Below are 57,428 nucleotides of genomic sequence, written 5' to 3'. Positions count from 1 at the left end.
AAAAAATAGAGACTCAGGGAGGGAAAGGGGCTGGCTTAAGGTCAAAAACAAGTGCAAAGCAGATGCAGATTTGAACCCAGGCATCCAAATTCCTGGTCCAGTACTCTAGCGCAGCCTGGATGCAGATGGGTGGTGAAATGGATGAGAAGATTTGTCAGTTTGCCCCAGCACATTTACTACCCTTCCCACCACCCCACCCAGCACATTCAACTGGCCCCTGCGACCAACCCCCTCATTCAAAGTACAGACACTACTCATTTTACAGACAGAGGTTCAGGATGTTTTTGGATCTGACATAGCCCAAACCAGGGCAGAGGCTGTAGCAAGGGGAGGAAGCTGGGAAAGGCTGAGGGTCAGAGGGGAGTGGAGGTGGACAGGATCTATGGCTACGGTTTTTCAGCCGCTCAGCCGTGCTGGGCCCTCGATGGCCCATGGGAGTGGGAGCCTTTCCTAAGCTCCACTGAAGATAAGAGCCCAACCCAACCCCTCCCCCCACCCCTGCCCCTTCCTTAGTCTCTGGAGCTGGAACAATCAGGCTTGGCCATGGCGGCTGGTGCTGATGACCATTTCTTGGCAGAGGTGCCCGCCAAAGCTGTGGCCCTAGTCCTCGCCACCACAGAGAGCCAGCAAGGCCTTCAGGAAGTCTCCGGAGGTGTCACCCTGGCAGAGGCAGAGAGCAGAGTGAATGAAAACAGTCCTTCCAGCCTCAATGCCCCCTCCTCCCGGCTGCCCATCTGTCTGGACATCTCCCTCGGCCTCTCTCCATGACCAACATAGGATCCCATGCCACATGTAGGCCAGTGGGATCTCCCAGACACATAAATGTGACCACGTCCCTTTTGTTTATCCCCAGGAAGATACGCAAGCTCTCGGCCTGGCTTCAAGGCCCTTTGGGATCTGACCTGTGCAGAGCTCTGCAGCTTCACCTGTTTGTTTCCCCCAGGAGCATCTCAGTCCTCTCTCCACCTGCCGCTCCCCTGTCCAGCATGCCCCTGTGCACCCCCAATCCTGTCTGCCAGCGGGGCCCTCTCCTCTGAGAAGCACCCTGGCCACTCTCTTGAGTCAGGAGGCAGAGTGAACTCTGGCCTCCCTTGGTTCCCCTGGCACTCTGCTGATACCCTCCACCATGGCCCTTAGCATATCGTGTTAGGTGATTTCTTATTTGAACAAACAATATTGAGCGCTAACTGCCAGGCCATTGCTGGGAATGGGTACAAACACCATCACGCTCACCACATATCACAATGGTCTGGCATACGTTCAGACTGGGCAGGCCAAACTTCCTGACCCATATGGTATGCATCTCCTTTCTGAGGGACTCCTATCATTGTTATGAGACATGGTTTTTGGGATTTTGTTTGTTCTTGTATTTTTTGATGTATGATTTTAAAACATAATATAGTATCAAAAGGTGCCAACAATTTACTTACATTCCTACTAAGTCTGTAAGAGACTGCCTGTGAGATGCCCATAGTCTTGTTAGCCAAGTAGAACCAAGCATCAAACTTTAAGATTTTGGCTGATCTCAGCGGTAACCCACTGGGAAAAAGTCCATGGGAATAAAGACTTCTAATCTTATATTAGGGATCTGACACTCACCCCCTTCCTGCTAACCTCTAGCCCCTCCCCTTACCTCAATGGCTTGGTGGAGAGACTTGTCGTATTTCTCAATGAATTCCCGCCGGATGTTGAGCAGGTCAATCTCACTGCGGGAGACCATGATCCTGGTGAGAGTCTTCTCATCTGTGCCAGCACCCTGGTGGAGCCAGGCAGGAGGGAGACACAGGCGGAAGGAGAGACAGAGCCCAGTCAGGCAAGAAACAGTGGTATCCCATCTGCCTTTCTCCCTTGTTCCTTCCAAAAACAGGGCGGATGTTCCACCTCGGTCTTCTGCAAACAGTCCTGACCAAAATCCCCCTGTGCCCAGGACTGGCCAGACTGACATGCAAAAAAGACGTGTATGGGTTGAATAGTGTCCCCATGTCCACCTGGAACCTCAGAACATGATGTAATTTGGAAATAAGGTCTTTGCACATGTAATTAGTTCAGAGGAAGGCACACTGAATTAGATTGAAGCCTAAACCAATAACCAATATCTTTAGAAGAAGAGGGAGGGCACAGACATACACACAGCAAAGTGACTAGGTGAAGACAGAGGCAGAGACTGGAGTGATGCATTCACAGCCAGGAAACACCAAGGACTTCTAGCAACCACCAGAAGCTAGGAGAGGTAGGGAAGTGTTTCTCCCCCAGAGCCTCCAGGAGGACCCAACCCAGGCGACACCTTGATTTTGAGCTTTTAGCCTCCAGAACTACGAAAGAATAAATTTATGTTGTCACCCAATTTGTGGAATGTGTTACACCAGCCCTAGGAAACTACCACCGGGCCCAAGGAGCAGGCACAGCAGGGCATGGAAATGTGTAGGCAGCCAGAACTGCCTCTGCCCCCAGGGTGCTACGCTGCCTCTGCCCCCAGGGAGCTACAAGCACCAGCCTAGGAGTCGGAGCTAGGTTCGAGTCCCAGCTCTGCCTCTTAGGAGCTACGTAAATGTGGGCAACGTTTTACCCTACCTAGGCCTGAATTTCCTCCTCTATCAAATGAGGATGCTACCACAATTTCACAGGACTGCCATGAGGGTCAACTGTGGTCAGAGAGATGAAGCCCTTGGCACAGGCTTGACACATAGTGAGTGCTCAATGAACGGTTGTCACATTTGGAGACTATGGGGTGAGGGTCTCAAGTTCCTTCCTACCCTCCCACCTGCCCAGGCTGTCAGCAGTTGAGACTCCAGTGGCTGAGAGGGTGGCCCGTGTGGCTTGGGCTCTCCCGGAAGGGCAGGCCTAGACTCAAGAGGGGAGTGCTTGTGACCTTTGATGACTATTTGTCATAGGAGACCCTGTGTCACCTGATAGATTGTGAGCTCTGGGAGGGCAGAGAATGTGTCCTACCCAGCCCTGTGTGCCTCCAGAGCACATTTCTCAACCTTGGTATTTGGGGCTGGATAATTCTTTGTTGCGCAAGCTTATCCTTTGCACTAAGGTTGTTTAACAGCATCCCTGTTCTCTCCCCACCAGATGCCGGTAGCAACACTCTCCAAGTTGTGATAACCAAAAATGTGTCTGGATATTGCCAAATATCCTCCGTGGGGGAAGGCGGGGGAAATCACCCCCAACTGGGAAATACCATCCTAGAGCCAGACAAGGGCAGATGCTAATAAATGTCAAATAGGAAGAAACAGCTGCCAGGAATCCTGATCTGGGGGATGGTGCACATCTGTTTGTTCGTGTGTGTATGTAAGTCAGTGCTTGAAGGGAAAGGAACGCCAGCATGTTTTCTTACCTTCATGGATTTGTAAAGTTTGTCGGCAAAGAAGAGAGGCTTGTTCTTGACACTTTGAACTGGTAGGAAGAGCAGAGAGATGCAGGGAACGTGGTAAGAGGCTGTGAACCCAGACTCTGGACTGGCCTCCCCCATCTCCCCGCCTTGTCTATCCCTGCATGGGTCTGCAGATCATTGTCAACCCCAGCGTCATGCTCAGATGACACCTTCGCTCCCCTTCCCCATGATTCTTCCTCTGGCCCATCCCTAGGCCTGGCTCTCACTTGGTTGCAACTCTCTTCCTTCTAAGGTGCTTATAGCTAACCAAGGTCAGGAGAAGATTCAAAGGTAATTAACTCCTCATGAACCCAAGGCACGGGGCCTCAAACTTTTAAATGCATTGGAATCATCCAAGAAGCTTGTTTAAAACTCAGGGTTTAGGCTCCACCCTAAAGACTCAGATTTTGGAAAGATTTTGAGCAATGCTTCTCAAAGTGTGGCTTCCGGACCAACAACATTAGTATCGCTTGAAAACTTGGAAGAAAGGCAGATTCTCATGCCTCACCCCAGAGATGCTGAATCTGAAACTCTGGAGGTGAGTGACCAGCTTGTCCTAGTTTGCCTGGGACATTCCAGGTTTTATTAGGTTGCTGCCAAAGTAATTGCAATTTTTGCCATCACTTTCAATGGCAAAACTGCAATGACTTTGGCACCAACCTAACAGCACTGAAAGCCTTGCGCAAATCAGGATGGTTGGCCACCCTACTCTGGTGCAGCCTAATGCTTGAGAGTTACTGATTTAGAGAAATATTGCTCCAAAGAATGACTGCCCAGGGCCTGAACCATCTTGCAGCATTGGCAGCCCCTGCTCCCTACCCTGACCCCAGATAATGCCTGCCTGGTTTCACCAACCCCGCCCTTTCTCAAGGCCTAGGGTTCTCTAGCCCTTCGCAGCTGCTTAACTGCAAGGCTCCAGAGCCCACGCACGGGTGTCTCAGACAGCTTAAAAAGGAGGAACCAGACACCAGTACTATAGCTGGAATGACTCTGGATATAATGAGAACAGATGGCAAGAGGCTGGAGTTGCGTACCCCAGTGGCAGAGTCAAGCAAGACTCCTCTGCAACAGGCTCAGAAACCCCGTGGGAAAGATCACATCACACACGTCCCATCTCCAGCTCCTTACATATATGCCTACTACCTCCCAAACAAATCCCAAGCTCCTTGGCTTGAATGTCAAAGCTCCTGGCCTCCTTTGCAACCTCATGGCCCTTGCTCCCCCATTCCCAGAACAAACTGCAAATTCCTGTGTCTCTCTGTCCTTCCTGGATAGATGCATTTCCTATCTGCCCTTCACTACATTATCTCTCTAAATCAAATCCCATCCTTCAAGGCTGTACTTGATATCCATGTCCCCAGTCATGACATCACCTCCAGGAAGCCTTCCCTGACTTCAGACCTAGGGCTTTATCAGTCTGGCTAAGAAGCACGCTGGGCAGAAACTTCTCTCCTCTATAACCAACCCCACAAGCCTTCCTAAAAACTGAGCATGTCCATCTGCCACAGGGGACCCTGATGCCTGCCATTGGATGGAGGGGTGTGAAATGGTGTGTTGTGGTGTGTGTTTGCACATGTATACCTGTTCAAGGTTCAAGGTGGGAGGAGAAAGGGAAGAGGGAAATACACGAGGAGGGTAGGAATCTGAAAGTGTCTCCAAAGGCTAATTATTCTGGTGTTAAGTACACGAGCTTTGGACGTAGGCAGCCTGTGGTTTGAGTCCCGGTTCTGCTGCTATAAACCTCTCTGAACTCAGTGTCCTCCTTTGTAAAATAAACTGGTAAGAGCACCTGATGAGAATGTAACTAAACCTGCATGCAACTAACTTTGCACAGGGCTTGGTGGGAAACAACAATACAAACTAACCCTTGCCCAGTGAGTATTATATGCCAAGAGGCACCGTTCCAAGTGCTTTACATATAATTAACTAATTTCAGTCTTACAAAATCCACCCTATGGCCTGGGCACTATTGTTATTTACAAAGGACGAAATTGAGACACAGAGGTTTTGTGACCTGCCCAAGGACATACAGTGAGTAAGTGGCAGAGCAGGGATTCAATCTGGATTCCATGCTTTTACTCACTGGGCTATCCCACCTCCTAGATATTGCTCCTGGGTGGTAAAGGCCCATCACACGCTCAACAACACCCCTACCACCAACTCTACTTCACCCAAATCTAACACACCTTTCCCCCACATTTTAGTGTCTCTGAAATCAAGAGGTGTTTTATAATTGATGGGAATTATGTGAAAATCTTCCACTGACACCTCTTGGTGAGATTTTTTTAAAGTGCATTGATACAATGCGTTTTACAGTAAATGAAACAAGATACCACTAATGATGAATATTAATGAGAATAACTTCAGCCCTAACCCATATCCACTCATCCATATTTATACACGGTGGAATTAAGATCCAAAAGGGAAAAACCTTTTCAAAGTCAAGAGCTCAAATTATATAAGCGTAACCAAAAAGCCAGGTACTGAAAGGAGACGAGGGTGCGTGTGTGTGTCATCTGCATCTAGGGTGTATGTGTCTTGTATGTGTGCATGTGTGGTGTGTATATGTGGTGTGCATGGGTCATGTGTGCATAGTGTGTAAGTGGTGTGTGTGTAGGTGTAGTGTCTTGTGGGGGCGTAGCATGTATGTGTATGTATAATTGTTCTGTGTGTGATGTATGTGTGGTATGCACCTGTCACATGCATATGTAACGTGTTTTATGTATGAGTGTGTGTCACATGTGAGAATGTGTGTGTGTGTATAGTATGTGTCTTGTATATGTTAAGGTGTGTGTGTCAAGTGTGTGTGTGGTGTGTGTGTGTACACACCCTAGTTGTGCAGGACAGTGTGCCCCCTCCCCTGCCTGTCCCAGTCTTCCTGGTCCTTCCCCAACGACAGTTATTTTCTCACCCTCTCCTGCAGTCTGGAACAGACCTCATGACACTCCTGCACAATCACACATTTGGCAGCACCCCTGGAGGCCAACTGTGACAGTATTACTTTCCAGTACTAGCTTCAGAGGCTGCCAAGGTTCTATTCTTCCAGAGAATCTGGTCAAGTTCCCAGTGCCCCCAGCCCTTCCCTTAGTCCCTGCCAGTTACCAATGGCCACAAATGCGTCCCTGACATCCCCAGACATCTCCTTCTTGATGGTGTGCTCCACGTCATAGTTGGTCATCTTGATGAACTCCTGGAAGACTGGCCACAAGAGAAGCCCCAGAGGTGGGGATGAGCTTCAGTGCAGGATGGGGAGGACCCCTCCTCAGCCCCACCCAGCGCCTCCCACAGGCTGTGCCTGAGAAAGTGGAAGGGCAGCAGATACGGCCACAGCCCAGGCCAAAATGCATTGGGCAAGATCATCCTGATAGAGAAGCTCTGATATCAAGGCTGCCGTGGGCTCAGAGCCAAATCTGTCCCAAGTCAGTCCCTGTGCCTGGCCGATGGCCTTAGAACCTCGGCCAAGTTCTGGGAACCCAGGCTGGGGTAGTAAAAGGAGCACGGGTCCTAGTCATGGTTCTGCCCCAGCTCACTGAGGGACCTTGGGTGATCCCTCTCCTTTCTGGGCCTCCTCTTCCTCCTGTGTCTGCTTGGGATGAAGACACAATGATAACACTCAGGAAACACTCACTGAGTCAGGCATTGCGCCAGTGCTTTATGTGTTATGTTTTTTGTATCTTCACAACAATCATGTGAGGTAGAACTAAAACCCTGATTCCTACGTAAGGGAGCTCAGGCGCAGAGATTCGGTGACTTGCCTGAGGTCACATGGCTGTTAAATGGGGGATTCAAATCAAGGTGGTCCAGTGCCCAAGTCCATTCTTTTAGCCACTATGCTAAAGCATCTTAAACACTGAGAAGTGCCAGACAAATGCATGTTAAAATGTAAATGTCTCAGTGCAGGACACTTCATGATTACCGAGCGCCAGGGCCACTGCATACAGGTGTGCCCTGAGCATGTGGCAGCCTGTGGTTCAAAGATGTCTATGTGGGTCTTGTGCCGCCACCACCTCTTGCTGCCTTGCTCCTGGCAGGCATCGCCAGTGAATCAGGACACGGGGCCCCAGAATCCTTCTCAACACAGCACTCTAGGCAGCTACTACCAATCTATCAGAGTTGGCCTTTGAGGTGAAATCCAGTTGCTATACCTAATCCCGGGCATCCCACCTGCTTCCCTAAGGAGAAGAAGGAAGGTGAGGTATAAGTGATAGAGCCAGGACTAGAACCCAGGGCTCCAGAGTCGCCATCACTCGTGATATGCTACTGCTGGGTTAAGGAGGAGGTGGGTGGGCAACTGGCTCCTCTTGCCACGGAGAGCTGAGAGGCTCTCATCAGATTCTGGGATCTTCCTGCTGAGCTAGGAAGGGAGGAGGTCAGGCCTCACCTCTCCGGAGGTGCGGATAGCTCCGGGTACACAGGATCGTCATGAAACGTGTCTCCAAGGAAGTTTTGTCTCCGCTGGGTGTGTCTGCTATTTCCTGCAGAGCCCCAGTTGGAGCAAGGATTTGGGAGGGGAGACATGAGAAAGCCTTGGTTATTATTCACTTTCATGTCTTTGCCTGGGCTGAGGGCAGTCAGAAGCTGGGCTCACCCGGCCATCCAAGGGGGCCAAGACTGGTCCCCTCTTCCTTCCTCAAGCACAGTGGCTTCTATACTCCCCTCTCCAGTTCACAAGGACCCTGTGAACTGACACAGATGGGCTTAGCACTAGGTACTTCCATCCTAGCCTCACGGCCACGGGGCCAGGGCTCCTGGGGGGACCCACATAGACTCTGAGCGTAGCGACTGGGAGTTCCCCTTCCATCCCTCAACCTTTCTGCAAGCCCCTCTGGGAAGTGTGTGTGGGGTCATATGCAGAGAAGATGGCCTGGCCAGTGTTTCCCCAAGCGGGGTCAAGGGCAAACATACCCGATCACACTGCATATTAGTGTTTCCATGGCTGTCTTCTAGGCAGCTACTAGTTCTATTTATACTGATACTAAATTCCCCTTAACTCATTTTGGATTTAAAAGTGAGTCGATTTAAAGATCAGTATTAACAGCTGGTGGTTACACAGCACAAATCATGCCAGAGATGATTAGCTGAAGTTTGGGAAACACTTGCCTGGCCTATCTTTTACCAAGCGGGGCCCTGAAGGGGAGAGAGAGAAGGCACACAGCAAGCTCCCAAATCACTGCTCGATACTGCCCCGCTCGGCCCAGTAAAGGCAGACTTTACTCAGAGGCCGTTAAAACCCAAATGAAGAACAGGACACTCACCAAGATCTCAGCAGCCACCTGAGAGCAGGGAGGGGAGAGAGGAGGGAGAGAAGGGAGGCAAGAGTCAGAGGAGGTCGGGGAGGCTGGTGCTGGGGCCCTGGGGTGCAGGGTGAGGGGCCTGGCTGGGAGTGGGAGAGGTCCCAAGAGACCCGAGAGAACCCGGGATGCGATGGGAAGGGGGGTAGGGACAAGAGAAAAAGACCTTCCTATGACCTTTTGGGCTGGAGCTCAGAATGCGGATAGGCCTGGCAATAACTAAAAACGTGTTCACTTTAAGGATAAGAAAAAGACACAGAAACGGGGAACTCTGCCCTTCGCACCCCAAAACCCAGAGCAGATTCCAGGCCTCGGTTTCTTTTTCTGAAAGTGGAAATAATCCCTGCCACTTCCTTACAGAACCACTGAGATGTAAATGTGAGCAGTGCAAAGTTCTCTGCACCCAGCATATTCAGACTTCCAAGGCAAGAGACATGTAATTTTAGCCTTCATGTTACAGACAGGAAAGACCAGCCAGCTGAGGCCTTAAGGGGAGCTGACCTGCCTGGGGGCACAGAGCAAACGGTGATGGGAAAGTCATTTTACAAGGGTTACTTTTAATCACTGCACTATGCAGAGCGCAAAATTCTGTGGTTAGGACACTATTTTGTTAGGCAAATAGCTGTAACTTGGAGAGCCTGGGAACAAAATACCCAGGCTCGTGTACTTAGGCTGCGTTATCGCTTTCGCCTTTCTCCCAGAAACTCTGCTGACTTTATTCTATTAGATAGACTGAACTCTTTATAAGCTTCACAATGGCCTATGCTCTGGAAACCTTCCTCTTCTTTTCATTGCATAATTGGCAATGTCCGTTAAAAGTTAAAAGGCATATGCCATTTGATCAAGCAATTATATTGCTAGGAATTTGCCCTACAGATATACTGGCAAAAGTCTTCCACGATAGAATACAAGACTGTTCACTGCAGCATTCTTTTTTCTTTTTGGAGACAGGGTCTTGCTCTGTAGTACAGGCTGGAGTACAGTGGCACAATCTTGGCTCACTGCAACCTTGACCTCCTGGGCTCAAGCGATTCTCTTGCCTCAGCCTCCTGAGTAGCTGGGACTACAGGTGTGTGCCACCACATCCAGCTAATTTTTTTATTTTTTGTAGAGAAGGGGTTTCACTTTGTTGTCCAGTCTAGCCTCAAGCAATCCTCCTGCCTTGGCCTCCCAAAGAGTGCAGTGGTGTTATCTCAGCTCACTGCAACCTCCACCTCCCAGGTTCCAGCGATTCTCCTGCCTCAGCCTCCTGAGTAGCTGGGATTACAGGTGCATGCCACCAGCCCAGTTAATTTTTTTTTTTTTTTTGTATTTTTAGTAGAGATGGGGTATTGCCATGGTGGCCAGGCTGGTCTCGAACTCCTGACCTTAGGTAATCCACCCGCCTCGGCCTCCCAAAGTGCTAGGATTACAGGCACTGTGCCTGGTCAGCATTTTTCGTAATAGAGAAAAACTGTAAACCATCCTGAGATTGACTTATTAAACAGGCCATGACTTATCGAATCAATGGGAAGAATCCATGCAGTTCTTACAAAGGATAAGATTATCTACAATGCTGATAAGGAGAATTTCCATTTAAATTAAGTAAAGAAGTAAAGTATAGCATATTTTTGTGTAATATAGTGTTTCTTTTATCTAGATTCAAAAAAAAATAGACACTCATTTTCTCATATTTCCTGGGAAGTACTTAAGAAACTGTCAAGACACCTTTGAGGAGAGGGACTATGTGGGAAAGCTTTTGCATTTTTTTAATTCTTCCTGAAAATTTCTTAAATATGCAAATATATTATTTCATTTTAAATTTAAATGTTAAATAAGAGTTATCAAGGCTACTAGGATTAGGGGCTGCTTCTGGTTTTTAAAATATTTTTCTGTATTAAAAACAACCTATGCCAGGCACGGTAGCTCACACCTGTAATCCCAGGACATTGGAAAGCCAAGGTGGGAGGATCACTTGAGCCTATGAGTTTGAGACCAGCCTGGACAACATGGAGAAACTCTGCTCTACCAAAAAATTAGCTGAGCATGGTGGCGCACGCCGTTAATCCCAGCTACTTGGGGGGCTGAGGTGGGAGGATGGCTTGGGCCTAGAAGGTGGAGGTTGCAGTGAGCCAAGATTGTGCCACTGCACTCCAACCTGGGTCTCAACCCTGTCTCAAACATCACAAAACAAAAACCTAGTTGAACCCTGAGGACATCATACTAGGTAAAGAAAGCCAGTCATAAAAGCATAAATACTGTATAGTTTCACTTACATTCCCTAGTCAAATTCACAGATGTAGAAAGAATGGTGGTTGCCAGGGGCTGGGGGAAGGGAGAATGGGGAGTGACTGTTGAATGGGTCCAGAGTTTCGGTTTTGCATGACGAAAACAGTTTTGGAGGTGGCTGGTGGTGACAACTGCCCAACACTGTGAATGTACTTAATGCCACTGAACTGTATACTTTAAAATGATTGGCCAGGCATGATGACTCACGCCTGTAATCTCAGCACTTTGGGAGGCCGAGGCAGGTGGATCACCTGAGGTCAGGAGTTTGAGACCAGTCTGGCCAACATGGTGAAACCCTGTCTCTACTAAAAATACAAAAAATTAGCCGGGTGTGGTGGCAGGTGCCTGTAATCTCAGCTACTCAGGAGGGTGAGGCAGGAGAATCGCTTGAATCCCGGAGGTGGAGGTTGTAGTGAGCCAAATTGCGACACTACACTCCAGCCTGGGCAACAAGAGGAAAACTCCGTCTCAAAATAAATAAATAAATAAAATGATTAATATGGTAAAGTTTATATGTGTTTTATCAAAAATTTGTAAAAACTTATGCTAAATAAAACTGTATCATTTTTAAAAAGAGAGAGGGACATGTTTAAAAAATTTAACAGAAAAGAATCCAAAGTCCCAACTGTTCTCACTTAGGCAGGTCAGAGAACCCTAGACATATTCGGTTTTTCAAAGCATCTTTAAGATAATAATATCTGTAATGTAAAAAAAAAAGTGGTGGGGCACTAAATTAATATTCACCACAAAAGCTTGTTCTTATTAGCCTAGCTACTTCATGCAAAAATTAATCTGGACAGTTCCTCAAATGGTTAAACTTAGAGTTCTCATATGACCCAGCAATTCTATCTAAGAGAAATGAAAACATATGTGCACACAAAAACTTGTACACAAATGTTTTGAGCAGCATTAGTCATAATAGCCAAAAGGCGGAAATAACCCAAATGTCCATCAGCTGATGAATGGATAATAGAATATTATTTGGCAATGAAAAGGGACTACCAACATGCTACAACACAGATGACCCTTGAAAACACTGTTAAGTGTTTAACATTGTGTTTAAGTTAGTGTTTTCTTAAGTGAAGAAGCCAGTCCAAAAGGCCATGTATTATATCACTGTATTTACATGAGGTGTTCGGAAGAGGCACATCTGGAGAGACAGAAAGTAGATTAGTGGTTGCTTAGGGCTGGGGGGTTAGTAGGATATGAGGAGTGACAGCTAATGTGTATGGAGTTTCTTTTGGGGGTGAAAAAATGTTCTAAAATTGATTGTGGCGATGGTTGCATTAAGTCTGTGAAGATACTAAAAACCACTGAATTGTACACTTTAAATGGGTCAATAGTATGGTAAATGAATTCTATTTCAAGAAAGCTGTTATATTTTTAAAAGTCTGGGCCAGGCATGGTGGCTTACGCCTGTAATCCTAGCACTTTGGGAGGCTGAGGTGGGCGGATCACTTGAGGTCAGGAGTTCGTAACCAGCATGGCCAACATGGTGAAATCCCGTCTCTACTAAAAATACAAAAAAATTAGCTGGGCATGGTGGTGGGAGCCTGTAATCCCAGCTACTTGGGAGTCTGAGGCAGGAGAATTGCTTGAACCCAGGAGGCAGAGGTTGCAGTGAGCCAAGATTGTGCCACTGCACTCCAGCCTGGGCAACAGAATGAGACTCCATCTAAAAAAAAAAAAAAAAAGTCTGAGTATTGATTATCTAAAAATGACCACAATCCTTCATTTCATGGTGGGTCTATAATTATTTATAATTTATTGCTCAAATTGGACAACAGAGTGAAAGGGGAAGCTATTAACAATTACTGTGGGGCCACAGTTGGAAACTGGACATATGTTCAACTGGTTAATAGCAGTCCCAGACTTCTAAGAGCTTGAGGGCGTTCTAGACATCCAGAGTGAGAGACCACCAGGGAGGCAGTGTAAAACAGGCAAATACAAACTGCCAAGTACTCATGTGCATTATCTAAGGGGGAGCTTGACTCGGCCCTATCAAATGCCCTTAATTTTTATACACATTTTGCTCCCACATTTCCATTTCATCTCTGGAAATTCATTCTAATGAATAATTCATGAATGTGATAAAAGAGTTTGCTACTAGGAAGAAGGCTGGTTAAATAACATGGTAGATTCAGATATGGAAGAGTATGTAGCCATTAAATGATATCGTTGATTTAAAAATGCAATAATATTCACATAGTATTAATTTTTAACTGTCAGAAATAAAGAATCCACTTTTTTATATACATAGAGAAACAACTAGAATAATGTATGCCACAATACTGACAATGCTTATTACCATTAGGTTATGGAGTCTTTTTTGGCTTCTCTTTATTTTCTAGTTTCTATAAAAGAATGTACTTCTAGTTATAAGAAAATGAGCTTGGGTCTAGCATCCTAAATCTGGAGAAGCAGCCGAGTTGGGCAGGGATCTGGCTCAAGGGTCCCTTAGCTATTTCCACCCGGATTCTCTCTCTCCACTTCTCTCCTTTTGCGAAGCAGCTGTCAGCAAGGCCCACCACTGCCCCCTGCTAGCGGCAATTGGAAGCACAGCCTCATTGGCAAATCAGGCACCAGGCAGAAGCATTCCCGGGAAGATCAATTCAGGGTTGGAGGATGGATTTGGGGTGAGAGCTGAGATTTTTAAAAAACTCTCAGCAGCACACAAGGCTGTTCACAGTAATACTTAATAAATGTCTGTTGAATGAGTGAATGAAATGTGGCCTCAGCAAGCCACCCTAGTGTCTGGCTGAGTTCTCAGCCTAACCCCCATCCATGTGCCCACAATGTGGCTGAAATGCCATACATTTAAATGTAACCCTGCAGCTTTTGACAACCATATTCCAAAGCAAGGGTTGGACAACTGGACAACAACAGCTATTTGATGTGGAAGCTGCAGGGGACCTTAACTCTACTGGGTCTTGGAAGATATTACTATAAATGGAATTAAGCACAGACTCTGGCATCAGGCAAGCCTGAGTTCAAATAAAACCACCACCACTTAGAAACTGTATCATTGAATAGGTTAAGGAGCTTCATTTTCCTCTAGTAAAAAGGGGGAACATAAAAACGTATAGAATAATCTTGGCATCATTCTCAATATATAGTATGCATTCTAATAATTATAATTACAGTTCTGTAACTGTCAGGTTCCAGCTAAGGATTTTTCTAGCTCAGATGCTGTTGTAGCAAACCACACTTCTGTTATGGGACCTGGGAACAGAAAAGTTGGTTCCCTGACTCTCAATCCATCAGTGCTCTTTTCAACTCACCAACTATAAAATAAGGGGGCTGGATGTCTATAAAAGTCTGTGGTGTCTGTGCCCCACATCCCTGGACACAGCTTTTGGGGGGTGGGAGAATGAGGGAGTCAGAAGAGATGGAGACGTGGACCTGGGTCAGGCTACTGGGTGCTGGGATCACGGTGCAGGTCAGTGGGGGACAATGCACTGGCCTCAGTAGGGACTGCCCAGCCACAGAACCCTCAGGGAAAATGAATTTGGGGTTGTCCAACCTCCATAAGAAGCCATTTCCAGACCTCAAGCTCACCAGGCTAAGGAGCAGGGCTGAGGCAGAGCAGCCAAGAGACTCCTAGAGAACCCTTTTCCCTGCTGTTCATTCAACAAATATTTACTGAGCACTGATCATGTGTTACTTTGGATATATCAGTGAACAAAATGAAGATTCCAGCCCTTGAGGAACTGACTTTCTAGGCTCATCCCAGGACACTCCCACCATTCTCGGTTCCATTTTACAGATAATAAACCGAGGCCTTTAGCACTCAGGCCCCCTTCTCAGCAAGTTCCCAGACGAGCTCTCTAGGGGTCAATTCTACAGGGGCCACTGATTTGCTGTGTGACTTTCAGAAGTCATTCGCCCTTTCTGGACCTCCATTTTCCCACTGTAACATGAGGGCTTTGACCTGGGTGATCTGCAGGTCCCTGCCAGCTCTGAGGGTCCTGCTATTCACCTAGGAAATGCCAGTAATACCAGCACCACACTTCTAAACCTCATTTCTACAGTCTAAGTATCAGCCAATCAAACCAACCACGCCCCCGCCAGGAGCCTTCACTCGCAGACAGGTCCTGGCGTAGACACGCATAAGCTGGACCTACATCTCAGGGACACCCGGCAGAGGTGACTGGGTTGGGCTGGGGGTCTTACCTGGGCATCTTCCCGTGCCTGGTCCAGGTTTTCTCCTCCCTCCTCACGATTCCCCTGCAGCAGGAGCAGCAAGAAAGTTCAGTCCCCAAACATCGACCCATCTCCATCTCTGTACCACCACACACCCTGCTCATTTTCACCTCTCTGAATGCTCTTCCTCATCAGTTACACAGGGACGAAAATCCTGCCTCTATAAGGCAGGCTGTTGTGGTCATTAACTGAGAATGTGTGCAAGGCACTTAGCACAAATGCAAGACACGCAGCCAGCTCTCGGTAACTGTCAATGAGGGTCTGCCATTTTGGTTATGGGAATTCAAGAGATGGTGACAGAAGCTCCCAGGTAACAACACGGGAGAGAGTCACCCATATGGCTTTGTCCTGTGAGCTGGGGGCCCAAAAAGCCAGGCCAAGGGCCACCAGGGAGGACTGCCTGGAGAAGGTGGTACCACGCCAGCTTTGACAAGTGAACGACAGGGGTAGGCGGTGGGACTCTAAGGAGGCAAGTGGGGAGACACCCCCTCTCTATCAGGAGTGCACTTCTAACCCCCGTGCCCTCCACTCAGTAAACCTTCCCTTCCTCCCAGGCCTCCCGATGGGCATGCCGACCTGGGGCCCACGAATTCACTCACTGTGGCCAGAGAAATGAGGATCCTCCTGAAGTGGCCAGATGTGTCTGAGCTCAGAGCATCCTCCAGGGACTTGTGATAGTCTGAGGCAGAGAAAGGGGGTGTGGGTAGCTGCTGGCCAAGAAGGATTTGGTTGCAGGGAGGGAGGTCCAGGAAACTCAGGCTTGAGCCAGGGCAGTATTGGCAGGGGGAGGTGGGAATGAAAGGGTTTGTAACTGGCTCATGGGGGCATCCAGCCATCCTCCTGCTGATTTTGTAAGACAATGGGCATTCCCATCAACCCATCACCTCCCCTCCATCCCCTCAGCTCTGTCCCAGTTGAGGTCCCATTGCATCTCGCCTTTAATATTTAACAGCCTCTTAAGTCACCTACCTGTTGTCATTCTCTCTTCTACCTTCCCTCCTGCATGGCAGTTGCTATACCCAAAAGCAGAGCTCTGACTATGTCACTCCTGTGCTCAAAAATTCTACCATTTTAAAGCTGCTTATAAGATAAAAAATTTAAATCTTTTTTTTTTTTTCAAGACAGGGTCTCACTCTGTCACCCAGGCTGGAGTGCAGTTGGCGTGATCAAGGCTCACTACAGCCTCAACCTCCTTGGGCTCAGGTGATCCTCCCACCTCAGTCTCCTGAGTAGCTGGGACTATAGGCACCTGCCACCACACTTAGCTAATTTTTTTGTTTTTTGTTTTTTTTTTGAGATGGAGTCTCGTTCTGTCTCCCAGATTGGAGTGCAGTGGCAAGATATTGGCTCACTGCAACCTCTGCTTCCCAGGTTCAAGTGATCCTCCTGCCTCAGCCTCCTGAGTAGCTGGGGCTACAGGCGCATGCCACCACGCCTGGCTAATTTTTGCATTTTTAGTAGAGACGGGGTCTCACCATATTAGCCAAGTTGGTCTCGAACTTCTGACCTCAAGTGATCCACCCACCTCGGCCTCCCAAAGTGCTGGGATTACAGGGGTGAACCACCGCACCCAGCCAATTTTTATATATTTTGTAGAGACGGGGTTTTGCCATGTTGCCCAGGCTGGTCTCGAACTCCTGGGCTCAAGCAATCCGCCTGCCTCAGACTCCCAGAGTGCTGGGATTACAGGAGTGAGCCACTGCACCTAGCCAATTTAAACATTTTTGACTGGTACTCAAGATTCTTCAGAATGAAAATATGGGGCCACTTGCTTAAAAATTAAGAATTTCTGGACAGTGATAGCATAGCTTGCAACCAAGTGTGGGGCCCTTCTGGCTGTGGGGCCCTGTAGAACTGCATGGACTACACACCCCTAAAGTCGCCCTCCCTCTCTCCAGCAGGCCGGAATGTTCTCTCTTCCACTTCCAGCCAAGCCCTCTTCTACCTCCAGGCCTTTGTCCTACCGGGACACCTGTCCTTTCCCCAGACACAGGGATGGGCACACCCAAGAGGTTTATCAAATCCTCAAGGACTGAGGGAAAGGAGACAGGCCAGAGTCCTGGGCAGAGCTGTGGGCTGGGGTTGGAAGCTGGGGGGCTTGGCTCTTCTCCTCCCAGCATCCGGGCCCAGGCCTCCCAAACTCACCCTCCTTATAGGCCTCATTGATGGCCCGGATTTCAGCATTGGTCCGAGTGGCCAGGATTTCAATAAGAGCCTTTTCATCTGTGCCAGCTCCCTGGAATGTCAAGGCAAAGATGATCTCAGCCACGGTTCTGACCTCCTGTGCAGAGGTCCATGGGGCCCGGACGGCTACAGCTCAGGCCAAGCATTCCTGGATTTTCTCCTCACCTCCAGACATGGCCCCCAGGCCCAAGACCTTGGCACAACCAAGGCTGACTATGCCAGCCTCTCAAGATTCCCAGAACCTCCCATGTGAACTGCTTTGCCTTCCAGCCCCCCAAAAAGAAAAGGTATATAGGCGTGTGTGTATAACACCACATATACACATGAACACCTGAATAGAAATTTCTGCTTGTAAGTATTGGAAGAGAACAGAAGGACACGCACATGCCTCACAGTGTTAACTAGTGGTTTGGTCTCTGTGTGAGTGAAGGATCACAGATGATTGCTATTTTCTTCCTTTTACTCTATATTTCTTCAAGTCTTCACAGTGAACATGTATTATTTTGTTAGAAGAAAAGAAGTTTTGTGCTTAAGATAAAATGCTACATTTTTTTTTCTTTTGAGACAGAGTCTTGCTCTGTTGCCCAGGCTGGAGTGCAGTGGCATGATTACAGCTCACTGCAACCTCCGCCTCCCAGACTCGGGTAATCCTCCTACTTCAGCCTCCCAAGTAGCTGGGGCCACAGAAGCATGCCACCATGCTTGGCTAATTTTTGTATATTTTGTAGAGACAGGGCTTCACCATATTGTCCGGGCTGGTCTGGAACTCCTGGACTCAAGCCCAAAGTTTTAGGAATACAGGCATGAGCCATCATGGCTGGCTTACATTTGTTTACTCTTGGATTTGGGGAGTGATTTGTGAACTGAGACATTACATGCCCTGGACTAAGGCAGGCTGAGGACCTGTTCTGCAAAGATCTGCACACAGGGAAGCAGGGAAACTATCAGGGAAGAGAGAAGGCAGGCAAGACTGATTGATTGATTGACTGAATGAGTCAACGACTAATTCACTCATTCAGATACTTGTTAAGACACCTATTATGTGCTAGCCACTATGCAAGGTGCTGGGGCTACAAGTACAAAAAAAAAAAAAAAAAAAAAAAAAAGTCCAGGTGTGGTGGCTCATGCCTGCAATCCCAGCACTTTGGGAAGTCGAGGCGGGCGGATCACATGAGGTCAGGAGTTCAAGACCATGCTGGCAAACATGGTGAAACCCCTTCTGTACTAGAAAGACAAAAAAATTAGCTGGGCATGGTGACATGCACCTGTAATCCCAGCTACTCAGGAGGCTGAGGCAGGAGAATCGCTTGAACCTGGGAGGTGGAGGTTGCAGTGAACCGAGATCACACAAACGCACTCCAGGCTGGGTGAAAGAGCAAGACTCTGTTTCAAAAAAAAAAGAAAAAGGCAAGAGGCAAGACATGTTCTCTGTCCTCAAAGAGGTTACTGCCTAGTGCTCTAATGGTCCTGCCTTCTCAGATCCTAGGAGATTCATCCTGATTGAGATCTTCAATCATGTCTTTGTTAGAAGCAGGTGTGTGGTGAGGTAATCAAGAAAGTCCTGAGACTGGGTCTAGCCCTAGTCTCCCCCTAACTCACTGACTTTCTGAGCCTCTCTGTTTCCCACTTGGAAACTTTGAAAATGGAAAGGATTGAGTTGGGTTAGCTCATTGATCTCTTCTATTTCTGAACCCCATGTCTTTAGATCATTTACTTTTGGGCTTAGGTATTTTAAGAAACAATCATCTCAATCTGCTTAGCCTAGGCAATGTTTTCATAAAGTCCTCTAGCTCCCCATTGCTGCCCTCCTCTTAATGCTCAAGGGGCCAAAAGCACTACTGGTTTTATGCGGTTGTCAAGACAGGCTCTAGAGTCAGAAAGACTGGTCTGAACCTTGGCTTTGCTACTTCATAGCTCTATGGCCTTGATCAAGCAACTTAACCTCCAAGTCTCAGTTTCCTTATCTGTAAAATGGGGACAAAATAAGAGCCTTGCCTTGTGGCTTGAGGAGGCAACTAATTGAACTAATGTACCTAACCTGGGATAGTTACCATATGCTCTTTATAAACAGTAGCCACTAGTACAATTGGTACCTTGGGAAGCAAAGCAGTTCTAGCAACTTCTGGGCCAGGACATAATGCTTTCTTGTTTAATGTAGGGTCAGGTCTTCAGAGTTAACAATGCCCTTCATACCTGTGACCTTGATTGACCTGTCCTAGTTCGAAGGGCAGAGGTGACATTTCCATTTCCCAGATGAAGGCACAGAGGATTGGGAAGTGTAAGGAATGGCCCAGTCACACAGTGAGTGAGTGGCAGGGCTGGGCTGGAGTACAGACTCCAACTGCTGCTGCTTTTGTTCGAGACCCACCCCACTTCCTCCAGCGGCTCCATGAAACCCTTCTGACACCAGTGGGCATGTGACTCAAGCTGAATCAACTTGGAGTAAATGCCAAGACTGTTGTTGGAGCTCCTAGGAAGAAGGAACTCTTTCTGCTGGAGCTGCTAGCTGGCGGGATGGACATATGCCACCATGGGGAGAAAGGCTGCCTGAGAGTGAAGCCATAAGAGAGGACAGCAGAACCAAGACAGGGGTGAGCCAAGGGTCCACGGAACATCATTTGAGTCTCTGGACTCAGATCTAGTCCTGTAGTTTTCAGTTATAGGAGCCAACATCTCCTTTTGTGTTTATGCCAGTTTGAACTGAGTATGGGAGGAGTTCTACCAAGAAGTTACAGCTAATCCACCTGGGCTTATGAGGAGCACCTGTATCCCTACCAGCCCCTGCAGACACTAGACCCTCTGGTGCCACACTATACCTCCATGGCCTTCTTCAACTGCTTGGCATCGTAATGGGCCGGTGGCATCATGAGCCCCAGAATCAGCCTTGCCAGGTCTCCAGAGATCTCAGACTTCAGGTCAGTCATTAAGTCCTGCGAAGGGCAGAGCCACAGTCACGCCAACATCAGCACTTGCCCACACATGACCCAGGATGGGGGAGATGGAAAGAGAAAACAGGGGTTCCACATGAGGGATCATGGAAGCTTGTGTCTGTCTTTGCTGAAGTTGCACTTATTATTTAGATGAAGCCAAAGAGGGTAGGGAAAAAACAACTGGGAGGAAGACCCACTCTCCTTGACACAGGAGACAGGAACAGGAAGGCAGCAGCACTGAAGGACACTGTTTCCACCCAGGGGGAAAAGCATCAACCTAAGTCAGATGCCACCAATGTGCAATAATCCCTCACACTCAGTTGGGGCCTTGAAGCCAGCTCTCTCTGTGCAGAGGAACTGCAAGATGCCCAAAGCACACTGAAAACAACTCATAGCCCTGAGCTTGGCCCCATGCTGCGCCTCTGAGTCCACTGAGCATCTCACACAAGTGTTGCCCATCACAAGGAACTGGGGGAATGGAAAGATATGTCTGCCCAAACCCAGTGCTGGAGACACTCTGAGATCATATGACCACACAGGGTCCCTCTGCCATGAAGACCCTGGTGCCCAACTGTGCAGAACCGATGGGAACAGGCTGAGCTCAATCAGGCAAGGTGCATGCATGTCACACCCAGAGCCCAGGAGGAGGTCCTTACCCGGCCAAAGTGAGACTTGAAGGTCTGCCGGATCTGCTGCCGTTGGGCATTGCTGCGGTGCGTGATGATATCGATGATTGTATCTTCGTCAGTCCCTGAGTCACCAAAGCCACATGCCTCAGAAGAAGGCCTGTGGCTCTCGGCTTTCCCCTTACACCACCCACTGATGGCCCCTCGTCGATCTTTGTCAGGGTAGAAGCCTGGCTAGGTGGCCATGTGCTCCTGAGTCCCTGCACTCCGCTTGCCTATGGCTCAGGCCACTAATTTCTGCTGGACTCCTCCCTCCCTTTCCTTTTGACACGCTGAGGAAAAAGGACAGCTTTTTTTTTTTTTGGGGGAGGTAGAGAGTACTGGGTTGGGAGTCAGTGCCTCTGGGTTCTAGTTCTGGCTCTGGCAATGGCTGCCCACCCTGGGCAAGTCCCCTTCCCTTGATGGGACTTGGTTTCCACATCTGTAACATGAAGAGCTGGAGTAGTTACCAAGGGATCCTTCCAACCCTGACAGTCCAACTCCTGTTAGCGACTCTATGTCCTTTCTCTTCAACTCTCTGGAAGCTGGACCCTGAGTCCCTCTAACCACAGCAGGTTGACTCTGGAAGGCATTAGGATACCACTTCCTGCTTCTCAGATTAATGCCATCAACCACAGATCCAGCACAGGGGTCTTTTACGGCATTTTTACCTCTATCATCCTACAGTCCCAGGCGAGCTTGGCAGGTATCATCATTCCCATGAGACATATGGAAAGGAGGCTCAGGAGGTGATGGATTTAACCTAAAGCCTCCTGGTAGTTGCTGTCAGACAGATGGGGCAGAAAAGGCAAAGAAAGCCAAACCCTAGATGGCCTGTCCCAGGCTGGACTTTCTGAGCACAGGCCCAGCTGATCTGAACCTGTGGGTGCAGTACTCTTCCCCCACAGGTGCCAAATGTAGGTCTGAAAGACCTGCCCAGCAGGGCACACTCCCACCACAGAACTGGGGCTCTTGGGTTCCAGGGTCCACAGCCCTGATTTTACACATGGAGAAATTCAGACCCAGAGTGGCGGAGAGGCTCACCCAGAGTCACACGGTGAGTCAGCAGCAGAGCCAGGGCACCATGCCGATTTTGTGACCTGGTACTTTCTTCAGTGCCAGGATACTGCTCCCAGGAGGCTGGGGGACACCTTGGTCCCTGGAAAGGGCTTCTGCCAAGTTCCTTATGAACCCTCACCCGCCCCTCCTCTCTGTAGTCCAGGAGCTAGGAGGGTGGAAACTTGAGATCAAGCCTTCCTCATCCTGCAGACTCTAATTTGAAACCTCACTCGGTCCCCTGCCAGCCCACGGCCAAACCCACCACACCTGCTGCCCCGGAGACCAACCCTGCTCCCTTCCCATCCCCCATACCGAGTCCCTTCATGGCTTTCCGCAGCGCTTTGGCATCTGCGTCAGGGTTGAAGTCATTGGCTGGGCGCACAGTTCCCTTCAGCTGTGAGAAGCAGAAAGAGACTCAGCAGGTGTCTGAAGGCCCCCCTGGGGGCCAGGCTGAAAGACAGCATGCGAGGGTGGGAAGCTCACCCTACGAGCCCAAATCAAGCGGCGTGGGTGGGGAAAGAGGCAGAGGTGAAGCCACAGCAGACAGACCCTGCACGAGAGCTGAGAGAGAGAGACAGAAAGAGAGAGAGAGGGAGAGAGGGACTCAGGGCTGGGAGCAGGGCAAGTCCTGGTCAAGGGAAATTGGCTAGGCTCCCGCCTGCCACAGGATCTGCCTCGGTTCTAATGCCCCTTCGCTGCTTATTCCACTGGGGCCTCCCCAATTCTTCTGAATCCTACCCTGCCCCCGAGGCCCCCTCTGCCTCTTAAAGAGTCATTCCCCCTGAAAAGGCAGCAGACATGTTCTGAAATACCAGAACAGAGTTTCCCAAATTTCAGTCACTCCTGAAGAACTTTCACTTTTCCAAATGAGCACACACACTATGCCATCTCTTAATGGTTTTATGTAATTCAATTTCTTTTCTGTCTACTTAAATGCATCCATTTTTGAAGTGCATTTAAAATGACTCCCAAAAGGCAAGGAATTGTTATCTGTTTTATCCTGTTATATATCCCAGGTGCCTACAACAGTGTCTGACATAATAGGCACACTCAAAAAATAATTGTTAAGTGGATTAATGAGGCTTGGCACCATGCCTCATGCCTGTAATCTCAGCACTTCGGGAGGCCAAGGCAGGAGGATCGCTTGAGCCCATGAGTTCAAGATGAGCCTGGGCAACATGGTGAAACCCTGTCTCTACACAAATTAGCCAGGTGTGGTGGTGTCCACCTGAAGTCCCAGCTACTTGGGAGGCTAAGGTGGGAGGATCACCTGAGCCTGAGGAGGCTGCAGTGAGCCATGATCATGCCACTGTACTCCAGCCTGGATAACAGAGTGAGACCTTGTCTCAAAAAAAAAAGAATGGATGAAATTAATTTTATATGACTACCATGAATTAGGAAGTTGATACCATGTATCATAAACTGACAATTTACCACAAAAATCAACGTAATAAAAACAAAAGAGGTGAAATACCATGAAATTTAACATGATGCCTCTACTTGCCAGAAGCTCTGAAACTTAAAGCGAGCTCTCTCAGCTTTCTCTTTGTGAAAAAGGAAAATCAGCAAGTGTTGCAGAGATGGCGGCACCAAACCGAGACTTCCTTTTTGACATAATCAGAAACGCTCAAGAAATTGGAAAGGAGTGCCTTTCTCATTCACTCTGTGGAGTGCAGCGTTATTCAACCCTGCCAAACTAAATTCACTTCTCACATCACCTACAATCATCTGCAAAGATCTCTTGCCTTATCATTTGGGGAACACTGTCCTAGAACATCAGAGCTCAAGAGCCCTAAGAGATCACCGAGATTGCCATGTTAACCCCTCACTTTAAAGATGGAGACATAGAGGCCCAGAGGGAGGGGGCACCTTCCAAAGGTCGCACAGCGAGTAAGTAACAGAGAGCTCCAAGGTCCCACGCTTTTTTGTATGGACCGAGTGTTGCAATCTCTGGAATGGTTTCTTAAAGTACTTTAGTGAAACCTTTCATTCCTGTCCTTTGTGGACCCCCAGTCTGAGGATGCTCAGGAGGACAACCTGAAATCCTCCAGTGCACCCAGGCACGGCCCATCTGTTCTCAGCTTTCATGTCTCTGAGGCCAACTGTTTTGACTCCGGGCAGGACAGGCCCCTCCATGGAACCAGCCAGGTCTCCATTTTAGCAAGCCCTGTTAGTAAGTGGGCCAGAACCCTTTCCAGCGTGTCAGAAGCTAATGCAGAAACCAGGTGCACCCCTCCACCGACCGATTCATCACTCCAACGGAGAAAAGGAAGCTTCAGATGTGAGAATCAATGTGTCAGGTTGGCCACCAGGGGGCAGCTGGGTGCCAACCAGAGCAGCAGGAAGGTGCAAGCAGAGAAGCTGCAGTCAAGAGGTCAAGCAGGAGGAGGTGAAGGTCTGACCTCTACTCGGGCCACTGCACTAAGTTCCCACATCTGATAGGCCACCTGCGCTGCCTCCGGGAAGAACTGGCCAGCAGCACTGGAATGGAGGGGTTTAGGGAGAGGACAGGAAGGAATGTCATCACGGGCAACACTCCACACACCAACACACACACACACACACCCCAACACATACACACACGTGCACACACCACACACACATTAAGCTTTCTTTATCTCCAGGCTATGCCTCCTCCATTCACCAGAGTCCTCCCTCCATTTCTGAGAACCTTCCATCTCTCTTGAGACCCCTTGCAATGCTGCCTTTTTTTTTTTTGAGATGGAGTTTCGCTCTTGTCACCCAGGCTGGGGTGCAGTGGTGCGATCTCAGCTTACTACAACCTCTGCCTCCCAGGTTCAAGCGACTCTCCTGCCTCAGCCTCCCGAGTAGCTGGGACTATAAGCACCCGCCACCATGCCTGGCTAATTCTTGTATTTTTAGTAGAGATGGTTTCGCCATGTTGGCCAGGCTGGTCTTGAACTCCTGACCTCAGGTGATCCACCCGCCTCACCCTCCCAAAGTGTTGGGATTACAGGCGTTGAGCCACCACGTCCAGCCAATGCTGGCTTTTAAGGGCAGCCTTCCTGGCTGCAGAGTCCAAGCAGGATAGGATTTTTCCAATCCTTCAGCCTCCCCTTTCTTCCTTGGAATTTGAGTGGCTTCTATCCAACTCTCCCCTCTCAAAGAGGCCAATGAGCAGGCTATGGCCGTGCCAGCCCTACATCTCCTCCTGCAAAGTGCCTGGATGCATCAGGAGCTCAGTAATATCTGCTGAACTGCATCAACCCCTATGGTCCTTACCAAAGGTTCACAGGAAATTCTTGCATCCCTTCTGTAATTGGATCTTTATAAGATCCAGAGAAAGGAAATCAGAGCACAGCCTGTTCCCTTTCTAAAACACAAATCTGGTCAAGGAATGTCCCAATTTAATATTCTGGGAAGAGGCCCCCAGGCCCTCCCACTTCTCTGCCTTATTTCTCTCTCTAGTACTCCATAAATGCATGACCTCGGACATATGAATGAATCAGGCTGCTCCTTCTCACTCCTCGGCTTTTCTATAGGTGATTTCCTCCACCCAAACACTGTCCCCAGACCCTCTTCACCGGGCTCTTCCCCTTCCTCCTTGGGTCTCACCATGTATCTCCAAAGAGCCTCCCCTTGGTCTGGGCTAGGGCATCTCTGTGTGCTTTTATACATGCTTTCTACGTGGCTCAGCCAGTTCTCCCCAGCACAGGACTGCTCCCTTCTGGAAACTGGTCTATACCCCCTTCTGGGCTGTGGCCTTCATCAGGGGCTTCCTCACAGGGTCTGCACCCAGAAGGGACTTAACACAAATATGCTGCATAAATGAGTAGGCAGAGCAGGAATGTGTCCTTTTCCCATTTAACAGGTGATAAAACCGAGAAACGGCTATGAAATAGCAGGGCTTGGATGCTCATATTCCGGTTCCTGGTCCTCAACCCCAGACTGACTTTCCAGGTTCACAAGAGCAGACATCTCCATATACAGGAGACCATGCTCACGTTCAGACCCCCACACACGCTCAGACACACAGACCCACAAGCACAGCAGCTACCAGCAAAAGCCGCCTTTCACTTGCGTGATGCTCCTGGCTCAGGGGAATCCCCAGCTCATCCAATCCACCCATCACGATGCGAGCCAGGAGAGTCCCCGCCTGGCACCCCAAGGCCACGCCCTCCAGCCGGGGGCCAAGAAGTCACTTACTCATCATCTCCCCCACACAGCTTCAGCAGGGTCTTCTTGTACTCGCCAGAGGTGTCATTCTGGAGAGAAAGAAAAAAAGGTTACCTCTCACCCAGCCCTGGGCTCCTCTCAGACAAGGAGGTGAAGGTTCTGCACAGCCTAAAAGAGGGGAAGGCTGAATGAACACTTATTCATAGCAGCCCTGGCCCTCCTGTGCTGGTTAATATTGAATAACTGGTTCTCAGCGAGCAGGTTGGGGGAAGCCCTAATTTATAGCATTTGCCAATTTCTGTGGTGTAAATACTTCCAGCAATGGACAATTTCAAGTTACCAATATGACTTCACTACCAACATGTGGAGTTGAGAAGAGATGCTCGCTGCCCTTTCAAGCCAGTGCCCCAGCACAGCACTGCCACCAGACAGTCCCCAGCCCAGCCCTTCCACGTGAAATATGCATGGAAATGGGGTTCCATGAGCAAAAATATTGGGAAATGCAAAAAATCAAACAAATATATATTATACAGATGCACATCTCCGTATAGATGCATATTCTATATCCCTCTTGGGGCTTCATAATGGACTTCAAAATGTGAAAGGCTGTGAGAAGTTCTGAGGTAAAGAAACTGGCTTATTTATCTTTGCTTCTTCTGGTTTGTTACAAACTTATTTTCCCATAGAACATTTTACACATAACACCTTAAAAAAGTTACCCTTTGGAAACATACTTTGGCGAACACAACTTGGATCTCTTTCTCTGTCACCCCATAAAGCTTTATTTCAGTCTTCCAAAAAAAAAAGGGAAAACCCCTAGCTTTACATATGTCTCCTGATAAAGCCTCAGGGGCCGGATGTCCCAGAGTCATCACCAATCACCTGGCCCAGGCCAAAGGTTCCCCTTTAACCCTCATTTGTGTTCTTCAGTGTCTCCCAGCCTTCTTCTAGGAGACTGTGAACTCTCACCGCCCTTGGGGCAGAGTCCTCGCACTTAATTCAGCTTGCGTGTCCTTCGTGACCCAGCCACTGCCTCCTTCTGTAGCTTTACCACTCACAAACACCCCTAACGCTTGCTTTTCTGTTGAATATCCTTAAATTCCTTGAATGAGCCACAAGGCAGGGGCTCCTGGAATGTCCAAGAGACTCCCACTTCCTAGGACATTTCCTTTTCCTGGGAATAGTCCCCAAGCCCTCTGTCTTGGCAAAAAGCTCTCTGCCCCCATGAGCTCTGCTGACCTTGATCATGCTGTAGAGGGACTTCTCATACTTGGTCCGGAAGATCTCCCGAATGTCGAGCATGTCCAACTCACTACGGGAGACCATGATGCGGATCAGGGTGTTGTCCCGAGTCCCCAGGCCCTGCAAGACAAGTGGGTTTGGGGAACATGGACTTGAGAGGAGGCTGGAGTGCTGATAGCTCCCAGCTTAGTTGAAAATCCTATTTTCATAATAAAAAGTTAAAATTTAGAGCAAAAGAAGCAGACATTGCCATTCCCATTGAAGCTCTCTCTATGCTCCTCTGTTTTTTGTTTGTTTGTTTTTCTGAGACAGTGTCTCACTCTGTTGCCCAGGCTGGAGTGCAGTGGTACGATCTCAGCTCAGTACAACCTCTGCCTTCCAGACTCAAGCAATTCTCCTGCCTCCGCTTCCTGAGCAGCTGGGAGTACAGGTACCCGCCACTACGCCTGGCTAATTTTTCTATTTTTAGTAGAGATGGGGTTTTGCCATGTTGGCCAGGCTGGTCTTGAACTGGCCTCAAGGGCTGCCTTGGCCTCCCAAAATGCTACGATTACATACGTGAGCCACCGCGCCTGGCCCTCTCACTGTTATAAACCTCTTCTCTCTTCATGTATAATTTCCACACTTGATTTTCCTTCTAATTTTACCATAGCTTTGTAACTCTAAGCAATACACTTAGATTTATACATTTTGGAACTTTGCAAATATACCACTGTGCATTTATTTTTTTGCCATACTATTCTTGACGGTCACTGGGTTGTTTCTAGCTTTTTCCTAATATAAGCGATACTGTTGTAAGTTTTCTTTTTTTCTCTCTCTTTTTTTATTTTTATTTTTTGAAGAGACAGGGTCTCACTCTGTTGTCCAGGCTAGAGTACAGTGGCGTGATCACATAGCACTGTGTTCACTGAAGCCTCAAACCCATGGGCCCTGTGCTCAAGAAATCCTCCTGCCTCAGCCTCCCGAGTAGTTAGGACTGCAGGTATGTGCCACAGACCCTGGCTAGTTCTATGTTATTTTTGCAGAGACAAGGGTCTTACTATGTTGCCCAGGCTGGTCTTGAACTTAGGGCCTCAAGTGATCCTCCCACTTTGGCCTCCCAGAGTGCTGGGATTATAGGTGTGAGCCACTACATGCACTCAGCCTTGTGATGGGCATTCTTATGATTTCACGCATACAGGCAAACATCTCTCTAGGGCTGAGCTGCCCAACCTCATTATGGCACACTGGTGGGCAGACAATGGCCGACGGTCTACTTTGTCCTTTCGGAATGGCCAACCAGGGCCAGGAAGGCCCAAGCTCCCGGGTCTCGGGCCTCAGGCCTCTGGCCTCTGGCAGCAAATAACTGCATTCATTTCCTCCAGTGCATCACAAAAATACCAGTTTCTTTGTGCGTCATATGTGTAAAAGCCTGGGAAGCTTTCTCAGAAACACACCCAGAGTGGAACTGTCACAGGGTGAGCATCATGAGTCTTAGCAGGCAAGGCCAAAGTGGTCTTGCCTACATACGCTGTATATAAACATTCTGGTTGATACTTCTTCAAAGTCCGAGCCGCCAACCCATTTGGCTGGAGGGATCAGGTGCAGGCTGCCACCCTAAGTCCATCTGTTGACTCATGACGTCAGGCAGGTATGCAAGTGACAGGACATGTGACCAGCAGCATTCCTGGCTCTACAGCTCACCTAGGACAGAGCACCTTCACCAGGGTCAGTCCTGTGGCCATCCCTGAAGGGCTCTCTTTGGCCACTGGATCCCAAGGACTTGTCAAAGAGTCCCAGTAGTCCTCTCCCCAAACCCCATTCACATCAGCTCCACCACGCACCTTCATAGCCTTGAAGAGCCTTTCAGCAAAATATTCTGGGGTGCTCCGGATACACTTCACTGTGAAGAGGGAGGAAGAGGTAGAGTTATTCTGGCTGCCTCCGAAGGGGGGTGGGATGGCCTGACTCCCTCTTTGTTTCTGTTCCTTGAGGGCCACCTAGCTCAATACAGGAAGAACTGTGGTTCCTGATAGCTCACAGCCCCAGAGCACCCCAGACCAACCCACTTTTACCGCACACCCAGGGAATAAACAGGAAATAGTCCTTTTGAAGTCCATCACAAAGACCCCCTTTATCTTTCTAGTCCTTTTGGTTTTAACAGGGAATTGAGCTGGGGTGGGGGTAGGGTCTGGGGCGAAGGAGAAAAAGGTGTTTGTTTAGACCTGCTACACCAGAAAGGTACTGGCAGCTGAATCATTGTGAATCCCACTGAATCACTGTGAGTCCCACTGGCTGACTACTTCAAACAGGGAGGGCAGGGGATGGCTCTGGGAGGGATGATAAAGGAGCTGCAGGTTTCCCCCAAGAAATACAAACACACAACATATCCCTGACTCAGACATGCTAACTGCTGGAATGCCGGAATTGCAAGGGCTTCTGGGGAGGCAATTAGACAGTCCATCCTTCCTGCCCCCCACCCCACACCCCACTTAACAGATGAGGAAACTGAGGTCCGGCAAGCAGAAGGGACTTGCTCCAAGCCCATTTGGGAGAAGACCTGGTTTGAATCTTGGCTCCACCACTGACTAGCCAGCTCCTCACATCCTCACGTTCTCAGTACCCCCAACTCATTACAAAACTACCCCTCAGCAAATGATCAGCCTGGTGAGACTCAGTTTCCTCATCTGTGAAATAGACATCATGGCAGTGGCCACTCCTGGGTCTTTTTTAAAGATTACACACACAGCACAGTGCCTGGCACGCAGTAGACGCTCCACAAAAGTCAACTATTATGATCATCATTATCCTCAACCCAAGTTCAGAGCTCTTTGTCCCCCTGCCATGGTGGAGAAGGGAGCTGGAGGAAGTCAGTACCTGAGGCTCAAACCCCCTTCCCTTCCCCAGCCTCAGCCACGCTGCCCTGGAGAAACCTTTAGAATTCACGGCCCACCTGGTTTTCTCCTTCCCAATTCTATACCATGTAATTCCCCTTTCCATTCTCAGCCCCTTGTTCCTAGGCCAGTGTTCCAGAATCCCCTAAAGCCCCCAGGAGTGCAATGTCAGGACATACCTACGGCCAGCATTAGCTTCTCAAAGTCCCCAGACAGCTCCCCTCGGATGCTGGCTTCGATCGGCTTCCCTGTGGTCTTCAGATACTCATCGAACACTGCATCAGACAGAGAGACAGGGAGGTTTGAGAGTGCCTCTGTACCCCCGAGAAGAAATGAGGACTTCCAGAGCAGGGGGGCGCAGCGGCCAGGACCTGACTGTCCACCATGAAGCTGGGGCTGGTGCTCTGATGGAGGCGACTGGGAGGTCACGAACATCACCAGCACTGTGCAGATGAGCTTCATAGCTGGTGAGGGACTGTGCCTCATCCCCTAACATGGAGACAGGACTGGCACTGAGATGGAAGGCCAAGCATCCTGTTAATGACTTTGCTGAGGGACTATACAAACTGCCGTCTGATATTAGGTTGGTGCAAAAGGAATTGTGGTTTTTGCCATTACTTTTAAAATGGCAAAAACCGCAATTACTTTTGCAGCAACCTAATAAACTCAGGACTAAAGTTTGGGTTGGGAATGAAGTAGGTATCATGTTCCATCAGTGGTCAAGAAAAGAAAAGCGATAAAGAAAGGCATTATTGGCATAAACCCAAGGGAACAGCTTTAGGTCTCCTCTGGAGCTTACCCAACCGAAGATGCTGCTTGCTGCGATTTCCCAAGATGTAAATGAACTGGGCTTCATCTGTCCCCCATTTCAGTTCCCCTGCCTCGTATAGGTCCTAAAGGGGAAGAGGTGGCACTTGACTGAAAGAGGAAACCTCAGGAGACAGGACACGCTGACCAAGCCACTCAGAACTGCTGCCTGATCCCTGAACACACCAGTAATTGGTAGCCTGAGGACCTTTGCATATAAAACAGTCATGCATCATTTAATGATGAGGATACATTCTGAGAACTGCCACTGTTAGGCGACTTTGCCATTGTGTGAAGATCACAGAGCACTTGCACACACCTAGATGGCATAGCCTACTACACACCCAGACTCCATGGTATAGCCTATTGCTCCTAGGCGGCACACCTGTTCAGCATGTTACCTTACCGAATACTGTAGGCAACTGCAACACAATGGCAAGAATTTGTGTATCCAAACATAAATAATCATAGAAAAGGTACAGTGAAAATATGGGGTTATAATCTTATAGGACTAGCATCATATATCTGGTCCATAATCTTATGGGACTAGCATCATATATGTGGTCCATCATTAACCAAAATGTCATTACATGGTACATGACTATACCTATATGCCTTCCTTCCTTTCTTTCTGGAGAAACTCCTACTCAACCTTCAAGGCCCAGATTAAGTATTCCATTTTTTCTCAAAGTACTTCCCGATGCTCCCAGGCAGAGTTCTATTTCCCTCCTTTCCTCCCTCTCCTGGGCTCCCGTAGCTTTCTACTTCTTTATCACTTTGATCTACCGTATATGATAATGATTTCTTCACATGTCTATCTCCACACTATTGCATGAGCTCCTCAACAACAGGGACTATGTCATAGCATTCTCTCTATCTGCCCCTGTAGTGCTGCTGGCATGTACTGGGTACTCAAAACACCTGCAACGTACAGTATATTGATAGAGAAGGTGTTTGTGTGATTAATGTATGCCTGTCTCTCCCGGTACCACTTCATTTTGTTCATTAGTGATTTCTCAATGCTTGGCAGAGTGCCTAGCACATGCTAGGTATTTTACTTCAATAATATCTAACAACTGAATGAATAAAGAAAGCTCCAAAGTACATCTCATCAATATACCAATATTACATATGGGATATACCCTTGAAAGATAACATATCTTTTCTTCAACAAAGCACCGGTATACATGATAGCTGTGGCTGGGTTATTTCTGGTATTTGATGCAAATGACTTCACCTCCAGCCCTTCCCAGGGCCCCAACCTCTCCCCTCCCAAGGCTCTTCTGCTGTGCCTCAGGGACTTTCAATGGTGCTTGTTTACCTGGACATCCTGTTGTACCAGGTCCTCGCTCACTACGTCATCCTCCTCCCTGGTTCCCTGGGCAGAGAGAAAAAGAATATGTGTTTCAAACACTGCAAAGCCAGGAGGGAGGCCTGGATGGCAGTGGTGGAGACAGGGAAAGCAGGAAAACCCTGGTGGCCCAGATGCGTCCGGAAGCAGTGACTGCTATTGCATGAAGACCACAGTATCTATTTTGTGAGGCAATCAAAGGGTCCCTCCCTCTGGCCTTTCCCTTGTCAGGGCTGGGTCCACACAGGACAGTCCCAAGAACAACCAAGGTTCTTCCAGGTGTCCCCAGCCCAGAGGCAGGCAGAGCCTTGCCCTGAGGACCTCTCTGAGGACAGGGCCCCAGGTTCTCGAGGGTCCCTGCCACAGATCCTGGCATGGCCCATGACACTCCTCCAGCAACGATTCCACAGGGGCAAAGGATCTGAACATTTGCATTCTATTAGGAGCTCTTATACCTTAACTTAAAGAATTCACCAATAAGGATTTGGGACTCAGGTCCCAAGATCTGAGCTCACAAGCTATAAAGTCACCAAATCCTAATGGTGCTTCTGTTGTTCTGCCCATGCCCTTTGCCCCATCTGATAGAGGAAGCTTACAAATAGGAGGATGCACAAAGGGAAGAGGGATGAGCAGTACTCAACTCCTTCTTACATGGGCAGAGGTCTGCAGGTAGCCTGGAGAGGTCTATGGCCATCCCCTCTTCCCCCTGGATTGTGCATTCCAGGATCTCAAACCCCCTGGGTTCTCTTTGGGACTGAGCAGAAGACAGGGCTGGCAAGCTTACAACGTGTGTCGCACTGCTGCTTACTGTCAGACCTTGAGGATACAAAACGCTTGACTCCAAGATACAGGGATAGGACGCTCCTCTCCAGAACAAGCAGCTTTGAAAATGGGGCACAGGTCACACTGTCCCACTCCTGAGGTTTCTCCTGATCATTCCCCAGCTGGTTAATATGGGATTGTTATGGCAATGAGAGGAACAGAGTTGGAAGGAGCTGGTATAAAAGGGAAATGGGGGAAAGAGGAAACATAGTGGTGGCTTAATTTATAGGTAAAGTTTCATAACCATTTGGTCCTTGGAGCTGAGCTTGAGACATCTCAATGCCTGTTCCCACCGTGCCTGTGGTCACAGAGGTACCTACAGAGCCAGGTAGGTGACATTCAGGGTGAAGCGGACAGGAGGCATATGCTCTCCAGCCCACTGCAGTCGTGCAGAATGCAGGTCTGCTGCTACCACAACTTTCAATACATTAAAAATAATCCAGAAATCTGGTTTTTGAGCAAAATCTCACAATTTTTAAATGTTAGCAACTAACTCAAACTTGTTTTGCTTTCTTTCTTAAAACACATTGTATGGGAAAACAAACAAAAAAATCCAACTTGGCAGGTTGAATTCAGCCACAGACACCAATTTGTAGCCTCCTAATAGTCTCTTTGTGATATACTTTGGGCGGGCTGTAAGAAGGCAATAAGGCTGGGGTGTGGGAGACTCCACACAGCAGACCCAGGAATGCTGGGGTCCAGAAATGCTGCATGTGCAGCTGCAGAAGCAATGGCAGGAAGGAGGCCCAGAGAGGAGCAGGAGGAGCGAGTGTGGAGAGAGGAAGAAAGTCACAGCAGAAGACACTCCTGGGCACGAGAGGACTGTGTGCCAAAGGGAAAGAGGATTAGCCAAATACGCCTGCCTGCGCAAACCGGGGGAAGCTGACCAGACCCCTGGACATTCAGATCTACACCCAGGTGAGCCAGACAGAAGCTATCCCAAGCTCCAGAGGAAAAAAATAGGCTGTGAACCAACCTGGAGCAGGACCACAAGCATCTTCTGGAAGTGGCCAGAGGTGTCGCCGATGACGTCAGCCTCCAGGTCCCGCTCGTAGGCTGCAGAAAGGAATGCAAGCTCTAGTCTCATCCCCAGAGACCTCAGGGATCCAGGATAAAGGCCCCTGCTACCCCCAGAATGATCAGATATTTTTAAGAATTCCAAAACCCAGTCTACATGTCCATCATGGCAAGACCCAGGGTATATTTTCACAGCTCTTCGTACTGACCATGATATGATGAAATGGAATCTGTTCACTCTCTCTAGCCCACCTATACCATGATGACCCACCTGGACAGTGGCTACAGCTTTCCAATGGTTCTCTCCTTCTCTATTCTCAATTCCTTTCCAACCCACGGCAACAAGGGTGGCTGTCTTAAAACCTGTATCTGATCATCATACTCCCTAACTTCTCATTAGACTCAGAATAAAACACCATCTCTCTCTTGGCCTGCAGGCTCTGTGTGACCCTGCCCTGTCCTCTACCTGTCTAGCCTTGTACAGGCTACCAGGTTCATTTCTATTTCAGGGCCTTTGCACTTGCCGTGACCTCTGTTGGAAGGATCCTCTCTCCATTCTTTATACAATTGGTTCCTCATTTCCTCCCAAGATCTCACTGGTAAAAGTTTGATTCTTGTTACCTTATTTCCTTCATAACACTTAGCTAAAATCCATCACCATTGTGTTTATCTGTTTACATGTTTATTGTCTGTCTCCTTCATTATCTCATTATCTCATTGGTCTAAGAGAGAGGGACCCCTTTGGTTTTATCCTGAGAACCTAGCACATCACCCAGCACAGAGCAAGTACTTATTGGATAGATGAATGGGTGGACAAATGGATCAGAGGAAAGGAGGAGAGAAGGTAGATGGCTAGAATCTTAGTGTCCCCACTGTTGCAATCATCGTCATTTTGTATCTGAAGATCCTAAGCGGCCCCTCCTGCCCATCTCACCATCTTTGTATGCTGCCACCAGCTGGTGCATCTGCTCATTGGTCCGGGAAGCCAAGATCTCAATGAGGCACTTCTCATCAGTGCCAATGCCCTGGGAGTAGAAAAAGAGCGTATGAATTAAGGGCAGGGATGGGAGGCCACTGGACGCAGGTTGGGATCAGGGAGTGGCCAGAGCTATGACACCCCAGGACTCAGGAGGTTCCTACCCAGCTCTTAGGCACTGATTGGGAACTGCTGCCTTGAGACTCATAAGACATGGTCATATGATTTGGATGTGTTTCCCCACCAAATCTCATGTCGAATTGTAGACCTGAATGTTGGAAGTGGGACCTGGTGGGAGGTGATTGGATCATGGGGGTGGTTTCTCATGAATAGTTAGCACCATCCCCTTGGTACTGTTCTCAAGATCGTAAGTTCTTGTGAGATCCGGTTGTTTAAAAGTATGTAGCACTTCCCACCTCCCGCCTTGCTCCTGGCTCCCACCATGTGAGATGCCTGCTCCCTCTTTGCCTTCTGCCAAGACTGGAAGCTTCTTGAGGCCTCCCCAGAAGTAGAAGCCGCAATGCTTCCTGTTCAGCCCGCAGAACCATGAGCCAGTTCAACCTCTTTTCTTTATAAATTATCCAGTCTCAGGTGTTTCTTTATAGCGATGTCAGAATGGACTAAAACACAAAGGTTCTAGTTCTGCCTCTTCCAGCTTTGTGAATTCTCTTCAGAAACTATCTTTCTGGGCCTCAGTTTTCTCATCTGTAAAGTGTAGATGATACTAGTTGCTCTGCCATACTCACAGGGAGATTGAGAAGATAATAATCTCACATTGCTAAGTGCATCAGTTTATAAAATGAATTCAAGCTTAATAGCTCATAGAAAGATCATAGCACTTTAGAGACTGTAAGGTGCTAGATACACTTAAAGGGCTTTGCCTCTCTTCTTCCTAGGGGGCAATTCTCTACCTCTACCTCAACCAGGCTGAGCTACTCCTCATACCCTAAACACAGGTCCACAACTTCTCCTGCCATTTTTACACCCTGCAATGACCTTGACACTCCTATTCACCAAATCCTCTCTGGGCTTTGGGGCTTAACTTGATCCTATTATCCTTTAAGATGCCCTCTCAAACAACCCTTGGCCCAGGGTCATGTTGATTACCTTCAGTGTGCCCTTGGCCTCAGGAGTGTTAGACACAATTTGTCTCCATGTCCCTATAACCTGTGTCCTTGGACTACAAGCTCCTGGTAAGGGGGTCTGCGCTAAGGGCCCCTTTCATGGGGTCTGCATCACGTTGACATCTGTCTGCATCTCTCTGTGTGCGGATCGGGATGCTCCTCTGGGATAAATTTAGATGTGTCTTTGAAGCAGGACACATCTGCTGGGTGGGTATGGGGCTCACCAGTTGCTTTTGGAAGAGCCCAGAATCTTCCCATTAACCACACCCCCACCCCAACACACTCATACACCCCCACTTCTTACAGAGATGGCATCTTTAATTTCTTTGGCATCACAATAGGCAGGTGGCCTCATCAGGCCCACAATCAGCCGTTCAAACTTGCCCGTCAATTCATACTTTAAATCAGCAATGAGGTCCTGGCAGGTGGGGAAGAAGAGGAGTTAGAAGAAGAAAGAGGAAGAGTAGTTACAATGGTAAGAATTACACTTAATGAGCACTTACTCTGGCAGGTGCTGGGCTAAGTAATCTCATTAAATCATCACCCTTGGAGGTATGTACTGTTACCAACCCTAAGAGACAGGCTCAGAGACAACAGGGGTCTTACTCCAAGTCATGCTGCTAGCAAACGGCTGTGCAGGGTCAAGTCCACAGCCCTGTGCCACTTCCCCACCACTGTCTGTTTCCTCATTTACTGTGTATCTCTCTCACTATCTGGCAGTCCACAGAGTTGACACCTCGCCCACCTTATTCACTAGTGCAGCCCTAACGCCTAGCATGAGCCCAGCATACAGCAGGTGCTGTGGGTGTATTAAAGGCTGAAAGACGCCCAGCTGATGAGAAGAAAAAGAGCAGGGTAAGGTGTCAGCCCACAGGCTAACCTGGAGTGCCATGTCCAGGAAATACCTGAATGAGCACACAGGTGAATGAAATCATTCTTCCACTCGCACCCCATGGGCCCTCCGGTTGCTGTGGTTACCTTGCCGTAGAGGGACTTGTAGCTCTGACAGACCTCCTGCCTCTGCCTGTTGCTCCGTGAGGTGATTATGTCCAGTATGGCCTCCTTGTCACTGCCTGGAATAGGGGAGAGCAATCATCATCCTACCCACCCTGCCTCCAGGAAGCCCACCAGGGCCACTTCCTTCCCTGGACACAGGCCTAGCAGCTCCCTGCAGGCCTCAGCATGAGCCTTCCGCTCATCAGGTGCTGGTGTCAGGGCAGAGGGTCATGGGGACTTATTAAGTCACGACTGAAAGTGGACACAGCACACACAATATCTGTGCTCAGAAGGCCCCTGATCCAGCTCCTCACTGCACACATCAGGAAATTAAGGCCCAGGGAGGGGCAAGAACTTGTCCAAGGTCTCACAATGAACCTGGCTCAGAAAAACCCAGGTGTCTTAACACCCAGTACAGGGTTCTTTCCACCACAAGACAAAGAATATAGGCACCACCTTCAGATTGTGGCTGCCTCTGAGCGAAGGCAGCAGGCGGCATTATCAGGAGGGGGGTCTACTAAGGAAAATTCAACTACACCAATGAAGCACTAGTTCTTAAGTTTGGTGGTAAATCTATGGGTGAAATTTCTATTATTCTTTATACATTTTTTTCTGAAACATTTTATTATAACATCATGAAAATTAATAAAAACAGGAGACCAAAAAAATGAATAAGTGCACTTTGCCATTTCACAGACCCTACCACCGCCACCAGAAGGGCTCTGGGCTGTGTCTACACTTGGGGGATACCCCCCAAGCTCCCATGAAGCCTGGCACCCACCAAAGCCCTTCATGGCAGTGTACAGAGCCTCGGCATCCTGGTTGGGGTCAAAGCCTGGGAAGTCATGGATGGAGCCCCGGTACTTGGCACCCTGTGGAGAAAAAAGTAGAGGGTGAGCTGCCAACCGCGGACTGAGACCAAGCTCCCAGCCCCAACCTCAGGTCAGATGCCTACCCTGGTCCAGGCTGAGCTGCTTTCCCTGCAAAATCCAGTGCTGGCCACATACACCCTGGGGAGCGGTGTGGATGACTTTCCCATACCACCTGCTGCAACCCGCCCAAAGGACAGTGCCATTTCCCCAAGGGAGGGGGGCTTGGCCAAGGCCTGCAGCCCTGCACCACCTTCCAAAGCATCCAGGAGAGGTTAAAAAAGCCTGGCTGAGTGTAGGAGATGAAAATGATCCCTGCAAGAATAGTGAGAGTCAAATATATATATATATATATATATATACACACACATATATATGTATATATATACACACACATATGTATATATATACACATATATGTATATATATATACACACATATATATGTATATATATACACACACACACATATATATATATATATATATTTTTTTTTTTTTTTAAGAGATGGGGTCTCACTCTATTGCCGTGGCTAGTTTTGAATGCCTGGCCTCAAACAGTCCTCCCACCTTGGCCTCCCAAAGTGCTGGGATTACAGGCATGAGCCAGTGCACCCAGCCAGCCCCTCATATTTTTACGGCATTTTATGTTTACACTTTCACCTCTGTGAATGTCATTAGTGTAGCCATTTGTAGACGCTCTTAAGATTATTTCTATCACGGAAGCCAAGCCCAAAGAAGAGCCACTTGTGGGAGGTCACAGAGAACCCAGAACTTTTCCCTCTGCTCTCCAGCCCTGCTCTGCTCTCCAGCTCCAGGAACCTTGCAGGTGCCAGCTACTGAGGGTGGGGTCCTGGGCACAGGGGGCCCAGAGACACTCTCAGTTCAATGCCAAGACAAGGCGCTGCCCCTCTGGGCCCAGTAAACTGCGCTGTGAACTGGCATCTGAGGACAAGCTGGCTCGGTCTTTGAGGGGAAGGAGAGAAGCGGCAGAGAGCCAGGGGATCTTAGACATCGAACCTGAACCTGAATGCACAATGGGACTGGTTCACAGAGAAGTCAGAGTGGGTCAGTTACACGGCACTGAGAAGTGGGGCATCTGGGAGAGCAGCCGAGAGCTGGCAGAGTGGAGGATGCCAGAGGCTGTCACCAATCATACAGCACAGTGACACGGCACTTCATCTGAGCTAGGCCCTACACTAATGGCTGAGGAACTGGGGAGAAAGGGCACCCAATTCCTGTCTTTCGCGAGCTCCTGGCCCAGTGGCAGAGACAGACAAGCACATCAATTACTATAAAGCTTGTAGGAAATACATTAAGACAAAAATAAGGTAATGTGGGAAAACAGCAGAGGCTGATCCAGCTGCGGGGAATCAGGAAAGAATCCAAAAATGAGGGAATTGAGGGTGGTCCACATAGATCCTGCCTACAAGGAGTCAGAGGTGGAGCAGAGTGAGCCCTGGACTGCCTCCCCGTCTCCCCGTCTCTGTGCCTCCCAGTGTCTGCGCTGCAGGACCCTGGCCAGGCCTCTGGATGCTCTCTGGTCTCTGTCTGCAGAGGTTGGCTCCTCTGAGGTATGCATGCGTGGGCGTGGAGTTACTATTTAAAGTTCTGACCAGAAAGGAACACAGCTCTCTTCCTGCCACTGGGAATCCCCTGCAACCGTATCACACTCCTGGGCAGAGACTTAAAGAGTAACACATGCCGAATACCCAGAGCAGGGTGCCTTGCAAGGAGCTCAGTGAGCGCAGGATGGGGGCTTTACTGCCAGGGCTCCCCTTGGCCTTACTTCAGACCTCACGGCCAGAGCCTGAGAAATTCCTGCTGCCTTCTCCACCCCTGCGGGCAGTTTGATCCAGAAACCTCTGAGAGCAGATACCAGATCCATTCTGCCCACTGCACAGAGATTAACCAAAGGGGGCACTCAAGTATTTGCCACATGAATAAATGAACAAGAACACAGAACAACTGGGGTCCTCCAGGAATTTCACTTCTAAATCCTTTTCTCTTTCTTTCTGGACACCTCCAGCCCAGCAATATCAAAAAAGTACAGCAGACAATATTAGCTTCCAGGATGGATGGAGAAACAAGAGGTGGCTGGCACAGTGGCTCATGCCTGTAATCCCAGCACTTTGGGAGGCTAGGCGGGAGGCCGCTTGAGGTCGGGAGTTAGAGACTAGCCTGGCCAATGTAATGAAACCCTGTCTCAGCTAAAAATACAAAAATTAGCCAGGCGTGGTGGCAGGCACCTGTAATCCCAGCTACTCGGGAGGCTGGGGCAGGAGAATCACCTGAACCTGGGAGGCAGAGGTTGTAGTGAGCTCAGATCGCATCACTGCACTCCAGCCTGGGTGACAGAATGAGACTGACTCTGCCTCAAAAAAAAAAAAAAAAAAAAGGAAACAAGAAGGCTCAGAGGCTCAAAATTATTTCTTTGCAAGGATCCTTAAAGACCTTTTAGTTCAGCTTCCCACTCAGTTATTGAGTCCATGGAGAACGGAGACTGTCGTGAATAAGACAAATCATTCTGCCTAAGAACCGTGGAGCCCCAGCTCTAGCACAGGCTTGGCATAGAGGCTGGAAGTAACTGTGACTGGGCTAAATGAATTGATGGAGACACCCATGATGGCCCAAGCTCTGAGATGGAGGACGCCGAAGGGGAAGACGGTGAAGGGAGACCTCCCTGGCACTGGATCCCTAGCAATGCTGTCTCCAATGCCAGGGCCTCCTGGGACCAGTGTGGAAATATTAAGCTTTGGAAGATGCCACCAGGGGCAGGTCCTCCAGGGTCTGTCCGGGCCCTCTGCAGGCTAGCCTGTTGCCATGATTCATGGCTGTTTTTCCTTCCACCTGTCTGGACCAACCTGTCCTAACCCACAGTAGCACCAGCCTCCAATCCACTTTAGTCATAGGATGTCCTTCCCACAGCTCACTTGGAATAAGAGAGGGAAAGGACTTTGAGAACCACAAGCTGCGAACTAAATGAGGAAGGTAGGTCTATTACCATCTGTGTCCCAGAAGACCCAGAACAGAGAGGGCAGGTGACATGTCAAGACCACACAGCAAGTCAGAGGCCCAGCTGGGAAGGGAATCCAAGGCTCTTTCTAACAGATCAATCTCTCCCTTCCCCTCAGATTCCATCTGGGTGGGAGCTGGAGATAAGAAGGGACAACCGCCACATAGCCCACTGCTTCCTCCTGGTCAACCATGCCAGCCTGCCCCTCTCCTTGAATACTGAAGCATTTGAGTTATTGCTCTGTGCTGTTTGCCTCTATGCCATTTCGACCCTATATTCAAGGCTACAAAAAGGCAGCAATGCTGTCCAATCCACAGCATCCTAAGTGCTTCTCACATTCAGATACTCACAATTCCAGGGCAGCTAGGGCTACCCTACCATTCATTCATTCAATCAAGCAAGCAAGCAACATTTACTGAGAGTCTACTAAGTAGATGCTTAGAACCAGGGACCACTAAGAGCTCAGAATCTGGTAGAGAGATACATGACAACTTCAACTACAAGACAGCGTGGTGGATACGATGCTAAGAGCAGCATGGGACCCAGGAAATATTTCCTTTACAAGCTCTGGGAGGGCAGGGACTGTGTCTCCCTTGCTCACTGATGCATTTCTAGCACCAAGTACAGGGCCTGGAGCAATCAAGCACTCACTGAATATGTTTCATAAATGGATGGATGAATGACTGTGAATATATTCCAAGCAGATCAGAGAAGGCTTTCTGGAGGTGACGTCTAAGCTGAGTCCTGAGGGATGAGCAACAGGCTGGCCCCAATGAGTAAAGGAGGGAGGGGAAAGGCGAAGAGGAAGAAGGCATCACACAGAGGAGACACATGGCAAAGACCTGGAGGGAAGCAAGGGGCATTCGGGAAAGCCAGCCCAGAGTCTCCAGTGCTCAGAGCAGATGCTGGCTGTCACTAAGTTCATCCACTAGAAGCAGGGAAGGCAAAGAGATGAGGCTGGAGAAGATGAGGGGGATAAACAATTCAGGCTCTTGTAATGCTAGCAAGGGCAGCTCTAGCCCTGCTGGGCTGGCCTGGGCACAACATCTAAGTCAGGACCTGGGTAAGGGCAAGGCTCTAACATCCTGGCATGGTTTTCCTTATCCATTAAACTCAGCTGACCACTCACAACCCTATCCCTAGTATTTGGCATTCTTTACTAGGTCGAGCCATGTAACTTGCCTTGTATGTAGATTAAAAACAGTCAAACAGCAGCAGATTTCATATGGTTCATATGACAGGTATTTCATACGAACACCTGTCTGGTTGATATGTGGCATCTAGAAACTGTTTTAACTTGTCTGCTGGGGCAGGGGTGTGTGGGTGGTGACAAGTACTTAAGATATAGTCTGATTCTTCAGAGCTCACAGTTAGATGCCCAAAGTCTCTAAAGTCAAGGGATTGTAAGCTGCCGGGAAGGGATGCAGAGAAGAGGGAAGCATGTCCCCAGGATGAAGGGCGGGGGATGAGGCAGCACGCAGACCCCCCCTTTCCTATTGCTGCTCCTCCCCCTCCACTGTTCTCCCCCTCATACAATGTGGGTGGTCACAGCAGTGTCTGGAGAAGGGGCTGAAGTGCCATGCTGGGGGAAGGGTGCCTAATGCCCTACGCAAGCCTTGATCAAAATGCTCACTTAGAGACAAGCTTCTTGAGGAGCAAGCTCGGGCTCCTGCACAGTTCTTTGCACAGGACTAATAAGATCTTCCAAGTGATGACCTACTAGATTAGTTGTCCTGGGACCCCACAGGATCATAGCCACTAGAAGCAAAGGTGGGGGCTTAGCACTGGTCACATTTGGAGATTCAGAGACAGCCTCTCAAATCGTCCAGGCCCAGGCTTCCCACCGTGTCATTCTCACAACAACTTCATGAATTCTGCATCTCTAAGCACCACCTGTGCAAACGCACAGGCTTCTCCTCACCTACCCCACCCTGACTGCCTGTCGCACCTCTGGCAGACAGGTTCCTGGCTGCAGGAACCCATAACCAAGGCAGGGGACAGCAGAGAAGGGACTTTCCACCCTGAAATATTCAGCAGGTCCTGGTGCCAGCTGGTGAGCAGCTGGGCCCCGGGGCTCTGCGGGGCTGGGCCCCACCCAGGCTGCTGCTGGAGCAGGAGTCCTGGTGGCCTCTTGGGAGCAGAGGTGATGTCCCCAGAGAGACAGGTACATGGCCAGGACTCCAGCTGAGAGCTGCCTTGGCCGGTCCTGACCCAGGCCTCACCTCCACATCTCCCAGAAGTCCCAGGCACAAGCAACTGCCTATCCTGCCCTGTCCTCAAGGTGTTTTTATGTTCATTATTGCATTCAAACCAAGAACGTCCCTGTGAAATGGAGGCCACAGTGCCATGCCTCCTGGGTCTTCCATGACACCACCCTATTTCTTCATGTCTTTGGGCCTCAAGTTCTCCTCTTCCAAAAGGAGAGATAGGGAGAACAGCACAACAACCACAGTGGAAGGAACTGGGGGGTGTCTAAGCCAGAGAAGAGGGAGCAGTTTGCTGTGTGCATGCATATGTGTGTATGCATGCATGCATGTGTGCATGTGTTGGAGTTTTGGAGGACACCAGATTCAAGCTAATAATTGAAAGCTGAGCTAATAACTGGAAGCAACAACTTCAGCTCAATGGCAGGGAGGCTTTTCTCACATTTCTCTGTTATTGTCTTCTGCAACCCTCACCTCTCCCCCAAACCACTGCACCCCAAGCACACCAAATTACTTTTACTCCCCTGAGCATGCTGCATTTGCTCTCCCTCTAGCCTCTGTCCCAGCTGTCCCTACCAAGACCACTCTCAGCTCCCTTGTTCCTCCCCTGAGTAGCTCTCCCTAGGCAGCCTCCCCTCTCTCCTCAACCTAGGTGGGGTGCCCTCCTGCATGCCCCAGAGCTCTTTTACTGCCCCACCAGAACACTGTGCATGGAGGGTGCCAACTCACCCCATAGGAGGAGGGTTCCCTAAGGCCCTGCCATCCTGGGACTCACTTGCAGGAGGTCTACTGACCCCCTACTCCATGGCAACAAGAAACCACAGATGAGCCAGGCAGAAGGCATGGCTCAGGAGCACTGGACCAAGGTCCAAAGATCTGCACCCTAGGTCCTGGCCTCTCTGATCTCCCAGGGCCTGGCCTGTCCACTTGGATCATCTAGAATCCTGCAGTTCAAATGCCTTTCAGGAAGTAGCTCTAGTATGACTACACATAGGAAATGGGGAACAGTGAAAGTTCCACCTTGGATTTTTACCCATAATCAGTAACATTCTCTCCTCCTGGCCAGAGAGGCCCCTTGTACACACAGTATACTCCTCAGTGGCTGTGAGGAAGGCCACAGCTAGGACTTCTCTGAGGGTACTGATCCTATAACATCCTGTGCTCTTCAGAAACTGTGAATATCCTATAAGCCCAGGTTCACTGGGGGCAGTCATGATGTCAAGGATGGATGGAGTTTTGTTATTACTGAGTTCAACCATTCCGTAAGGGGGACATGAGGCCCAAAGACTTCACAGACAGCTTCTGTCTGTGCATTCTGTGGCCAGTATTTCTGGGTTGGAGTAAGGGACAACGGGACCAAGTCCCATGATTTTCTTCAAGATCCCCAAGTTTCTTCTCCCTGCCAATCCTATCGTCACACTGACTGCATGGCTTTCTCCAATGCCAGCCAACAGACAGCACCCTCGGGCAAACCCCAACAGAGTAGAGTGAGGTTTTTTGTTTTTTGAGACTTGCTCTGTAGCCCAGGCTGGAGTGCAGTGGCATGATCTCAGCTCATCACAACCTCAATCTCCTAGGATCAGGTGATTTTCTCACCTCAGCCTCCTAAGCAGCTGGGACTACAAGTACATGCCACCTTTGTATTTTTTCTAGAGATGGGGTTCCACCATATTGTCCAGGCTGGTGTCGAAATCCTGGGCTCAAGTGATCTGCCCACTTCAGCCTCCCAAAGTGCTGGGATTATAGGTGAGAGTCACCGTGCCCAGCCTCAACAGAGTAGAGTCGAGGTCAGAGTCCTACCTCTGACCATGGCCAGAACCTCGTCTCAGCCACATGGGAGTAAAAGTTCTCATGTGCATCCAATTCTATTGCCCGGCAGAGTGGTCAGACATGAGAGACTGAGGTTAGAGTCTCCCAAGCCAAGGAAATTGAATCCCAAATGGGTGTGACAGAGAACATTTCCATGTCCAGAGCAGAGAAGCCCCTCGATTGCCTTTTTGCCTGTCAAGTATCCATTTCCCTTCCTCAGGCCAAACAGTTCAGGTGGGACCAACTCCACCTCCTTGCTCCAAGAAAGAACAGGTTACTCAGGCCCAGCCAATGAGAACCAGACCTGGGCCTTCCCCTGGAATCACTGGGCATGAGTTATGTTGTTTTCTCCCTGGGCTGCCAAGACAGCAGAATGGAAGCCTGGAGCTGCTGATTACTACCATGCCAATGCAAGGAAGAACCTACCCAAGAATGAAGCCACCGGAAGAAGCCCAGCTCACACAGGCAGAATCTTGACACTATCATTTGAACGCCCAGATTCAACCAGACCTGAAGCCCTGGGCCTCCTGTCAGATAAGCCAATACACATCCTTTTCTGCTTAGGATATTGTGGGTTATATTACATTATGGTGACCTGCCTCTGAAGAGCCGTGACTTATAACAGGAGCAAACAAAGCCTAAGAACCTTTCCTCCTTCTTTCATGCTGAAGGTACCAGGGGTCTCTGCAGCAGGCCTAGTGACTCCAGGAGGATCCCAGGCCCAGAGAAGGCAGAGTACCACCTTCAGGAAAGAGAGGCCCCTTACCTGTGCTGGTTTGGCCATGGTCTCCGGTTCTGCAGCAGAATCCACTGTGGAGAAGAAAGAGAGCATGTGAGATTTCCCCCAACTCTAACCATCCCCTTTCTTTCCCTTACATTTCCTCCCTCTGCTGTTTTCTAGCTGCCCCCAGCCCTTCAGGTTAAATCAGACCCAATGACCCAGCTCAGGGCCAATCACATTTTTTTCAGAAGACAATGGACAGACTAGATTGTGTCCAGATATTTACAGCAGGATGGGAAAGGGACGCGGATCCCCGAGGGAGGGCGGGCATGGCACTGACCCACCACTGACCCCTTGACTCCTCCAGACTAGACAGGGTACCTGTCGCAGCACCGTCTCAGTTAATACTCACAGAAATCCTTCCACACATCAGATTCTCCTTTTTTATAGAGAGGAAACTGAGGCTGGAGCATCACAATAAATGAGCCAAGATCACACAGCTTAGAACTGAATTCAACAATTTCTAGATCGCAGAGTCTATACTATCTGCACCATGCATGTCCTCTTTTCAAGTCAACAAGGATGGCTTCAGAACCCAGAGCTTGACCGCCTGCAGATAGCACTCAAAGTGCTTCCAACCACCTGCTGCAATATCTGAAGGACTGTCATTCCTGAACAAGTCAATATGCACTCATTTAGCACCTGCTCCGAGTCAGGCATTGCTGTGGGCACTGTGCATACAAAAATATGTGAGATTTTTAAAATTCTGTTTCTCTAGAGCTTATGCTGTAATGGGAATGAATAACAAATGCACTCATCAGGCTGAGATAAGAACTACAGAGAAAAGACAAGGCTTGGTCAGGAGAGTGACAAGGGGTGTAGTCCCAGGTGGAGGGGTCAGAGGATCTCATGAATGCGACTGGGGGCACACCACGGGGCAGTGCAAGTGAGGAACCACCACGAGCTCAGTGTGGCTGATGTGGTAGCCGGGAGTGGTGTGGTAGGATGTAGGATCTGGGACCAGTGCCTGAGGCCACTGTAAAGACTGGATTTTTCAGGCTGGTCGTGGTAGCTCATGCCTATAATTCTGGCACTTTGGGAAGCTGAGGTGGGAGGATAATTCGAGCCCAGGAGTTCGAGACTAGCCTAGGTAACATAGTGAGACCCGATCTCTATTAAAAAAATAAATAAATAAAAAATAGCTGGACATGGTGGCACATGCCTATAGTCCCAGCTACTTGGGAGGCTGAGGCGAGAGGATTGCTTGAACTCAGGAGGTGGAGGCTGCAGTGAGCCAAGGTTGCAGCACTGCACTCCAGCCTGGGTAACAGGGCAAGACCCTGTCTCAAAAAAAAAAAAAAAGATAGGAACACACAGGAAAACAGGACACATATCTCATTGAAAATGGATAAGGAATGTGGGCGGAGGATATCAGGAGACAGGGTCTACAGTGAAGGAACAAAGATATGATACATAAAAATAAATGCAAAAAGAGATGTAACTGATTTGGGAAGGATAAGAGAAGCGGGTGGGGAGCTGGCTAATGAGCACTCAGGAGGGCAACAGATGAAAGTTTAACAATCTTCTTAAGAGAAGGAGAAGAGAAACAAAGGACCACTACTTTCCACTTTAAGCAGGTCTGGGCAATTTGATCTCTTTTTTTTTTGAGATGGAGTCACCCAGGCTAGAGGGCAGTGGCGCAATCTCAGCTCCCTGCAACCTCCACCTCCCGGGTTCAAGCGATTCTCCTGCCTCAGCCTCCTGAGTAGCTGGGATTACAGGTGCACGGCACCACACCTGGCTAATTTTTGTATTTTTGGTAGAGACGAGTTTCACCATGTTGGCCAGGCTGGTCTCGAACTCCTGCCCTTGTGATCTGCCTGCCTTAGTCTCTCAAAGTGCTGGGATTATAGGCGTGAGCCATCAAGCCCGGCCTGATCTCTTTTAACAATGTCTGTGTGTTGCTTTTTAAAAGTAAACATAACAGAGGCCAGGAGCAGTGGCTCATGCCTGTAATCCCAGCACTTTGGGAGGCCAAGCAGCGAGGACCACCGGGGGCCAGAAGTTTGAGACCAGCCTGGCCAACATGCGAAACCCCGTCTCTACGAAAAAATACAAAAATTAGCCAGGTGTGATGGTGTGTGCCTGTAGTCCCAGCTAGTCAGGAGGCTGAGGCAGGTGAATCGCTTGAGCTGGGGAGGCAGAGGTTGCAGTGAGCAGAGATGGCACCACTGCACTCCAGGCTAGGCGACAGAGTGAGACTCCGACTCAAAAAAAAAAAAAAAGTAAACATAACAAAGTCAATCAGATTTACCCAGTAAGACCTAAAAGGAACAGAACTAGGAGAGCAGAAATCATGGAGACATTTCAGCTCAATGCCTTCCAGTTCTCCACATATTCCCTGTTCCCCCAAGACTTAGGGAAAATCTTAGCCATGTGACTGTGGGCTTATTGCTCATTTTTGAGTTCAAGGTGATCTCAAGCACAAAACTGAAGCTTTCCCTTTTCTGCTCTGTAGGGTTGTTGGAGGATAAGACCTAAGTTATGTCAAAGGCAGCACATAAGAGACCAGACACGAGACCTGTTCTTAGTAAATGGTGATATTCACTGTGCTGGTGGGAAGTTGAGGACAGGGTCTCTGTCGTGTTTGCCTCTGTGTCTCCACTGGCTGATTATGAGTTCCCCAAGCTGCAGTCAGCAGAGGACAGTCATCAGATGGCATTGGGAGTGGAAGGCAGAGGATGGATCTGACTGCAAATGCAGCTCAGCTCAGCTCAGCTCAGCTTGCGGAAACCTTGCTGTTTCCCTGGCAACCAGGGGCCCCTTGGTACAACTGTGCAGTTCTCATCAGGAAATGGAAACTGTACCCCCTTTCCAGTGTGTGTTGTGGGGGGAAGGGGGCCCACATCTATCCCAGGATAAGGCTGGAGGCCAGCTCTGTTTCCTCTGACCTGGGGGATGGTAAGGGGAGACAGTGAAGGAAGCCTAAGGCTAGCAGAGAACCAGGGACTGAATGAGACCCAGGAAGTTAGTTGACACAGACAGAGGGAGGGCTGAGGCCTGTCACCTGCACCTCCAGCCTTGAAGCACTTTCCTTTGGGCTCGTTGCTGGCAATTTCAGCTGCTGGCTGCAGCCCAGGCCCATCTGGAGGAGCTCCTCTTTCCAAGGAGAGATGGCTCCAAGGAGGGGCCTCTTACTCTTTGGGAAAATATTCTCAGCTCTGAGAGCAGTTTCTGTGTGCCTTGTGTGAGTGCACGGTTCATATGTAAAAAGCAAGCTCCTTCCAGAACTAGATGTTCAGACTGCAGTTCTGAGGGCCAGTCCCCCTGCTGATTCCACAGCCCCTCCTCTGAGGGCTCTGGGAAGCTCCTGAGCTAATCATAAATACACCATTTACCCTGGCTTTGAGATGGCTTCTGATCCCTCCCAGAGCAACTCAGACCACACTGCTCAAATTGGCTGAATATTTTACATCCAGTGTTTCAGAATTCCAGAAGGGCCCTTAATAATCCATGACTCCAAGTCCCTCATTTTCTAGACGGGGTAAAGGCATCTCAGAAAGGGAAAGTGACATGCCAGGGCCCAGGAAGCAGCCAACATCTCTGCCTAGCAGCCCTCGATCATAACAAGCCCCCACACAACTGTGGGTCTTGGCTGCAATGGGACACCAGGAAGAATCCAAAGAATAAGACCCTGGTTCTGGTTCCCAGTCTGCCCCCATGTAACCTCAGGCAAGCCAGATCCCTCTCTGAGCCTTAGTTTCTTCATCTCTAAAGTAGGGACAATACATCACTCCCTCTTTGGCAGGATCTACAGTTAGAGGCTTTTAGAGACTTCAACTCAGGATTTTCACAGCAGAATAACAGTCCTAGGAGGGTTATCTCCCAGGCCACAGGATTCCTCCCCATCTCCACCAGCCAATATGCAATGTTCATCATCTTGGTTGAAAGAGCTGTTCAAGACTAGTAAACAGGGTCATTCCAGACCTGTGCCTCTTTCCTCCCAGGAACCCTGATTCTCTCAGATTTAGATGAGATTCACTGTGACGACTTATCATGACTGATCATTCTTGAAACCCACACAGGAGCAGAATGAATGGCCTGGGTGGCTTTGTGCTGCTGTGGCCACCCCTTGCCTCATCCTTTTGCCTGCAATCAATCATGTGTTCTTCCTTCCCCTTCGAGAGCTCCAGGCTGACTCTAGAAGGAACGGCTCACCACTGCCCAACCACAGAGATGTGGATAGAGGAAGGGTTTTGTCCAAGTCATGTGAAGGCATGGGCTTTCAGGCACAGATGTTGCCCAGCAGTTTGTGATGTAAGTAAGTTACTTAAACGGAATCTCAATTTCCACGTCTGCAAAATGCAGAAAGAAATACCTATAGGTACTGAGAAATAAATGAAATAACAGGGGGAAACCCTTAGCACAGTGCCTGGCACACAGTCAAGGCTCAAGAAATGGTGGCTTTTATGATGATAAGCCCAAACATTTACAGTGGAGGCAATGTGGCATTAGAATCAATGCAGGCTTTATGGTCGATGCCCAAGTTCAAATCCTGACCATGCAAATTCCAAGCTCAGTAACTTGGGCAAGTTATGGAATTTCTCTGCCTCAGTTTCTTCATCCTGAAATGACCCTCTTGTAAGGTTTTTGTGAAGATTCAATGAAATAAGGCAGGTAAAATACTTAGCATGGCCAGGTACAGATTAAATGTTTAATAAACGGTGACTTCTGCTGCCACAATTGTCATTATTACAGCAGTAGTCTCCAAAGTGGGGTAATGGGTATGACAATCCACTGGGGTGCAAGACAAGAATATCACCACTTTCCAAATGTTTTAATCTTGCCCTTTTATGTCCCATTTTTATTTGGTATACATGTATAAAGTTAAAGAAAATATTAGGGGTGCAGGCTGATAGAGGTGCACAGTCAAAATCTGGATTCAATGGAATGGAGGCAGGGGCATGCCAGGAAGAACAGTAACACCAGGGTAAGAAAAAGCATTTCTGTCCTCGAAAGGTAGCTTGGGCTGTGGAGGAACAGAGTGCACTTTTGAGGGAAAGGAGATGTTGAGCGTAAGGGGGTGAAACCAGGTGTGGTGGGAGGGTGATTTAAGAAAAAAGAAATAATATGGAAAATCATGCAAAAAACCCACCCAGACCTCTGCCTCAGGGGAGTGCCCGAGGGGCTACAGCCTGAGCCACAGCACTCCTCTGCTCACAAGTCTCCAGTGGTTCCCCTTAATACTGGGCCTCTAAGCTCAGCAGTCGAGGCCATTGGTTCTCCTTCCTGACTTCTTTGCCATCACCACCTTCCTCTTCGCCCTCTCTTGCCTGCTAAACCAGGAGTGCCTTCCACCAACATTTTTAATCCAGCTTTCCATAATCTATACCAGTGCTTCTCAATTCTAGCTTCACTAACAGAACCTGGGGAATTTTTCAAAACTATCAAAGATTTAAGGTCAGCCCTTAGAGATTCTGACTCAATTGCTTGGGTGAGGCCTGGCCTTTGGTAATTTCTAAAAACTTTCCTACGTGATTTTAATGGCAGCCAAGGAGGCTAAGAACCACTGTTATCTGCTGGATTCAAATGCCGCCTTTTCTAACAAGCCAGAAGGTATTCCTCCCTAGGGTGCTCTGAAACCACCTTGATTTGACTGGCTTTGGTCAACCACTGTGGATTTATCATTTCTCCATTTATAAGGGCTGCTAGCCTCCAAGGTATTATGGGAAAGAATCTGTACTTCAAAGGAAAACCCTCCAGGTTGTCTGCCTCTAGACTTTCATTGTCTTTGAGCTATTTTACAGGTCAGTAAGTTGCAAATAATTGATGGTAACACAAAGTAATTCTAATATACACTCCTTGCCCTATCTGGTAAAGGTCCAATTGATTTCCCACTCCCTCAGGTAAAAAAAGTTTTGTCTCTAATTGCACATTTCTTTCAATACAAATGTGTCTTTTGAGCTGGTTATAACATCTGCCTGGTGTGGTCATTGATTAATAAGTAGAACAGCACATGATCATTTTTGTATCTGTATGAGTCATAATTTTACACTTTTTAGAAAATTACTGCACATGCCTCTTTCTTGCACCCCCTCCCACAGGGCGTGGCTCCTACGGATGGTTGGGGATAAAATGCACTAAGTGGCTTTCATGCTTTCTTTAGTGACCTCAGCAAATGGAACCATCTACTGTTGGTTTTCAAACTGTGCTTTACTCCTCTTTCTATAGCCAGGAGATAAACTAGAGAGGTTAAGTCACTTACTGAACATCAGAAGAAAATCAGTCATCAAGCAGGGGCATGTTTTTCCATAAACATTTATTTGAGCACCTCCTACAAACTAGGCCCACTGGTAGGAGTTGGGGGTCGAACAGAAAATGAGACAGACAAGGCTCCTGGCCCCACAAAGCTGGTGATAAGGTGATGTCATATGGCAGTTTGCAGTATATATATGTACATATGTATATACACATATGTATATATGTATATATGTACATATGTATATACACATATGTATATATGTATATATGTACATATGTATATATGTACATATGTATATACACATATGTATATATGTATATATGTACATATGTATATATGTACAAACGTATATATGTAAATATGTATATGTACATATGTATATATGTAAATATGTATATATGTACATATGTATATATATACATATGTATATATTTTGATCCCATAACCCATAACCAAAGAAAAATTGAGTATTTACCATGATAAACAGAAATAAACTTTTAAAATATGACATTAAAAGTACATTTAATAAGGAGTCCAATAGTTTCTTCCTGTACCCCCAAAATATCATCTTCAGTGCGTCCTAGGGTATATCCATCCCACTTAGAAGGCCCCTGGCCTATAAAATCTAGATCCTTCCCTCTTTCCCCTTTCGTGCTGGCTTCTCCCCCGGTCTACAGGAAGACACCCAGGACCCGCTCCATAACCCTCCAGGAGCCTTGATTCTGATGAAGCTGGGGTAAATGCCATCCCCGGCTCTGTGCGTGGGCACACCCCCCAGCTTGACGCACTGGGTTTTCTTAGACGGCAGTGTCTTTTCCTCTCTTGACCCAGAACCATTGATCCTAGGGCTGGACAAGGCTTCAGGAGATCATCTGTCTCCCTTCAGGATTGGAACTAGTCTAGCCTAGGTTTGAACCCCAGCTCAGGTCACTTTTGTGAGAGGCAGCAAAGTAGTGTCTCACAGTGTAGAGGCTGGAGCCAGACTGCCTGAGATTGAAGCCTGAAGGCGATATTTAGTAGCTGTGTGGTGCTGTGCAAGTATTGAGCCTCTCTGTGCCTGTTTCATATTTAAAAAAAAAAAAATGATGGGATAAAAATAGCACCTCCCTCATAGGAGTTACGATGAGGATAAAAAAAATTAAGACAAGTCTAGAGCTTAGAAGAGGACCTGGCACACAGGAAGCACTATATTTTATAAGCATTTGTCATTATTATTTCTTCCTTACTGTTAAGTAACTGTTAAGGGCTGGAGTTTCCACATCTGCAAAACAGGCATTAATAACAGCATCTAACATATCAAGGCTTCAGCCAGGGCCTGGCAAATTTAAGGGTTCAAGAGGTAATAGTGGTTACCATTTTATTGCTATTATTTAAGGACCACCAGGACATGGGTTTTTCAGAAGAGGAACTTGAGGCTCAGGTCGCCTGCCTTCTCAAGCACCACACCCTTTCGAGATAACACAGCACTTTCATATCTGCCATCTTACAGCCTCATGAAGGTATCGATCTCATTCTCATTTTGCAGATAGGTGGGACATCTAAGGAACCTATGGACAGTCACTCCTCCATAGCCAGTCTCTGTGGGGGCTTCTCAACTCCAGGAGGAAAGGGAATGAAGCTGGATTCCAAGGCAAGTTTATAGGCATAAAGACACCCGTCCGACTTCCTCTCCTCTATTGGCAGGAGAAGGGTAACATGCATGCTCAGGAATCATGGTAGAGACCACATCCTGTGCTTTGTCGCTACCCAGGAAGTATATCGGAGAGGCTGGGTGGGGTGAGGCTGGTGACTCCACTGGGCCTCCCAGAAAATCCTAAAATGGTAGAGCAAGAGCCATTCAGACCCAACCCATCTTATTAATACCAGTGGTGTGTCCTGGGTATATGTCCTATCCCCGTAGAGAGGAAGGGGCTAAGCCCCAGAGGGGTAGTAGATGTGCCCAGGGTGCCTAGCTGATTAGTGGCAGGGCAGGGGCTGAGTCTGAGGCTGGATCCGTGGCCCAGGGCTCCCTCTGGATGCTGCAGTGCGGATGTGCCAGTCACTGGCAGCTACCCAGCACTGCAGTCTCCCCCACCTCATCCCAGGAGTCAGTCTCAAGAGGCCAGGCCTTGGGCTTCCCTGGCCCCTCCTCTGCACACTCACATCTACATTTTGCCCCAGCAACAGCTGTGGCCCTTATCCAGAAACTGCAAATATTTTCTGTATCTCAGCAGATGCTGCCTTAGGAACAAAGGGTAGATAAGGCAAAGAAAGATGGATGAGTGTCACAGCTGCAGAGGGGGATGAAAGCCTCTGCCTCCTGCCCTCCCCAGCCCCACCCAACTCCCAGAATCCTAAATCTTAGAATAGTTGAATCCTAGAATGTCTGCACTGGAAGTGGCAGCCAGTTTAGCAGACTTTGCTCCAGATGGGGCACAAAGGCTTAGAGAAAGGGCTTGCTCAAAAAGCCCCAGCACATCTGGACTGTAACCGGGCTTTCCTCTGACCCCAGGCCAGTGCCCTCTGCATGGCTCAGGGCCTGCCTGCTAGAAGGTCAGGGTCCACAGGGGCTGAAACTGGGGCGGTCATTCACATCACCATGAAGGGCTAAGCAGGTCAGGATATGCCATCTGGGTCAGTGGAAGCAATCCCAAGCATGTTTTGGGCAAGGGGGAAGGAATAATGGAGGGAAAAGGGTGGACTCTTGGGGGAAACCAGAGTCCTTTCACAAACCCGGGAGCCATATGTCCAAATTTGGAATTGTCAGAGAAGACCCACTAGAAAGAATCTAGGGAAAGGAAGGAGGAGGCAGGAAGCCGTGGCCAGATTAGTTGTCCCAAAGGACCTCCTGCCCTTTCCCCTTGTAGGGCCTACAAGGGTTGCACCAGGCTTCCCAAATCTATAATCAAGACTCCCAAACCTGCAATCATTCCATACAGCTGACAAATAAATCAATTTTCAAAGCCATTGTTTCCTTTGAAAGAGACTGGGTTTCTCAACTATGGACCTGGAGAAGGAAATCCGGGCTCAGAGAGGGAAAGCCACCTCCCAAGGTCACACTGCAACAGGGGCTGGGATTCCGATTCAGGGTATTTTGCTCCCATGCTGGTATATGGGGAATCATCTGAAGCCCCCAAACTTTGGGAAGGCCTAGACCGCTTAGGAGAAGCAGAAAGAAGCATAGTGCCCCTGCCTCACCATAGGAGGCCTCGGAGCCCCGTTGGGAGACTGCATTCATAGACAAGCAGTGGCCCAAAGGGGATGGGGTCCAATGAGGCCCTGAGGTATGTACGGCCGGACGTTCAGCTCTCTGCAGGCAGACAGCCCTCCCCCGACACCACACACAAGCCATTTTATAAGCAGCTGGAGGGTCCAACGCTCCTGCTCTCAGTCTTGGGCCTCAGCCACACCCTTCTCTGCGGGTCCTTTGACTGGCGTCCAGCTGACCCCAACCCCGGGCCTTCAAAGTCTCTTGAGCCCCTCAAATTAAGGCCGGCAAGACCAGCCCCTGGCTCAGCTCCGGCGCCCAGGACCCTCAACCAGACCCTCTGCAGCGCCGGGACTCCCTCCCTCCCCTCCTCCCCTCCCCCAGCCAGGGAGCCCTCCGCCCGCGCCTCTCTGCCCCGGCCCCAGATTTGCACCGCTGCGCTCCCCAGACACACCCAGTCTGCGACACTCTCGGGTTACCGCGCCCTCCCGTCCCCGCTCCTGGCGGGGGGAACTGATCAGCCGATGACTGGGCGCTTATTGCTTGTGTCCCTGCAGCCCCCCGGGAAGGGGTTCCCAGAGCGACTCCCCTGTCCAGCCTCAGCCCACTCACCGCGCAGCGGAGGCCTCGGGTCGCGGACGGGCGGACGGACGCACGGGCGCAGGGACTCGAGGACGCAGCGCTCGCTGGATCGGAGCCCGTTAGCCCAGAAGCAGCCGCAGCGCGGGGCGGGCCGGGAGGACAGCCGTGGGCTCCGAGCCGGACACGTGGCGCTCAGAGGCCAATCCGGCGCGCCCGCCTCCCTCCTCCACCCCACCCCTCTAGCTCCTTCGCTCCTGGAATCTTAGAATGTCACTAGCCCGAGGGGCTTGCCGGGAGAACCTCCTCAGTTTCCAGCCCCCGGATCTGAGACCGAGAAGGATTAGGGGCTTTGGCCAAGGTCACGCGGCCCTTCAGGGCTAGAAGTCAGGGCTCCTGACTCCCGGTTCTGGACACTTTCCCGCAAATCCTTACAACGCGCCAAAGCTTTGTTGAGAAACAGAAAATTGAGGTTTGCCAGGGGCACTTTATCTGCCTGATCAGATTCCATGCCTCAACAGCCTCATTTGGTCGGTGACATTATTTACCCACTTTCAGGAGGAGAGCCCAGTCCAGTTCCTGGACCAAGGTCACACAAATAGTGGGTTGCGGAGGCACGCTTCTTCGTGCTCTGGGAAGCACGGGAAGGCAGGCAGGGAGAACAACAGTTGTAATCCAGCGCTAGAACAGGAAAAATTGATAAACTGAGAATACAGAGGAAACTGAGAATTATTGTCCCCAGGGGATTGGTAAGGAGAAGATGAGGAAGTTAGAAGAATTGGACAGATACCTGTGGAAAGTGTTCCAGGCAGAGGAAACTGCTGGAGCAAATGCTCCTAGCAGGAGGCCACCTGGCGCCTCCAAGGATCAGCAGGGGGGCCAGAGTGGCTGGAATGGAGTGAGTGGGAGAGAGAGGAGAGATAAGTGGGACCCAATCAGGTGGGACCTCCGGGGCCCTTGAAGGCACGCTGTCTTTTGCTCTGAGTCAACTGGGGATCCATTGCAGGGTATTGAGCAAAGAAAGGATATTATTTTTGGGTAGATGAAATCCTCACAACATAAAATTAACCATTTTAAAGTCAACAATTCAGTGGCATTTTGTACAGACACAATGTTGTTCATCCACCACCTCTATCTAGTTCCAAAATATTCTCTTCACGGAAAAATAAAACACTATACCCATTAAGCAGTCACTCCTGACTTTCCCTTACCCCTGGTCTCTGGCAACCACCAATTTGCTTCCTGCTTCTATGGATGTGCCTATTCTGGATATTTCATATAAATGGAATCACATGAGATGCAACCTTTCTTGTCTGACTTCTTTCATGTGGCATTTTGTTTGTTTGTTTTTGTTGTTGTTTTTTCACTCTTGTCGCCCAGGCTGGAGTGCAGTGGCGTGATCTCGGCTCACCACAACTTCTGCCTCCTGGGTTCAAGCGATTCTCCTGCCTCAGACTCTCGA

At 49.0% G+C, this 57,428-nt stretch overlaps 1 protein-coding gene across 2 annotated transcripts; it reads right to left on the bottom strand.

Moving 5' to 3' along the window:
* Positions 1 to 254: 254 nt before the first annotated feature.
* On the bottom strand, positions 255 to 56,204 carry ANXA6 (annexin A6). 2 transcript variants are annotated; one of them, XM_003266662.3, is made up of 26 exons: positions 56,000 to 56,204; positions 45,984 to 46,027; positions 38,103 to 38,193; positions 37,304 to 37,398; positions 36,630 to 36,743; positions 35,160 to 35,250; positions 34,185 to 34,264; positions 32,357 to 32,413; positions 31,028 to 31,121; positions 30,408 to 30,503; positions 29,179 to 29,237; positions 27,353 to 27,475; positions 26,144 to 26,202; positions 24,379 to 24,457; positions 22,289 to 22,370; positions 20,909 to 21,003; positions 20,139 to 20,252; positions 17,284 to 17,374; positions 15,738 to 15,817; positions 15,109 to 15,162; positions 8,632 to 8,649; positions 7,758 to 7,851; positions 6,479 to 6,574; positions 3,341 to 3,399; positions 1,634 to 1,756; positions 258 to 660 (listed from the first exon to the last, which is right to left on the bottom strand). In XM_003266662.3, exons 2-26 carry the CDS (start codon positions 45,999 to 46,001, stop codon positions 601 to 603), a joined length of 2,022 nt encoding a protein of 673 aa, XP_003266710.1. In that variant the 5' UTR covers positions 46,002 to 46,027; positions 56,000 to 56,204; the 3' UTR covers positions 258 to 600. The 2 variants fall into 2 exon arrangements, with proteins under 2 accessions (XP_030682260.1, XP_003266710.1); XM_030826400.1 differs by lacking the exon at positions 8,632 to 8,649 and having other exon boundaries at positions 255 to 660; positions 56,000 to 56,101.
* Between the last annotated feature and the right edge of the window lie 1,224 nt (positions 56,205 to 57,428).

The sequence above is a fragment of the Nomascus leucogenys genome, chromosome 2 (assembly GCF_006542625.1).
Source record: "Nomascus leucogenys isolate Asia chromosome 2, Asia_NLE_v1, whole genome shotgun sequence".
Taxonomy (NCBI): Eukaryota; Metazoa; Chordata; class Mammalia; order Primates; family Hylobatidae; genus Nomascus; species Nomascus leucogenys.
The sequence above is the reverse complement of the archived record's forward strand: the minus strand, read 5'-3'. Positions and strand labels throughout refer to the sequence as shown.

Excerpts from the sequence above, each read along its gene's own strand:
- ANXA6 (XM_003266662.3), bottom strand. Across the intron at positions 15,163-15,737 it reads TCCTCATTTCTCTGGCCACA|GGGAATCGTGAGGAGGGAGG; the intron begins GTGAGTGAATTC and ends CTCCTGCTGCAG. Across the intron at positions 661-1,633 it reads CTCTCCACCAAGCCATTGAG|GGTGACACCTCCGGAGACTT; the intron begins GTAAGGGGAGGG and ends TGCCTCTGCCAG.